Genomic DNA, 72,089 nt, shown 5'->3' with positions numbered 1-72,089 from the left:
GGGTTTAAGACGACAACGACAAAAAGCGAAGCCCAGACTTACTCTAGGACAGTCTGTCCGGGCGGTTCATGGAGGAGGACTCGGCTCAGCGAGGACTGAGGCCGGTTAGAGCAGCACCCCGGTGCCTACGGGTCCCCCCATCCCCATTTTGTCACCACACTCTGTCCAGGACACACCGAGCAACGCCAAACTGTGTCCCCACCCTGTCCCCACCGCCTCGTCCACACGGCAGCTCCCAAGTTTTGTGGCAAACAACCCCCAGATCTCCCCACTCCATCTTCACAGCCACATTTGCTTCCTCGCTTGGGCAGCGACTCACCAGTTCTTAAACAACACACTTCCACGGGGCCGGATCCGCACAGTAAATCCAGCTCAGCTTTCGTTAGACCTTGCTGATGATTCCCAATACGAGCAATATGTGACCTGCTACTTGTTTACCTTTTTCTTAAAAGCAATGGTTGGCGCCACCCCAAACCCCACGTGAGGCACGGATGGGTCCAGCTCCCATTTGGCATCACTAAATGTGTGCAGGACCTTTACACAACCCTTATACAAATGGATGTCGGAGCCCATTTTCTCCACATTTGGGATTATCGGTCCCCCGGTTGTTGGAAGAAGGTGTTTAACACCAGTCGGTGCTGGGGGGATGTCAGGGCTTTGCAGAAATCACCACATGTGCCTCCACACCCACCGCGGCACCACCGGCACATGACAAGGTTCAGGTTTCCTCAGCCCGCGACACTAAAATCAAATAAAAACAGATTATTTTCTCCGTACCGGGTGGCTTTTCGAGACTCGGAGTGTCAAAGGAATTAAGTCATTACGCTGTGGATGCACTTGATGGATTATGAGCTATGAAAGGCCTGGTAGTTACTGACTAACAAGGCCGGGAGGTGGAGAGTGGGGGGGTGGAAAATGTTTCCTCTCGTAAGAAACACGTTTCTAACGAGACAGGTCAAAATATGATGCGGATGATAAATTGCTTAAGTACCAGCTGCCATTACCCCAGCAGTTTTCTGTAAGATTAGATTATCGAAGTATCCTCGGAGCACATTGACCGAACAGTTTCGCTCTGTTATCAGCGCTAATTTGCAGGAGATCTGGGGTTTTTTGTGCTCGCTGCAAACCCCAACAAAGGGGCAGCTGCCAGCAGGTGTATGTTTTGGAGGGGATTGGGTTTATCCGTTTTGGGGTGAGGGGCAGGAAGGCAGAGGAGGGGATTACAATTTTTTTCCCACGTCATAACCCAAATTTCATCATTTCACGCATTGGGGGGGGGGGGGGTGTTGAATTTAAAAAAAAAAAAAAAAAAAAAGGAGAGAGAAAAAAAATTTAAAGTCAAAAATAAAATAATTAAAATAAAAATAAAATTAAAAGTCACATTGGAAAATGGACCAGCCCCCAACAGGCATGCACGTCTCCCTTCATGCAAGCGAGAAGCACAGCCTCCCTCCTCGGGATGCGTACGGGGACATGTGTGGCATACGGGGACATGTGTCACGCAGGGAGCTCAGCGCCGGCCCGGGGCGAGGATGGAGCGAGAACAAAGGGCCACAGAAAACAACCACATCCAAAGGGGGGAACAAAGGGGGGGCAACCCGCTGGTGTCTGCAATGGGGGGACAGGATGGCCGAACAGGCGTCGAGATACACGATAAAATATAAGGAAATATGGAGAAGGAAATAATAAATAAATGTTGGGGCGGGGGGGGGAATTAAATAAAAACTCAGGGTAAAGCGAGGAGGGAGGTGGAAAGGCACGGCCTGGCGGGATGAGGCGTCTCTCCGAGGGATGCTGGGGTAAGGCAGAGACACTTGCTTTTGGTTTTTGTTTTGCAAGCGGCTCCTCTCGGGATTTTAGCGGTGGCCACCGACCTGCTGAATTTCCCTTCCTCTCATCAAAAGGCAAATAACCAACCCTGCACCTCCCCACCTTTCTGCGGAAATGCGATTAAAACAAGATGTTCCCCCCCAACCCAGTCCCGGCCCCTGCTCTGGGGAGCCCTGACTTCTTCCCTCAGATCCTGGTGGCATCCAAGCCAAAAAGGGAAGGTTTTACAAAGCTTTTACAGGACCATTTATTTTGCAGACCTGAGAAAGGAGGCCTGGCACCGGGACGAGTGACTGGTATTGTTATCGCTTCGCAGCAAAAATCACTCTCGCTGACCACAATTTGGTTTCCCACCCCTCCCCGCTTCCAATATTGTCAGCTCCCCCGGTGACTTTTCTCCCAACCCCGCTCTTCGCTCTTTTTGACCAAAAATCGAATTATTCAGAAGACGGTGGGGCCCGGAGGCTTCAAAGCAGGAGAATGTAGTTACAACATTAGCAGCTGGGGTGTTTTTTTGTTTAACAAGCCCTGCCTTGAAGGGGTCTGGCAAAGATATTTATATCGTGCCAGGCGCCGCGGGACCACGGCACCACAACCTCTCGCCGAGCAGATGGTGGGCAGGGCGCTCACATATATATATATATATATATATTTATATACATGTTTAAATACACAGCTAATAAATTAGAGCGACTTTTTTTCCCCCAGGTTCATTTACCTCCTGTTAATTGGGAGTTTAAAAATAAATTACTCCCCCCATCCATCCATCCATCCATCCATCCGGAGGTTGTCCCTCTGGTTTTGGTTATCAGTCCGGTAAGGAATGTGTAATGTTGTAACTGGGATGAAACAAGCAGAGCCTTCATCAGGCACCTATCCTTTTTTTGGGGTTAATAATGAGGGCTTTGGGTTTGTGCGCCTTTCTTTCGGCTATTCTGCGGTAAAGCGGAATCCTGCATCAGCACAAGGGTAATATGGACTGTGCGCCAGGGGAATATGTACACACAGAATAATGCTGGGGGGTAGATATGGGATAGGAATAAAAATAAACAAATAAAAATATGTATAAAAAAGCCCCCATATCTGCACTACGGGAAAAAAATCCACTCAAACCTCACGATGGGGGGAAAGCAAGGAAAAAATCTAAACAGCAGGATACGACAATAAATGGGAAAACAGCAATAGAAAAAGCACACTAGGTTAATATAGGAAAACTAGTTTCTTTATTGAGAGATCGTATATTAGTATTAGTGGAATCGTGTGTAACAATGTCATCATGCACACAATACAAAAAGGCAAGGCCCACCATGCTATGGAAGGGCAACAGAACAAAAGCAGCGTACACTGAGCAGATGTATAGGCTACAGCACATTACATTTCAGCAGGGTATGTCTCTACAGAGAGATTTACATCAGAAACTAGGTAATGTAAAAAAATACAGACCATGCTTTAGTTTTAGTACAAGAAAAAGGTGAAGATACACAACCAAAGGATATTCGATACAGAAAAATTACCCACAAAATAAGAACAGGAAGTAATTTAGCACAGCAGAAAAAAATGTTATCCCTGTTTAATGGAAAAACATTTTGCCAGTCGTCTCTTTTCATAATCGATTTTTTTTTAATTATTATTTTTCGCGGCGGGGGGGGGGGCGGGGAAGGGGTTGTTCGCCACATTGGAGCCACGTTATTGGGACATTATTGGGACGGGACACTTGTGGCTGATAGGGACGGTGGGGCTGGTGGGGCACCCACGATGCCCAATTTGTATTTCTCTTAGAATTAAGGCAAACCGCCACATTTCCCTCTCCCCAATGTTTTTTATATATATATATTTTAGGGGGTTTTCGGCCGCAATTTGGGGGCGTTCGGCCCCTCCCAAAGCCCGCCCCCCCTCTCCACTTCCCACCCAGGAGACCCGACGACCACAGCAAAACGAATCCACTTAACAGGAATTTACAGTGCAATGTACTCAGCTAAACAGGATGAAGGTACAAAAATGGCTGTTATCGTCTACAGCTACGCTGAGATGGCCTGGTGGCTATAGGCTACACGGCGAGACGGGGGTGGGGGAGTGGGGGGGGGGGGAGTTAAATTAAAAAATAAAATAAAATTTAGAAAAAAATAAATTATATATATATATATATATATAAGAAAAGGAAAATGGAGCTACCGAGGGACAGACTGGAGGTGCAGGTGGGAGCTGGGGGGAGGTGGGGAACCCCCACCCCGGGCACTGCTGGGGATGGGGCGGTTTGGGAGGGGGGCGGCTGGCGCCGATGGCATGGGGTGGGCAGCACCCCCATCCTGCCGGGGTCCCGGAGCCCGGGCCGAGCCGGACATACGCGCCCTCCTCGATATACACACAACCCGCCCCTCTCCATCCCGCCCTGCTGCGCGGAGCGGCCCCGGGACGCGAACCCGCGGCCCCGGCGCGGTACCTCTGTTGCGCACGGAGCCGAAGACGGGCAGCACCAGGTAACCGACGTGCACCAGGACCATGCTGCGGCCTTTTGTGGCGCGGCGGAGTCGGCGGCGCGGCCCCGGGCCCGCTCCCGCCGGCCCCTCCGACGCGACGGCGAGTGGCGGCCGCCGCGCTCCGCTCCGCTCCGCCGGCACACAAAGGCGCCCGCCGCCAATGGCAGCGCGCCGGCCGCCGGGAGGACACGCCCCCCCGCCGCTGGCCCCGCCCCGCCGAGGGACTCGCCGACCAATGAGGGGCTAAAAGGGAAAGGCGGGGAGGGGAGGGGGGGGGCGGGGTCTGCCGTCAAGTGTACGCGCGCCGCGCGTGCGTGCGTGTGCACACGCGTGCGCGCGCGCTGCGGCGATGCGGGCGTGCAACCCGGGCGCGCGCCGCTAGGGGGGTGTGGGGCGGGGGGGGGGAGGGTATGTGTGTGTGCACGCGCGGGTGCGCGTCTGCGCGCGGGCACGCGCAGGCCCGCACGTGCACGAGCAGGTGTTCACGTGTGCAGATGTGGGCACGCGCATGTGCACACATGCACACTGCACACGTAGACACAGACACCCGTGCATACAGAACCGTGTGCACACGCATGCACAAGCGGACACGTGCACGCGCACACATGCACTGCATGCATAGATGCACACATAAGCGTATGCGCACACGTGCACAAGCAGATGCATGCGCGTGCACACACAGATGTCCACCTGCATGCAGAGCCATGTGATAACACGTGTGCAGATGTGGACACATGCAGTGCACACACGCACTGCACGCAGAGACACAGACACGCGTAAGTACAGAAGCATGAGCACATGCACAAGCGGGCACATACACAAGCAGACACAGGCACGTAGACACGGGCACATACACACATGCACTGCATGCACAGATGCGCATGTGTGTACGGAAGCATATGCACACACGTGCATGAGCGAACAAATGCATGTGCACAAGTGGACAGATGCACATGTACAAGCAGACGCATGTGCACACATGCACTGCATGTGTAGATGCGCACATATGCATACAGAAGCATATGCACGCACGTGCACAAGCAGACGAATGCACGTGCTCACACAGATGGCTACCTGCATGCAGAGCCATATGCTCACACATGTGCACGTGCGCAGATGTGGACACATGCGTGTGCACACATGCACCGCACACATGCACTGCACGCACAGACACAGACACAGACACCCGTGAGTATGGAAGCATGTGCACACATGCACAAACGCACACATGCACAAGCAGACACATGCACATGAAGAAGCAGACACAGGCGCATAGACACAGGCACATGCACACATGCACTGCATGTGTAGATGCACACTGAATGTCTCGCACACATATTCATACAGATGCATATGCACACACGTGCACAAGCGGACAAATGTGTGTGCACAAGCAGAAACACGCATGTGTATAAGCAGACGCATGTGCACACATGCACTGCATGCGTAGATGCGCACATGTGCATACAGAAGCAGATGCACACACGTGCACAAGCAGACACATGCATGTGCTCACACATATGGCTACCTGCATGCAGAGCCATATGCTCACACATGCTCTGTGAACACATGCACGTACAAGCAGACACAGGCAAGTATGCCCATTAGTGCACACATAGACACAGGCATGCATGTGCATATGGCTGCATGTACAAGCAGACACATGCACACGTGCACTGCACACATATATGCATGCAAATGCATATGCACACACAGGCTAGGGTGCACATACATGGGCACTGGCATATGTGCACATAGGCACAAGCAGACACACACACGTGCACAGGCAAGCACATGCATGTGCACACATGCATGTCACACATAGATGCTTACATGCCTACAGAGATATACAGGCGCTTGTGCACACACATGGGCACTGGCACACACGCACAAACGTGCACACGTGCTCAGGCACACTCATGCACAATCACACACCGTGTACTCTGCAGTCCTGTGCACACGTGCAGCTGCAGGAGCACACGTACATGCACACACATGCATGCAAACGGGCGTGCAACGGCACACATTCACACACACAACGTGGCCACAGCCCTGCTCTCCCCTCCATACATCCCTCTGCACCGCAGCTTGCAATGACACCGTATGGGAAACATACGTCAAGTCGTGCCCAAAGCAGAGGATGGCACTGGCTGCAGGAGGACGAAGGGGCTCGTCCCTGTCCCTGCAGGAGACACAGTGGCCCATTGTGCTGATGCCCCAGTTACTGACAGAACTTGTCCGTTGGGGCATCGCTGACCTAAAATGGCTCCATCTGAGCCCAGGAGGGAGCGTGGAAGCCCCATGGGGCTCAGAGCCGCCCTCCTTGTGAGACAAAGAGCCCTCATGGCTTAAAGCAGAACAATTACCTCCAAAAGTCCCAAACAGAAGGTCATCGTTGTTTATTTAACGAAGTGGGAGAGACCTCATTGTGCGGGAGGGGTTTCTGTTGGGGGTTTCTGTTGGGGCGCAGGGTCCTGGGGAGCATTTTCCCTGCTGCAAACCGAATTTTCGGTGCCCTCTCCACCCTGGCCAGGCTGGGGGTTGTTTTTGCCGTGCTCCCCCCACACTGCTGTCCCACCATGGGGAGCCCCCTTAATCCCCACTTATCTTTATCCGTCTTGTGCATCTGGCAGGTTTAAGTGCTCGGCAGCCTCCTAACGTGTATATGTGATGGATTTGTTCGCGTGGATTATTGCACTGGGTTTAGCGTTGAGTTTATTTTGTGTTGTGGTTTGTGGTGTGTGTGTTTTGTTTTGTTTTGTTTTGTTTTTCCTGATCTGATTTAAAACAGGGTCTGGGCAACGTGGATCTGTTTAACCCTTCCCCTCCCAGCCCCGCAGCCTGAGGGCGGCAGCATGGGAAGGATTAACTTGATCCGCCAGCAGCAGGGACAGCTGCCTGCACATCCTGGCCGCCTTCTTCTCAGCTGTGATGTCCACCCGAAAGGCCTCTTTTGGGTAAGATTTCACACCACACGGAGAAAATCACCGCTTTCCACTCATTTCTACCAGTAGCAAGAAATCATTTCGATAAGCGAAGTGCGATCTGCTTGAGCTCATGGTATTAAACACATCCCACAATGGGACACTTCTTTGAGCCGTGAAAAGGCTGGAAGGTTTAATAGAATCAAAGAATCGTAGAAAGGTTTGGGGTGAAGGGACCTTCCCAGCTCCCCCGGTGCCCCCCCTGCCATGAGCAGGGACATCTTCACCAGCTCAGGTTGCTCAGAGCCCCGTCCAGCCTGGCCTGGGATGTCTCCAGGGACGGTTCAGCCACCACCTCTCTGCCCAACCTGGGACAGGCTCTCACCACCCAATTTCTTCCTCATGTCCAGCCTGAATCTCCCTCCTTTAGTTTAAAACCATCACCCCTTGTCCTATCACAACAGGCCCTGCTCAAAAGTCTGTCCCCATCCTTCTCACAGGCCCCTTTTAAGTCCGGAAAGGTGCAATAAGGTCTCCCTGGAGCTTCTCTTCTCCAGCTGAACACCCCAACTCTCTCAGCCTGTCCCCCAGCAGAGCTGTTCCAGCCTCGGATCATTCCTGTGGCTCCTCTGGCCCCTCTCCAGCAGGTCCATGTGTGTCCTGTGCTGAGCACCCAGAGCTGGACCAGCACTGCAGGGGGTCTCACCAGAGCGGGGCAGAGGGGCAGAGTCACCTCCCTGACCTGCTGCCCACTCTTTTTCTAATAAAAGCCAAACATGATCAACCAAGGAAGGAATTCTACCTTGCCTCCTCTTGCCCATTCCCACCATGATGGCTGCAGGATGGGCCCCCGGCACCCTCCATGATGTCCACAGACCCTGCAAGCACCTCATTGTCCCCTCCATGGTCCCATGAAACCATCGCTGGCCCCGGGCCACGGCTCCGGTTGCCTTTGGCAGCTGTTCCCATGGCCCCCGGCCCCACCACCGCAGTTGTCACGGGCATTTCATGGGGCTGAGCGCTGGCTGCTGCTGTTTTTCATCCGTGCACAATCCCCCTGGGACACCCAATCTGCCAGGGGGGATTTGTGTGTCACACAGATGTCGCAGGCACAGGTTGATGTTAAAATTAGCCCTCAGCTTCCTCCTGCCCACACGGCCGGTGCCTGTTGGTGTGTCTCCAACGCAGCTTTTGGGGTCCCAGCACCCTGCTGTTTGGGGCATCCTCTCACTTTTACCCTAAGCCACCTTTAAAAATTTGAACCATGGAATTCTTCTTCAATGTGATATTTCCATCACATTTTTCTTTCAATGTTTCCAGCCCCATAGGTGCCACAAAGGTACCTATGGAGCAGATGTTTTGGGGATGCACGGTGCTGGGGCTGCCTCACCGCTTGGTCGACTGCTAGGATGACCATGAGCCAGCACTGGGCCCTTGTGGCCAGGAAGGCCAGGGGTACCTGGGGTGGGTTAGAAGGGGGTGGTCAGTAGGTCCGAGAGGTTCTCCTGCCCCTCTGCTCTGCCCTGGGGAGACCACACCTGGAATCTTGTGTCCAGTTGTGGCCCCTCAGTTCCAGCAGGACAGGGAACTGCTGGAGAGAGTCCAGCACAGCCACCAAGATGCTGCAGGGAGTGGAGCATCTCCCGTGTGAGGAAAGGCTGAGGGAGCTGGGGCTCTGGAGCTGGACCAGAGGAGACTGAGGGGGGACTCATTAATGTTTACAGATCTATAAAGGGTGAGTGTCAGGAGGATGGAGCCAGGCTCATCTCGGTGACAACCAATGATAGGACAAGGGGCAATGGGTACAAACTGGAACACAAAAGGTTCCACTTAAATATGAGAAGAAACTTCTTCATGGTGAGGGTGGCAGAGCCTGGCCCAGGCTGCCCAGGGAGGTTGTGGAGTCTCCTTCTGTGCAGACATTCCAACCCGCCTGGACACCTTCCTGTGTAACCTCATCTGGGTGTTCCTGCTCCATGGGGGGATTGCACTGGATGAGCTTTCCAGGGCCCTTCCAACCCCTGACATTCTGTGTGATTCTGTGTCTGTGTATGTGGTCCCACGTGGAAGGTTTCTCCCCTTGGCCAGGCACGCATGGAGGATTTTCAAGAAAAATAAACATGATACAGAGCAGTTGAGAAGTGCTATGGCACATGTGGGCACGTCAGCCACCATCAGCCACCATCATTGGCCATTTCCAGACCTGGCATTCACCATCTACCCACCTCAAAGCCCTCGGTGATTTTGAGGTTTTTTTCACCCTCTCTGCAAAACTGAGCTGGGTGAAATCCTTTGAAAAGTCAGGATGGGATCGGAAGGCTCAACCTTGGTGAGCCAGCATCCTGCAGACTTGGGGTGTTTTTGGCCAGCCTCTGGGACAACAGAAAAGCCCCCATGAAGGACTTTCTCTTGCAGTTTTGAAGGTCAAGGTGGACATCTTGCACCCGCAGCAGAAATTTGGTGGCAGGATGGAGAGCGATGGCATTGATGTCATTAAAAGATCTGATACCTCTCTCCTGGTGGGGATGACACACTTGGATGGCACTGTCTCTTTTCTAGAAGATGGTCTGAGCCTTTGATTGTTTTCTGATTTTCAGCTGCTCTTCGGATGATGATTTCCCTGATGCCAGTGGTGATACAACCATGGCATGGCCATGGCTGGGTCTTTGGTGGTGGGTCTTACAAACCCCATCAAGAGGTACAAGTTTGGGGTTTTGAGCACCTCAAGTCTTAGATAAGGGGAGAGAAAGGGCCCTTTGGGCTTGGGAGACCAGTGCTGAAGATAAAAACCTATGGGGAAACATGAAAGTGGAGAAATTAAAGGCAAAATATCACAAATGAAGAATGCGTGGAGAGAAGGTGAAAAGGGAGGAGAGATGTCAACCCAAACAAAGGTGGGAAAAGAGAAAGTGGGGCACTCCCCGTTCATGAAAGGGCTCTATTTGAGGTTTATTTATGCTGATGTTTCATCTGTGCTTGTTTTGCACCTTTGTTTTCTGCCTTCCTGTAACTTTATCTCTTTTGACTTTTACCCCATTTATTCTTTTTCTGCTCTCCAAAAAGAAAAAAAAGAAAAAGAAGTGAGGTAGAGAAAATCATTGTGCGCTTACTTAAAATTAAAATGAAACATTTTAACATTTAGTGGGGAGAAAATAATATGGGGAGGAGAAAATGTGCGAAAACCTCATATCCAAAGAGCAGCAGTTTGGGAGGTGTGGAAGAAAACTGTACCCCTATTTTGCCAGAGCAGATTTCAGATACATGGCCAGGGATTTTGCCTGGAGGAAAACAGGAGCTGTTTTTTGGGGGGATTTTGGGGAGGCTCACATCTGCTCAGAGGGACCCAGTTCCTCCCCTAGCTCGTTTAAGAGTGATCGCAATTTATTTCAGCAAAGTGGGGCAAGGGGTTGCAATGCCCACATTTACACCTCATCATTTTGCTTGTCCTTTTTCCAACAGGTGGTGAATTTTGCTATATGGGAGCGGGTGATGTTTCTCTGCAGCGAGTTCAGGGTGGGATATTTGGGATGATTAAATTATTCCTTGGAATTGCAATTCTGAGCGCGTACCCTCAGCGCCGACCCTCTGCCTCCCTACGAGAGGGCAGAGATGGGGATTTAAGGTATTTCACATCACCCTGTTTCAAGAAGAATGGCCCCAAATTTATCCCTTTTGCTCCATCCTGGCCATACTTTTGGGGAGCAGGGTTTTTGTTGAGTTTTCCTTGGTGGTCACCAGGTGCTCTCCCTGTCCCAGCATCCCACCAGCTCCCAGGAAAAAACAAAAAGAATCTGTTTTTTGGGTTTTTGGGGGGCTTTTTAATGTTTTTTCACATCCTTCATGGCCTTTTTGCCTGGTTTTGGGGTCACTTTCCCCCGTTTAGGGGGATGCAGCAGAGGGTGCGATGGCATCCCTGAGCCCGTATCCTCCGGCTTTGGTGCCATCTAGTGCCTTCCCATGGGCTGCTCCCAGCCTGGGCTCTCCAAGAAAAAATGTCAGTGGCCAAATTGCATTAAAAATCGTCATTATTACCTCATTTGCAGCTGCCGAGAGCCCTAACCTCCACCTATATGTTGTGTCCCCTCTCCCCCAGCCTTTCCATGGGGTTGGGAACCATGAATTAAGGGGATTCCTCTCTGGGGCATGGGGAAGGGGGGAAAGTGGGTGTAGAGCTAATTTTGAAGTGTTTTTGAGAAGTTTTCTGAGCATTTTAAAAGTTTTGCTATACCCTCGCACAAGCTGGGGGTGCTGGTCCAGGGCAAGACCTCATGTTGGCCATCGAAGGATGAGGGATCTCAGCATCACCCCTGTGAAAACCTGGCTGTTGCACGTGGTGCTGCTGCTTAGTGGGGTATAAAATGATATAATAACACTTTTTTGGCTGGCAGGGAGCTCAGACCCTCCTGGAAAACATGCTCCTTGCCTTGTGCCATGCCCTGGCGGGACTGCTTTAAAAATTACCCTAATTCTTCTTATTATTGAGGAGCTGGAGGAAGGAGAGGTTGTGCAAGGAGCTGGTGGTTCCACAGCTCCAAGCAGGACGGGGGTTTTAATGGCCTGGGGCTGTTTCAGCAGCATCGCAGCCGCAGAATCACAGAACCACAGAAGGGTTTGGGGTGGAAGGGACCTTCCCAGCTCCCCCAGCCCCACCCCTGCCATGAGCAGGGACATCTTCACCAGCTCAGGTTGCTCAGAGCCCCGTCCAGCCTGGCCTGGGATGTCTCCAGGGATGGCTCATCCACCACCTCTCTGCCCAACCTGGGACAGGCTCTCACCACCCTCAGGGACAACAATTTCTTCCTCATGTCCAGCCTGAATCTCCCTCCTTTAGTTTAAAACCATCATCCCTTGTCTTATCGCAACAGACCCTGCTCAAAAGTCTGTCCCCATCTTTCTCACAGGCCCCTTTGAAGTCCAGAAAGGTGCAATAAGGTCTCCCCAGAGCTTCTCTTCTCCAGCTGAACAGCCCAACTCTCTCAGCCTGTCCCCCAGCAGAGCTGTTCCAGCCTCGGATCATTCCTGTGGCTCCTCTGGCCCCTCTCCAGCAGGTCCTTGTGTGTCCTGTGCTGAGCACCCAGAGCTGGACCAGCACTGCAGGGGGGTCTCACCAGAAAAGATCCTCAGACGGTCTCAGGAGGTGTGGAGGATGGTCAGGTGCGCACCAGGGAATCATCCTCCTTTATTCAATGGAGGAGATGAAGTAAACAGCATTTTCAGCTCACCAAGTCTTGTCCGAGACATGTTGTGAGCTGCCTGTTGAAGTTATCCCTCCTTTTATTAGAGTTTAATCACTATGTTTCGTCATCTGCTCTGGGTGTCTTAAACCTCCAACCTGCTCCTCACCTTCCAACCATTGACTTCCAATGGCTTGAATCAGCCCTGGGTTATCACAGAGACCACCTGCACCCCTCTGCCCACCTCTGTGGGGGACAGTGGTCTTCAAACCTAGGGGGAACCCACCCTGACTGATGGAAATAAGATGGGAAAAGTAAAACCCAACTGAATGAAGGGCGATATCAAGGCTGGTTCTCTGTCTCCCTCAGCAGTAGAGGGGCAGCACGCTGGTCCTTTAATCACATCCCAGGCACCCTGTGGCAGGGTCTGATGTGGTGGCGTGGGCTTGGTGGCACAAGAGGCATCCTATTAGGAGTTTGTGGTGCTCGTCATCAATGATACATCTACAACACACCCATGGCAAGCAAGTGCATCAGCACAAGTAAGCGCTCAGTCTTCAATTATTCAAGGCAAGGCATCTGCTTACTCGCTCCAGCCTAAGTAATGATGATCACTTGAGCAGCTTCACACATCCCCTGGAGCCAACAGGCACCAAAAAGTCACAAGACTGTGTGAGGTGTTAAGGGGGGGGTTGAGTGTCTGGTTATTTTGTATGTCCTGGGGTCATCGGAGCAAACCCCTGAGTTCCTGGGGAAGGTTGTACTGGTTGTACTGTATTTTTGCATCTCAAGTCATCATCGCTACAGAAAGTGGCAGAAAGATGCAGTTCACGACTTGATCGTGAACTTGGCATTCTTGCATTATTAAGAGTTTCCATCCACAAACAGCCTGTGCTGATTGCTTCAAAGGGATTGATGGTTTTCTCCACAGCATAGCTCAGGGTGATGATGCTCTGTGCTTCCTCCAGCACCTCACCCACCCCTCACCCCTGAGCCAGGGACGATGATAAGAGACCTTGGCAGTCTGGAGACCAAAACCTTCAAAGAACAGGAGGACACAAGGAAATGGAATGAAGCTGGGTCAGGGGAAGTTCAGATGGGACATTAGGAAAAGGTTCTTTACTGAGAGGATGGTCAATCACTGGAACAGGCTTCCCAGGGAAGTGGTCATGGCACCAAGGCCATCGGAGGACAAGGAGCCTCTGGACAATGCTTTTAGAATCACAGAATAATTTTTGTTGGAAAAGACCCTCAAGATCATGGAGTCCAACCATTAACATCACACTATCACTAAACCATGTCCCTAAGAACCCCATCTACATGTCTTTTAAACCCTCTCAGGGATGGTGACTCCACCACTGCCCTGCGCAGCCTGTTCCAATGCCCGACAGCCCTTTCCAGGAAGAAATTATTCCTCATATCCAATGGCCACAGTGCTGGGACAGAAAGATGTAGCACATCTCATGCCCAGCAGTCTAAAATACTGATCTACCCCAAGGAGACAACTTCATGAATCACAGTGGCAGCAATGGAAGGGAGAGGGTTGTCCCAAGGCAGGAGGCTGGAGTCCTCCATCAGAACAAAAAGATTTCCTGCTCTTCCTCCTGTTGGACAAGCTATTGAGCCAGGAGCTGGAAGAGGAGATGAAAATGGTTCAACTTGCCTCCAGTTGCTGCTGTGATCTTCATGGAGACACTGAGCAGTTCCACGCGTAAGAGGGATCGAAGACTCATAGAATGATTTTGGTTGAAAGAGAGCCTCAAGATCATGGAGTGCAACCATTAACCCAACATTGTCACTAAACCATATCCCTAAACAGGGGTGTCAAACTCATTTTAGTCACATAGTTTAATTTTAGGTAGTCTTGTGAGGAGCAGGGTGTTGGACTTGATGATCCTTATGGATCCCTTCCAACTCGAGATATTCTACGATTCCATGTTTGCTGTGTATATATGTTGCTTCCCCTACACGCTGCTGGCTGCTGGATTTTTTTATTACTTCGGGGAGTTTTCTTAAAAAGAGGTATTTGGAAGGCTGGTTCGGCAGAGCACAGGAGTGGAGACGTTTCTACAGGCTGATGCTCCCACGTCTGATTGCTGACCAGGATTTTGTCCATGTAATCTCTACCCTTTACCTGTCCAGAGCCAAAACCAGTTCTGTGGAGAGCTTTTGCCCTTCCACAGGCCAAGGGTGAGCGCCCATCACTGCCTGTCCAGCCTAATGCTCAGTATGGGACTGGAAATGTGGCACTAACAAGCCAAGAAAAGACCCAGCATGCATAAAGAACCACCAGAAACAAAAATTATTTTATGAAATACACAAACCTGTGTTTTTTCCTTCTTGGGATGCACCTCACAAACAGGTAGGTCCTGTCTCCAATGTTCGCTGAGAAAATCAGAGACTATCCCCACCAGAGATGCATTTACACCCTTACGTTTTGGCCGCATCGCTCCACCGTGCTGGAGATGACGCTTCTGCCCAAGGGCTGGGGATCTCTTATTAATGTTTACAAATATATAAAGGAGGAGTGTCAGGAGGATGGAGCCAGGCTCTTCTCAGTGACAACCAACGGTAGGACAAGGGGCAGTGGGTTCAAACTGGAACACAGGAGGTTCCACTTAAATTTGAGAAGAAACTTCTTCATGGTGAGGGTGGCAGAGCCTGGCCCAGGCTGCCCAGGGGGGTTGTGGAGTCTCCTTCTGTGCAGACATTCCAACCCACCTGGACACCTTCCTGTGTAACCTCATCTGGGTGTTCCTGCTCCATGGGGGGATTGCACTGGGTGAGCTTTCCAGGTCCCTTCCAACCCCTGACATTCTGGGATTCTGTGATCTCCTCCAGAAGCAAGAGGCCAAGCTGGAGCAGTTATGGAGTCACCACCAGCTGATGTCCCGCTCCCATCACTGGCACCCCACGTTGTGAGGATGCTTCCATCATTCCTTGCATCCCTGCAACCTGAGCAAGCACCATCACTCACCTTCAAGAGCCAACCCCAACCGCTCAGAAGAACCATGCTTTGCCCAAATCTATTGTTTAACCCACATCACCACTTTATTTAAGTGCAAATTGTTCGCTCTTGTTGCTCTGAGCAATGCAGGGATGAGGAGGGGGTGTCCTCTTGGGACAGGAGAAGAAGGGAATCCCAACCAAGGAGGTGGTTTCCAGCACATCGCTGCATTGTGGAGAATTTCACCTTGGCTCTTCGTGCAGATGACGGATCCCATTAGAGCTGTGAAACGTTAGCAGACGGGGAGCATTAGTGAGATGTCAGAAAATAGATCCGAGGCGCTCAGCTGGTGACTTGTAAGTGGCAGAGCTCCTGCGAGGGGTGTTTTTATTCGGTGGTTTTGTCACACGCCGTCCAGGGAAAGTGTGAATAAATGCGTCTGAGTGAGAAGTGTAATCATGTGGAAAAGCAAGAAAATTACCCTTTCATGATTGTCTGTCATATCCTGTGCCAGTTAACATGGGCTTTGAGTGAGAACACATAGCACAAGTGACACATTTCCCATTAGGATCTTAAAAGCATCACTCCAGCCCAAACACCTCTGACTTGAAAGCTCCTCTTTGGGTTTAGAGGACCACTGATAAACATCTCCTTCCTATCTACAGCCCCAGAGCGGGGACCCACGCTGCCAAATGGGGCACAGAGGGCTACAGTTGTAACGAGTGGGGAAAAATCAAGAGTATTTTAGGATGCAGATAATTAAGTCTGCTGGCGGTAACATTAGTAAAGATGCAAGGAGGCAATGGAAAGTCACTATTTTTATGAGTGGCTTTGTCAGATAGAGTTGGAAATTTCTACTAGAAAGCGCTGGTCGCAGGGTTGTGTAGCAGAACTGCCAATGCTAGAAGACATGGATGAGGTCGATGAGCTGGAGTGATGGACGTGATGTGACTTTGGAGTTTGGTAACGTCAAGTTTAAGGCAGACACACAACAAGAGAAGCAATGGGGAGGATCTGGGTGTCCGTGTCCCTGCTCATGGCAGGGGTTGGACCGGCTGACCCTTGAAGGTCCCTTTCAACCCAAACCATTCTGTGATCATTTCCAAGGGGCATTTATGAATGAGTAGTTGTAAGGATTCTCAGGAATGCATTTATACTTTTTACAAACTCCCTGGTCCAGCAGCCCAGCGGTGGCTGCAAAGATGCTGAGGGGTCTGGAGCATCTTTCTTATGAGGAGACACTGAGAGAGCTGGGGCAGTTCAGCTGGAGAAGAGAAGCTGAGAGGGGATCTCATCAGTGTTTACAAATATCTCAAGGGTGGGTGTCAAGAGGATGGACCAGACTCCTTTCAGTGGTGCCCAGTAATGGGATGAGAAGCAATGGACACAGGCTGGAGCACAGGAGGTTCCATCTGAATATGAGGAGAAACTTATTTACTTTGAGGTGCCAGAGCCTGGCCCAGGCTGCCCAGAGAGGTTGTGGAGTCTCCTTCTCTGCAGACAAACCCACCTGTGTGATCTGCTCTGGTGACCCTGCTTGAGCAGGTGTCTTGGACTAGATGATCTCCAGAAGTCCAACCCCAACCATTCCGTGATTCTGATTCTTGTCCACATCAACCGTGGCTGGATCTGTACGTTCTGTTAAATGGTGCAGGCCACATGTCCCCTGACCTGACCAGCAACAGGTGGTCATCAGGTTAGACATCAATATATAAACCCGGAGGGGCTGGATCCTCGTCTGATGTTAATTTCAATAAAAGGAGGGCGTTCACCTTTTTTTGCTCCAAAGACCAAAGTTATGGAGCAAAGCTATAGGTTTCTTCTGTCGCAAGTTTGCATTTTGTGCGCATTCTGCTCCTTTCCTTTGCAGGTAGGAGGGAAACTGCATCCCTGTGATGCTCTGGAGAGGAAGACACAGACGACCCTAAAAGGGAGAGGGGAAAACAAGTTGTATTTCAGCGAAAGGAGGTGATGCCCTCAGCAAAGAGCATCATTTACAGATTCTCCAGGGAGCTGGGGGACTAATCCACTTCGTAAAACCCTTCCGGTTCCCATTGTAAGGCAGACAAACTAAACTTTCAGCCACAAATTAACCTGCATTGCAATGAATTCACTGGGGAAAGCAGTAAAAAAAGTATCAAACCAGTTTGGGTAGTTTTTTTGCCAGGTTCTCATGTCGCCCCAGAAGTGACAATTCCCACGGAGCCAAGTGGCTCCTACATGAAAGTGAAGCGTCCTGAGCCACGAGGGGTGCGCTGGGTGCTGCGGGAGACATTCCGAGCTTTCCATCCCGCATATCCCCCAGCCTAAATGCTCCAGGTGCCTCTTGCTGACGGAGAAACAAATATTCAGTATGTACATCAGATGTCCTCGTCCCACATTGTCGCAGGTGAGTGAATTAGGGCCCTGTTTGCCGCAGAGTTTTGTTTAAGTTGCTCAAGCACGACTTAAAGCTCGGTGGCAGGTTCAGTGTTATGTACTGCAGGGAGGAAATAAGCCAAGCCGAATCCTGCTCACCTCCCATCACGTCTGGATCCCAGGATCCCTAAAGTCCACAGAAATAAATCATTTAAAGGAGCAGAACAGCGGGAGGGCTGGCTCGAGCTGGTGCCTGCGCAGGGGTCCCAGCCAAGCACGGAAAATCCTGGGGTTTTGTATTATTTACCCATTTCTCACACCATGATTCAGCCCAATGGCAATATTTGAGTCGGGGGTCTTCTTTCCTTTCATTGGATCTTTTTCACTGATCTCAAACGGGCCTTTGCCTAGTTTAGCTGTAGATATTGTTTACAGTCCTTGCAGGTGTTGTTTGGTCTGAATTAATCCTCTTCTTCTTAGCAAAGCACAGAGCAGGCCCCTTTTTGCTGATGTCCGTAATGTCTTCACATTAGCCCTGAAATCATCATTTTCTCCCCCATCAATTCAGTTTTTCCCAGCAAAGTGCGAACTAGACCTCATCTCGCTGATGTTCAGCGTAGTCTGTAGTTGCTTTTGGTAACTATGAGCAGAACTTTACAGCACACAGCCTACTAAGTATTATAACGTGAAGCAGGGAGTATATTAAAAATCACAGAATCACAGAGTGTCAGGAATTGGAAGGGACTGAAAGCTCATCCAGTGCAATCCCCCCATGGAGCAGGAACACCCAGATGAGGTTACACCGGAAGGTGTCCAGGCGGGTTGGAATGTCTGCACAGAAGGAGACTCCACAACCCCCCTGGGCAGCCTGGGCCAGGCTCTGCCACCCTCACCAGGAACAAGTTTCTTCTCAGATTTAAGTGGAACCTCCTGTGTTCCAGTTTGTACCCATTGCCCCTTGTCCTGTCACTGGTTGTCACCCAGAAGAGCCTGGCTCCATCCTCCTGACACTCACCCTTTATATATCTGTAACCATGAATGAGTCCCCCCTCAGTGTCCTCTTGTCCAGCTCCAGAGCCCCAGCTCCCTCAGCCTTTCCTCACACGGGAGATGCTCCACTCCCTGCAGCATCTTGGTGGCTGCGCTGGACTCTCTCCAGCAGTTCCCTGTCCTGCTGGAACTGAGGGGCCACAACTGGACACAAGATTCCAGGTGTGGTCTCCCCAGGGCAGAGCAGAGGGGCAGGAGAACCTCTCGGACCTACTGACCACCCCCTTCTAACCCACCCCAGGTCCCATTGGCTTCCTGGCCACAAGGGCCCAGTGCTGGCTCATGGTCACCCTGCTGTCCCCAGGACCCCCAGGTCCCTTTCCCCTACGCTGCTCTCTAATAGGTCATTCCCCAACTTATACTGGAACCACTTATACTGGAATCACACAGCCTTATAATCCTAAGTGATTCATTCTATTCAGTGCGCATTTAAGGTGGAACTCGAACTGGGCTCATCCAGTGATGTGTGAGAAGTGAAATAAAAACCATCGCCACACAGCCTATTGATCAGAGAGAGCTCAAAGCGGGCTCACCCAGACCGTCATATTTATAAAATAAAGTGGTTGTCTTGTAGTCAAACTGCACATGGTGGGAAAGGTCTGTACGAGACCCCCTACACCTGATACTTTTTGGTGTTCAGTTGCTGTTCTGCTGCCTTAGAACCACAGAATGTCCTGAGTTGGAAGGACCCACAAGTATCATTGAATCCAACCTGATATTGAAGTGCTGGAGCGGGTCCAGAGAAGAGCAACAAGACTGGGGAAGGGACTTGAACACAAGCCCTTTGGGGAGAGGCTGAGGGAGCTGGGCTTGTTTAGTCTGGAGAAGAGGAGGCTTAGAGCTGAGCTCAGCACTCTCTAGAACTACCTGAAGGGCAGTTCTAGCCAGGTGGGGATTGGTCTCTTCTCCCAGGCAGTCAGCAATAGGACAAGGGGGCATGGGCTTCAACTCTGCCAGGGGAAATTTAGGCTGGATATTAGAAAACAGTTCTGTGCAGAGAGAGTGGTCAGGCATTGGAATGGCTGCCCAGGGAGGTGCTGGACTCACTGGCCCTGGAGGTTTGTAAACTGAGATTGGACACGGCACTTAGTGCCATGATCTAGTCAATGGACTGGAGTTGGACCAAGGGTTGGACTTGATGATCTCTGAGGTCTTTTCCAACCCAGTCGATTCTGTCATTCTCTGCATTTTCCTGCCATTCCCTCGGAACAGAAACACTTGAAGGCTTTTCCAATGGCTCTTGGATTTCCTCTGTGCCTGATGCCAAAAATGCATCTCCTCCTAGTGGTTTCTTTTCCTGAAAGAGTAATCTTCATATGCTGACATGGACCACAGAGATCAACACTGTGGTTTGAAATGGAGGGACAAGTACATGGGTGATTTCTGCACAACATGGGGACATTCATTCTTGGCAACACAAAAGGGAAGGGTTTTTAATCTCGCATTTGATCACAAAGAAATACCTGATCTGCCACAGAAATCCACTTTCAAGATCTTAAATCCTGACCAGTGCTGGACTCTGGCATCTTCACCCAGGACAGCAAATGCGCTGTGCGAGCAGAGGTTTGGATGTGACAGCGTGGTCACCAACATGAGAGTGTTCAAGAGGATGAAAGTTTGTGAAGAACTTTGGATTCTGCATGATAAAATGTGGTGTGATTGTTAGGCATATTATAAGGGATATAACTCCAACTATCAAATACACATTTCTTTAATCATGTGCATGCATGCCCACTTGGCTTCAGTCAACCCACTTTATTCTCTCATAGAGGGGCAGCACGGTTACCTCGTGCCTCTGCGTCATAAATACGTGGCGTATTGTAGGTCAGCAGTAGGGAGTCCAATTGGTTGATAAATTGCTTGGTTTAAGTGTTAAATTAATATTATCTCTATACAATGTTAACATACATGCAAACTTGTTTTAAGCGAATAGCTTCAGTAATATAAAATGTCATTATTGATTGTACTGTTGGGAATTTCTCATGCCAAACAGGGAGTCTTTGCCTAGATGTGTACCAGACAAAACGATCGCAAGTAACAAGCGTGATACCTTCAGAGCCAACAAAATCACAACTGGATGAGGCATTAGATTAAAAATCCTCGTTGTGGTCGATGACCGTCTGAACAAGGTCGCCCACTGATAATACTTTCCACTCCCCTTCGGTCCTGCCAGGACATGATGTACCTTCAGCAGCGACAGGATGATCTATTGTACCTTCATCTTAGAGCAATCTGCAAAACAAAAAGACTAAACATGCTGGTTTTGGCAGAGTGTGCTGGACAGGCTACCCCGTTAGGAATGAGGGAAAATCACTCGTGCACTAATTCTGCGCTTTGCACCACCGCTTTGATCTTTGCGTGCGAGAATCTCAAGGGTGGATGATAAGGTGCCTTCACGACTTTTTCACAGGCCCGTTATCTGAACGCAGAGGTTGTACTTGTGATATATCTGTTTTTCTCCACCACAGCTGCAGTTGCTTGAGCGTATTTACAATTCTCCTCCTTTTTTGCGCTGTTCCCACACATTCCACCCCCTCGCCCAAGAGACGTTTCTGCTGGGCTGGCAAAGCTGGAGACGTTAATTTGGGCTTGCGGGCTGTAGCATAGAGCACTTGACAGAGGCCTACAATAAACACACACAGAACAAAGGAACAAACATATCTGTACAATAATGCTTTAAATCAGGTATCCCACTCATCTTGTCACGGAGTTAAATGAGTTATTCAGCCGGGCATTATCAGCAGATTGTTCCATTTGATGCATTAAGTCCTGAAGATGTTAAATGTCGCGTTCCACGCTGGCTGGTTCATCAGTTATGTTGAAGCAGCACGTGCCTTCAAAATCGAAGCAGCTTTTACAGCCGTGACCAACACAGACCGGAAAGCGGTGGCTTGTGCTTGTTCGGACTGAACTTCAATGCGATGTTGCGTTCTCGACACCAGTAACACTGTCCCGGTGCTGTCTCCTCTGTTTATTGAAGATACCTGAAATGCGACATCTTGAGAATCGGATATAAGCAGAAGATGTAAAATAAGTCTGGGTACAGTGTCTGGAGTTACTAGATGAATTTAATAGTCTGTGGTACTGCTTCACAATCCATTGGTGCGAATAATTCCATTTAGTTAGTCCTGTATCCACAGCAGTGTGTGTATATTGCCACCCCTTAGACCGGCCAGGGGCCGATATAATGGACCTGCTGAGTATTCAAGGCCCACAGACCCTGTTTTATCTTTCCCCATGGGCTACGCAACACCCTTAAATGTAACTCTGTACGAGCAGCACAATGATGTGCACATTTCAGAAGTATATAACAGCAAAGGAGTGATTGTGAGCCATGTCCCAAGCATGTGCAGGGATAAAAGTTCTCCAGCGCCCTAAAAATCCCAAAAAGGCATGTAATTGTTCAACCGCAGTTGGTACAGAAAACTGCCGGACTGTTTGCCATAGCTTACCTGGTTATTTCTCTAATCTGTCCATGTCAAACTATTCCTAAAAACAGTTCAGTAGCACGAGGGCCCTGTGTTTTAGTCAGGTTAAGTTGCCCAGCTTTAGTCCTGTAAGTGCACTTTTAATTTCTTTTTGTGATGCTGCCGTAATCAATAGATCATCAATAGATCGTCCCCGAAACAACACTCGGAAAGCACGTTGCTTTTGCTGCCAGGTGAAGGAAAACGGGTCCTGTACTGAGCACAAACACCCGCACCGAACTCACAGCGCTGCTCTCCCCCATGGGACAGACACGGAATAAAACCCAAGTGTGGCGTCCACCTCCACAACCACCACCCGAACGTGTGTTTTCCAGCTCCACAGAAGCCAAGAACTCGGTGGGGCTGAAAGACCAGCTCGCTGCACCCCCAACATCCATCTCGACATGTAGAACACGCGGGTAAATGGCTCTTCTTGTTCACAACACTGAGAGCCTTTGCACATGATAAAAACATCAGACCTACAGCAAATTCCCCTAAGTGGCTGGAAACCTAATGGATATTATAATTATTTTTATATTGGCTATAAGAAGGCAAGCAGTAGGACCCTCAGTTTAGCACAGTGCAGATGTACTTACCATCCTTCTTTTTATTAGGAACAATTTCTTCCCCAAAGGGCTGTCGGGCATTGGAACAGGCTGTGGTGGAGTCACCATCCCTGCAGGGATTGAAAATACACACAGAGGAGGTTCCCAGGGACATGGGGTAGTGCTGGGCGTGGGTTATGGTTGGACTCCATGATCTTGAGGGTCTTTTCCAACCAAAATGATTCTGTGATTGTGCAGAACGCGATGGGCAGCGGCCGCTCCTCCCCTGCACCCGCATCCCCACCAGCGGCGCAGGGAGGAGCCGCCGTCCTGCCCCGGCCTGCGAGATAAAAGCTTCTGGGTCAGCAAATCACATTTACATCCTGGACATTCTAAATTAAACACGTTACGGCAGGAGCGGTGCTGAAATTGGGCAGTTGTAGCTCATTCCGAGAGCTTAAGGCTTTATTTGGGAGATGTGAGATACAGCAGACTGAATCAAAGTGGAAAAAAACGATCCCGAACAAAGTGATATTGTTTAAATAATACACTCTATTTTATTTTGTCTTAAAATAGTTTAACCTTTATGCTACAGACTTGTTTCAAAAAACAGAAGGTCTCATCTTGCACCAAAAATATATATATTTATATATATATATAACACTCTGTTTTATTATTATTTTTTTCTCCAAAGACCATTAAATACTAGATGGAAAAAAAACGAGAACTAAATAACGAGTGTCGAGAAGAATAGAATTTGTCAACTAAAGTCGCACGTTTTCGACATTTATATTCTAAGCAATGATTTGTCTTCACTACAGAAGATTCCAAGTTCACACTCCAGCAATTCAGGAACTGCTAAACCATGAGGGGCTCGATCCAATGCACACCGTAGCGTTGGCTCCGGTGGGTTCTGCATCAGGCCCCAAGTGCATTGGTTCTTGGCCATACAATGGCTAACGTTTCTCTTTCCTGCTGAGAAGAGCAAAACTGTCCAGGCACCTTTTGCTCTATTTTTAAAAAAAAAAAAAACAACGAAACAAAAATAAAACCAAAAATTTAAAAATACAAAAAGAAATAAGAACGCTTCCTAGCTATCCAGTGATTGCGGTTGTCAGACCACTACCCTTTCGAATTTGTTAAGATAAAATACGTAGTGTTTTAAATAAAAGAAAACCTGGTTCAGACTACAATACATGAATCATTTAAACAAACACAGTGCACAATTGGAGGAAGTTTGGTTAGGACGCAGTCGTTTTCATATATACATGGAAGTCACATCATATACAAACTGAAAAACAAGATAGTTGGTTTGCATTTTTTTTCTCATGGAAGGACTACAAATGGGTCCCTGCAGCTTCTTCTTCAAAACTGTTCTTTAAAATAACAAAAAAAAAAAAAAAAAAGAGACTTTGTGAAACAGGACAACAAAAAGCAGCCACACCAAACCACTGTTCCGAAATTACCTTTGCATCCCGCTGAAACGACGGCTCGAGCTGCGTGGTTTAAACACCAGGAGAAAAGACGGGCAGGCGCTACTGATATAGATGCTATAGGGGCTTTTCCCGGTGCGTGCGCTGCTCCCTCCCTCCCGCCCCCCCCGGAAATAAATCAGTCACTATAAGCACCACGTACACTTTTCTGGCCATGCAATACGCTGATGTTACGTGTTTTAGAAAGCTCGAAATTGGAACGTTAATCCCTTACCTAGTTGTTCCTTGAAGCGCGGTCAGAATCGTTCTGCTCGTTAAAGGAAAAGCTGTCTGTTACTAACTATACCAACGCTGCTGTGCTTTGTTTTTTCAAGTTATGTGACAATATAGGCAATTTTAATTTACTTTTGCCCACAAATAAAATTACTGGAAGCCGAATAAATTTAGAAACCGCTCAACACAGAGAGAAAACAGAATTTCCCATGTCCTGACTACCTCCTGCTCGGCCTTAAATGGGGAAATACTGGCGACAGAGCTGTACAAAATTCCCACTAGAAACGTTTTGAATACAAAGGAATATTTTAATAGCACAATAGACATTTAAAGTGAATACCATCTTGCTAAAGTCTAATCTTTGGTTTTTGCCTTGAGAAAGGCTCAGAATGACAGATGAGGGGCAGGAACTTCCATATACGCTACAGAAACTACGGCTGGCTAAAGCAAGTAGTCCTGCTGGATTTTGGTAAATATTCTGGCTGAAAGTGTTTGCTGGATCATAACCCTAAAAACAATTTGAAAACGAGAATAAGAGACATAATCTAAAGCCGGGAAAACGGTGCAGATCTAGTTTTTTTAAAGAAAAATAAAAATAAAAAAAATATCACAACCCTAGTCCCTGATCCTGCAACATCTTTGAGGACAGTTTTACAGTTTTAAGCACTTGAATGGCCCCGTGAGTTTCAGCGACAGAACATCGCGCATTTGCTGAAGTGCTTTGCCAGACTGGGCTTTGCAAGTTGTTTCGGTTTGTTTTCTTTTTTTTTTGAGATGTTTTTGAGATGTGAATGAAGCAAATAAGCAACAGTAGAGACAACGACTACGAGCAAAATGTTTCGTTTCTCTCCTTCTGCGACTCCAGGCAAGACTTGGATACAGGTAAAAAAGTTCGGCTATACTTAAAAAGGAGAGGGATGCTGGGCCTTTTTATTTTATCTCACTTTCTTGTGCTTTTGCAGTAATCAGCTGCTAGTAAGTCACTACTATGACTATTTTAAACAGTAACAAGCTCTGGGAAATGTTCAGTGAAACACAGTAGTCAAGTAGAGAGAAGACTCAGCACTGAAAAGAGTGTAAACTATAAATTATATGGAAAACAAAAACTTTAATTAAAAGCTGTTCAGTGCATATGTTATGGGCCGTTTGTATTAGACAGTCCCTCCTGCTGGTAACGCAACCAAATCAGCTTGAGCATAAAAACTCTTGGCCCAATTTTCAGAAGTGTTGAATACCCCCAAGTTCCACTGAAATCAGTGAGGACACAGCATTTCTCAAAATCACTGATGCTCACACAGCAAAACACTAACGTCTACTAATAAAAATCAATATGCTGATAAATTAAAAACGTCCTGAAGTTGGAGGTGGGAAAGGGTGGGAGGACATAAGTTTGCACACAGTTGTTTCTTCCGATTGACACACACACAAGTTAGTGACTGCAGTTGTGTTTTAAATTTGGGTTTTAACTCTGGGAGGAATCCTCCTTGGAGAAGGCAAAAACACTTGAAATGATAGTGAAATTATATTACATTCTTACGGAAGTGAAAAGCTTAATGAGTTTGAATTTTGCAACGCCAGGAACCGGGCTTCCAAAGCTGAAGCTTTAACAACGTGTGCCACCAAGGGGGGGAAGGGGTGGGGACAGACAGACAGCGACACCGCGTTACAGTAGATATTTGCGCCTGGTGTCCTCATCCAAAGTGAGGTCTACGACTTCTGGGGGCGAGGACCAGTTCTGCTGGGGGGTCACAGCTGTCCATGGTTGGGTTTGCTGGGCGCTGATGTACTGGGAGCCCGCGCCGTGCTTCCAGGAGGACACGCTCTGGATCACACCGCCCCTGGGATGCACGCACCTGCGGCAACAGAAAACACACAAAGGGATTAAAGCGGCTATTGAATCTGGGCGGTTTGTCACTTTGGCGTCTCGTTAACGTGTCCCTCTCCAAAATGTTCTCGTTTATTTTCCATTTGTAGACTCGGTGACATCTCAAATTCCCAGTAACAAAGCTGAGACTAAACTTAGAAGTTCAGGGTGGTGATGGTGTGGATTAAATTATTTTTAAGAACTGAATTCTGCCAGTGGGTGTAAAATGCATGCGTTTTTATGCACATATCCATATCACAGAATCACAGAATCCCAGAGTGTCAGGGGTTGGAAGGGACCTGGAAAGCTCATCCAGTGCAGTCCCCCCATGGAGCAGGAACACCCAGATGAGGTTACACAGGAAGGTGTCCAGGCGGGTTGGAATGTCTGCACAGAAGGAGACTCCACAACCCCCCTGGGCAGCCTGGGCCAGGCTCTGCCACCCTCACCAGGAACAAGTTTCTTCTCAGATTTAAATGGAACTTCCTGTGTTCCAGTTTGTACCCATTGCCCCTTGTCCTGTCACTGGCTGTCACCCAGAAGAGCCTGGCTCCATCCTCCTGACACTCACCCTTTTTATATCTGTAAACATTAATGAGGTCACCCCTCAGTCTCCTCTTCTCCAGAGCCCCAGCTCCCTCAGCCTTTCCTCACCCGGGAGATGCTCCACTCCCTTCAGCATCTTGGTGGCTGCGCTGGACTCTCTCCAGCAGTTCCCTGTCCTGCTGGAACTGAGGGGCCACAACTGGACACAAGATTCCAGGTGTGGTCTCCCCAGGGCAGAGCAGAGGGGCAGGAGAACCTCTCTGACCTACTGACCACCCCCTTCTAACCCACCCCAGGTACCATTGGCTTCCTGGCCACAAGGGCCCAGTGCTGGCTCATGGTCACCCTGCTGTCCCCAGGACCCCCAGGTCCCTTTCTGCTATTCTGCTCTCTAATAGGTCATTCCCCAACTTATACTGGAACCTGGGGTTGGTCCTGTTCAGATGCAAGCCTCTACACATGTGCATGGATCCCAAGGATACAGAAGAACTCTGCTCACCACTTGCAGTACCATGCATTATTCAGAAGCAGTCTCCTGAGAGCAGTTTTACCCACTGGACTTTTAAAGAGAAAAAAATGAGACAAAGAAAAAAAGCTACCTTTCCACATGAAATGATAGTTTCATTACAAGAATTACAAGAACCATCTTGTAATTACATTATTACAGCCCTTACGCTTGATTTTCCTTTGGTCTTCTTAGCTATAAAAATCACAAACATGCTGGAAAGTGCTCGCTGATAACAGTACAGCCACACTTCAGCAAGACATTTAAGCTTCCAGTGATTATAGTCAACGAGACTAAATCATGTATTTAAAGATAAGCACACAGTCAAGTGCCCTGCTCAAGTGAGGTGCATATCTACTTATTTGCACTGTATTTTTACCTATTATATTCATAACAGGTGTGCGACGATTTACGTACAAGCTAATAATAATTAGGAAAAAAGGAAACAAAATACAAGTCAGACTAATTTTGTTAGAGGATGAAGCAATGACAGGAATTTACTGGAGTCTTTAAGACGGTCACAACCTTTCCACCTGTAAATCTTACACAAGTGTAAGAAAAACTCTATACCCACTGCTCCAGAAGCTGTTTTGCTGTTCGCAGCACTGGTGGTGGCTGAAGCTGCGCACACGTGTAGATGTCTGGCTGCTGGGGTGACCTATTCTTATTTCTTTCATTATGAAGGCATGTGTACCGTACAGGTTTTTTACACTGGTCAAATATCCCTGACATTTACGTTGTATTTGTTTCAAAGTAGCGTAATTTATTTCTCCCCAGAACTACTTTGGTTATGCTCATCTCTCTCGTCTATGGTTAAAGAGTTTCACGAAAGAGAATTAAAAAAAATCTCATTCTCTGAGCTCTACCTTCTCTGAATATAAATGCCTCATTTCCTTCTCAGATACACTGCTTAGTTTTGGATGTGATGTTCAGAATGACTTTTTATTACTACCTCAGTCTTGAAGATACATACTTAAAGTACGCGTCTACAAAGAACTAGAAATAAAAGCCTGGGACTCTAGCAAATGCAGGGCATTTTTTTTTCTTACAGCTTTATTTTCAGATTAAATATTTTTAAGCATAACAAGGAAAGCTCATAGCCAAAGCAAGCCAAATGGTCTCAGGGACTATGGTCCATCGCTCTGATACAGAACAGTCCTCAATGTTTAGGGAAAGCTAATGCTAATTTTCTCCCTGAAGATGACAAAAAGCAAGCTATAAATTATCCCCTAGAAATGATACCTCGCAGAAATAAAAGTGTTTATCCTCGAAGAAGCCACACAAGCAGCCAATAGCAAAACATTCAAACATGAGCTGAGGGAACATGCTTTCCAATCTGTAGCTAAAGGAAGATGCCATGTAAAGTCAACTAAAAGAGGAGGGGAAAAAAAGAGGAAGACTGTTTTATATGCATTCATGATTAAAAAAAATGGACAAAAATTTAAAAAACTGAAAAACGTGACTTGGTGTCCTAAGTAGATGCTAAGTAATATTCCAATGATGAGAAACACCAACTGAATAGCAATCTGGAAAACTACAGATGATGGACAAACTTTGAGGTGCCATCACTCACACCAGCCCAACGAGGGCACGGAATATACAGCACAACAAAAAATAACTGAATCCAAACACCACGCTAACTAAGCATGGAAAAAAACCACTGATCAAACACCTAAACCCTCCCAGAAGCCCATCAATACTTCACAACTGCAAGCCTAGACCTGCAAGAGAAATGAAATTCTCAACAGGATTCGAACAACTGAAATACGTGAATATTTAATGGGGCCAGTGAGAACGAGTCGTGGGGAGGTGGAACGTGGTTACATGAACAAAGGAAAGCACAAAAGCATGCTTTATGTCTCTCTTTGCTGAAATTGTTTGGGTCCATATCTACTAAAACTGATTTTAAACAAGCAACTCTGCATTTACTTAACATTTCCATTCTTGTACACGGTAAATATTATCGAGGCAAGCAGCATGGAAAGCTTTTGAACAGGGGACGCCAAAAAGGAGGGCTGTGTGTGCATAGTGCTAGAAAGGTTTACACAAACTAGTAGAGGAGGGCAAGTCCACGTTGCTTATCATTAGGAAAAAGATCCTCTAAACCCTGTGTCTGCTGGAGAAACAGCCAGGAGAGCGACTTCCCAAGGAATTAGTATCTAAAAGAGTCAGCCATGCAAGGACTTCTGCTATTCTAAAAGCAAAGACTAAATCTCTCTTCCCTCAGCACCTTAAAAATTCATTTTTTCACACGCAACAGCACTGGGTTGTGCCCACACGATCTGCAGTTTCCCTGATGGGAAACTGGGTCCCACGCACCTTCCTTCTTCCTTTCCTCACCAAAAAAAATACCTTAAGCCAATGAAAGATCATGGACTAAAGAGGAAGAGTGGAGAATAACATTTGAAGGACAGAGGGGCAGCTTGAGAGAAACCTCTGGCTTCATTACCCCTGTCTGCTTTGGGGGGTTGAACTCTCTTGTATCTTGAATTAGAACCAAGATCCAAAAGGATCCGGATTTTAATCTAAACAGGCTACCTTATGACAGTAACCATCGAAAAGCTGATGGTATTTTCACAACTACTGATTAATTAAATAATCTGGAAGCTGATTAAATCCTTAATATAAGTGAATATTTTGAAAGGAAACAAGAACCCACATTAACATTTTTGTTAATGTATTTGCATATTCACAAAACATGCCGTTAAAATCTGAACTCCTAACAATGGTTCGTGATGTATATAAATTTGGTATGGCAATATTTGGTATTTTAATACTAAATATGTTTTTCTTGTTAATGTTTGTTACCGAATCACAAGGTGAATCTGAATACAATAGAAGCTGACAGTGTTCTGAAGAAAAACACATTCACACAGCAGAATAGTAAAAACTAGAGCAACATTTGTTATGTTTTGGGCACCAGTTATGGATGGATAACTACAGAAGTGGAAGTCAGCACGTTTTTTTTCTTTATTAATTTTGGCAATAGAGATATTCTGATAAAATGAAAGAACTATTAGGAGCAGAAAAAGCAAGAAAAAGGAATTAATACCTGGCGTGTTCCTGAACTCCAACAATCTCTACTTCACTATCAGAAGAGGCAATATGAATTTCTTCGTTGATCTGGGCATTACCAGAAGAGGTTTTGTCACTTGCGAGGAAGCCTGGATCCAAATGACCTACAGATGGGGAAAAAGCAAATGCAGTCAATGTTTAACAGCTTATACAACTCAGAAATCAGTTGGAAAATGAATCTTCCAAGCTAACAAAAAAAAAAGGCTGAAACACTAAGGGTGTAAAATCTTATTAGATCAACTTATCCAACTTCCAGTTCATCAGCTGATAAAGGATGATCACCGGATTTATTCAAACTCAGCAGCTCTAGCAATGGTGTTATCACACAAATCCTGACTGTTGCATCAAGAACACTTGATGTAATTACACTTCCCAGCTGTTACTCTACAATGCTAAGAGTTAGACTGTGCCTGAACCTCTTTGAAGTAAAGAAACAACCTACTATCAATAAATCGGACTCAATGGCGCTGTGGCACACAAAGCTGGACAGAAACATCACACACACCAAGAAAAATCAAAATGCTTTTTTTAAAAGCACAAAAGCAGGGGGAATGGGTCAATTAAAAAGAAACCAACAAACCCACCAGTTTCTGCTTGTGCTGCTTCACACATCTGCCCTAACAATAATACAAACACTTGAAAAAGATCTGTTTTTCGTAAGTTACATATACAGCAGGGTTGTTTTTCCTTACAGTTCCTCAGTGTTATCCAGTTCACCAGTCTGTCAGGGAACAAGTCCTCTATAAATACCAGTGTGGCAAGATTTGTCTTCTATGCCAAGTACTGCTAAGAACATTCTTCACTGCAATTAGTGAAGCTGTGCTGTGACTTACTAAGTATCACTTGTGTGGAAAACACAAGCCAGCCAAAATTATTTTTTTTTTTGTCTTACAGAAAATAAGTTTTTAAAAAATGAATTAAAAATGAAATTTCAATAAAAAGAAGAAAAAAGAAAAAAGTAAATAAGAAAGGAAAAGGGTAAAAGGGAAAAAGGGGAAAAGGGGAAAAGGGGGGGAAAGAAAGGAAGGGGGAAAGGAAGGGGGAAAGGAAGGGGGAAAGGAAAAGGGAAAGGAAAAGGGAAAGGAAAAGGGAAAGGAAAAGGGAAAGGAAGGGGGAGAGGAAAGGGGAGAGGAAAGGGGAAATGAAAGGGGAAAGGAAGGGGGAGAGGAAAGGGGAGAGGAAAGGGGAAAGGAAAAAAGGAAAAAGAAGGCGGAAACGAAGAAGGGACAAGGAAGAAGGGACAAGGAAGAAGAGAAAAGGAAAATCACTTGTGCCTCTGTTTAATAGAAACCTGGGGGACGCTGGGCAGCCCCGAAGCAGGTGAGATTACCTGTGTCTTGGAAACCACTCACTCAGATTACATGGGTGAATAATCATTTGTCAAGCAGAAATTTGGGATTAGATAAATGTATTATGTATATCTACTTTGACTGGACACCTCTTCAAAGATGACAGGAGGAGGATGCAATAATGCCCCATAGAATTTCAAAGGTGTGTGAATATGCAGAGCTGATTCTAACCCCATGTAGACCGAGAAGACACAGAGAGAAGAAATTAAACCCTAAAAACAGTCCAGGGGAACCCTCTAATGGCTGGTTAAAGCACTTGGAAAAGATGCAAGCAAATAGAGGGGCAGGGACCATCCTGTATGTTCAATTTTTGGAAAGCGAAGACCCTTGGTGCAACATCTGATCAGGGTTAGCGAGGCAGGAAACCCGTGTGCTGCTTCCCAAGGAGGAGCTGCCACCTCACAAGACAACAAAAGGTATTTGCCAGCTGAACTTGAAGCAAATTAACAGCCCGGGTGGAGTTTTCCTAGCATTACAGTTCAGCTGAACACCACTGTTCTGCGCCCTTCACTCAACAAGGTGATGTCTGGCAGGGGGGGAAAAACAGATTAGCTCTTAAATAGCCCCAAAATGATCCCCAGATGTATAACTGAAAGCCCCAAAAGAGCAGTAAATTACCATAGCTTTAAGTTCAGACAACAAAAAGGCAATTAGCAGTAGAGAAACCATGATTAGCGGAGTAAATACTGCAACAGTAGCTGAGTGTAAATCAGGATTATAGCATACAAACAGATTTACAGCCTCTGGCCATACAAATTTAATGCCTAATAACATGCCTACACTGTTAATTTCTTTGCACGTTAGGATGACGCCCAAAGGAGATGTTTTGTTTGCCCTAAAACATCGGGGCTCGCGGAACAGCCCAAAATATTTGCCCACGCACAAAGATGTGATAGTGTGTCCTACTAAGATTTTTCACTTCGATAAAGCTTATGTTGTTATTTTCTCCCACGGGAACACATCATTTGATGCCTGTTCAACCAGATACTGGCTGAAGATTAAACTTGTGAACGCAAGATTTGAAAACTCTGCCTTCCGAACACGCAGCCCTTGGCACGGTAAGAAGAAGCCAGTACTGACGATTGTGCTGTCAGAAGTGCACCGAGGCTGCAGGGCTCTGGGTACGCAGAAGAAGAAGAGATTTCACCCCTTCAGACATCGACGTGGCCGTAGCACCGGGAGCAGATTTGTCTGGACACGTTCCCAAAGGGCCAGGGATGATGGATTTTTTTTGGTTTTCTAGTTTTCTTTTTACCTGGCAACGTCTTCCTTGCAAGTCCCCTTGGATATAGAAAGGAACACGCATTTTCACCTGCGCTACAGCGTTGTACTCGTAAGCGGGATGGGGAAGAAAGCTCGGTAAGAAAAGTTTATTTCCTTACGCTCCTTTGAAGTACCAATCCATTAGTGCTACATAAAGATAATTTCAGCTGTTCCAATAGTTTTAATAAATCATTTAATAAAGGAGTAGGCTTGTTAGGGGTCAAAAAGCTCACTTTCAGTCAGCTGCTATAGTGAAAACAATACCAGTGAGCTTGGAGATAAAAAGGCTGGAAGAACACCCAGCCACAGACCACCGTGAAAATAACGCAACGGAGATTCCCACATTCAAATAATGGACTTGTCCACTACATAATAATGGGACGTCTCTTTCAAAATCAGCCACATAGTTGTATTTATTTAAGCTTCATAGGCGTTGAAAAGCAGCTCAGAGCTACCAGGGCACTTCCAATGCAGGTGCCTTTTGGCAGGTTTGTGGTAGGAAAAGACAGCGTGAAGCAAAAACCTGCTGTGCTCCACTGCAGGCGAGACTCCGTGTCTTACACAGCTGAAAATATTAACGTGTACAATAAAAAAAAGAGTGGAAAGGAAGGCAGTATGTTGGCATACAAGGCCATGGGATGGAGCTGATGTTCCCATCAGCTCTCTGCACCCCGAGCGCTGCAGCATTTGATGCTGTTTAACTCCTTCGTTAGTAATGAAGTTGTAAGGACTCAGAGAAACTGAACAGTTTTTATGAGCTCCATGAACTTCTCTGAATTCTTCCACAGTATTTCTGCTCTTGCTTTCTTGAAGGAAATTTCCGTGCTGCTAAGCCCACTTATCAGCACCTTTTCATCTTTACATGATGCTGGTATGTCGAGTTTTCTAATGTATATTAGAAAAGCAGATGGAGTATGGGAATAATCCATGCTTGTATTTTAAATACATGAAAAGACAAAAGAAAAGAGACCAAGACGACATACACAGACAATTACGATAACTAAAATGAGACTGTGATCAGTTTAGTAGCTGGTGGTCATCATGATCAACTATTCAGTTACAAGCTTAGCCCACTTTCATTAAAATGAATAAAAATTAGAATTAAATTAAAAACAAAGAAATAAAACCGAACAAACACACCCCCACACACACACACATGAGAAAAAACAACACCAAAAAGCCCCATACCAATCCCAGACCTAAGTTCCAAGAAGTAACAAGAAGGAAAAGAAGGAGAAAAAAATAATTAAGAAAATTAGTGTCTAAAGATACACTGCTGAAATCTTTGCCATTTTTTATCAGTTGTATTATGGAATAAATGCCAAGCCTTTTTAAGGAGCACCTATACTGTTTTATTGCACAATCTGCACAAGGAGCTTTTAAAGCTGTATAAATCACTAAAATACTGAAAGCAAGAAAAGGGAGGGACATCGACTGAGATGCTGGAATAAGCATTGGAGAAAAAGGATTTAAACAAACCTGTATCACCACTCAGCTCCTCTAGCAGCCCTCTGGATCTCCAGGCAGATCCCAGGTCTTGTTTTCCTAAAGAATTATTGTGCTCTTGAACTACTGCAGCCGCCAACAGATTGTCCACGTTCACCACCTCTGGGTCGGAATTTGTGTCTGATATATCGTAATGAGCAACAACCGGAGGCCCATCTGCAGAAAGACAGAAAGAGAAAACACGGATTAGAAGTCAGCACACTGTGAAAGACACCTTTAAAAGTATAAATAATCTACGGATTAATGCCATCCTCTACATGAAGCTCTTAAAGAACTATAAATTATATAAATTATTAATCTTCACTTAAGGAACGCAGTCTGAGATTGCAGAGACATTTTAACTTTTGCATACACAAAAACCACAAATGCAAGAAAAACACATTTATCAATGTATCAGTTATTTGTGTACTATCTTCTACATTAACACACAAACACCTCCATATCTGACAACGTTACATTTACAGTCTTAAAAGGATAAAACCTTCAGCTTAAAATAGAAAATAGCAGGTTACAGGACATTAAATTTGGCCAGACAAGATATTTAACTAGAAAATTTTACAAAACTCAAGTGACAGCTCACATCGCTTTAGGGTTGACTGAATAAAACTAACTTTCTGATATAACTGATCCAGTGACAAGAGATTTAACATTAGGCAACTTTCCCTATGTAACATTTACCTGTCAAGGAAAAGGGAATTTCTCCAAATGGCAATGGTTTTTGGTGTTGCTTTTTCAAGATGAAGAATAACAAGAAACAAAACTATAATGTGCAGTAACAAACATGCTCTTAATTAAATATGATTACCATATGCACCTTGGGCACCAAAGTGAAGAGCAAGAGAAACTTGCTTACGTTATTCTGAAATCTATTATTGAAGAATAACAAAAAGCTATTTTTTGGTCTGTTTTGTTAGGAGGCACAGAAAAAAAGTAAAATTCAAGACAAAGATTAATGTGGGAGCAGAGAGAAAGGATAAATGTAGTAATTCTGAAAAGATGCACATTTTTAACTCAAATGTCTCACCGCAGCTACCGCTTATTGACTCAGAGTGGGTGAAAATGGTTGGAATTCCCACTCCCCAAACGGCAGAATCAAAATTTTATTTGGGCCAAGTCTTCATCCATAAAAACAAGGATGAAACAGAAAAACATGAAGCCAAAGCTCAGCGCTTTTGCTACTGCGATTCCTTAATTCCAGAGCAGTTCTGGTGGTTGAGCATCTGCAGGAATTGTTGTTAATGGTATCATGTGTAGACGGTATAATTTGTACGGGATAATATAAAATAATCATAAACTAATATTTTTTTTAGGAAGATAGGACCTCAAGAGGTATAAAGCAACTAAAGAAATCTTTAAAAGTCACCAAGAATTAAATGAAAATACTTCTCAAGAAAGACTGCTTTCTTTCTTTTAGGAGTGTTAAGTGCCTGTTGAAGACAGAAAGAACGCAATGAAATAGAAGTATCAAATTTAGTCTGAAAAGCCATTTCTACTGAGGATTTTAGGGTGATTTTGTTTGGTTTTCCTTTATTTTAATAACTTGGTGCCTGAAACATCATTCTACCCATTGCTGTAAGAAACAGCTATTCTGTGATTAGCAACACACTTCATTAAAAGAGTGACCATATTGCTTATTACTAGAGATCAGTTTTGCAACAAGGTATGAAGAAATTCACAATGTATTTCCAATCAGACCTGCCTCCAAAACAACAGTTTTCATAAAACAACGTTGTATTACAAACTTAAAACAGACTCAACAAAAATAAATGAGTAGTTAAATGCCAACGTATTAAAGACCAAACTGTTCACAACATGAAACGCTGATGATTATGACTGGAAAAGAAGTCCCGATAATTAACTGAAAGGCAATCCTTGTCTTTTTAAAAGGCAATTACAAAATAATGGAATACCAAGTTCACAATTAAGCTGGGTGATGCTCAGTTAATTATTTGCAAAAGCCGATGATTAAATCACATGCAGAAGTTACAGCTGGACTGAATCACGACAGGCATGTTTTCTTTCAGTCTTATCATCAGAGTTCAGCATGAACATATATAATGTGATCTACAAAAATAAACAGTCGAGTGCAGAAGATACGAGGGTCAAGTACAATATTGACTATTTGACCATTTTTTCAATAGGTTATCTAAAATTTCTGGAGCTGTGTACTGTTCCTTCACATCTTTGTTCCTCTCGCTTCTTACTAAAATCTGCAAAAGCAGAAGCGAAATTTGATTTTAGATAAGATGTGTCTACACAAGTAGAATTATATTTGGACAATAGGCACCAATAGTCTCAAGTCAAAATTGTACCACTCCTACATGTATAATCATGCAAAAATGTATAATAAATGTATATACATGCAGAGTGATATTCTCATCACCTACCCATAGAAATAACTTGTGTGAAAGTCTTCATCAGTAGGAAATACAAGCATAAACTTGTTATCTGTAGCTCCACTCTTGTATCTTCCGCACTTCCAAACAGCACACCTTATAACTTAGCTTAAATTTAGTATACATCAAACAGACAAAAATATTTTCAATATAATTTACATACTGTAATTATATTTGTCAGTGTAACAGCCACCAATTTAACAATCTGGGAGAAAAAAACAAGCTGCTTATTTACAAAGCAATCACAGCAGTGATCTGTTTTTGCCTTTCAGGATCAGATTTGGCCCCTGACATCAGGGTTATCCATACCCGTCACCAGTAAATGACCAATGAGGCCCAGGGAATGGCAACAAATCCTAGGATTCCCAATGTGTATAAAAGAAATAAACGCCTTTGTGTGTTTAAAAACAACCAACCAACCCACCAATATATAAGTTGTAGACAACGACACCAAAGTTTCAGTGAAGGCACATTTAAAAAACTCTCTAAGAATCCCCCTTTCTCAAAAGTCCATTTGCTTTTCAGTGCTACAAGGATGGGACAGGAAGGGTTAAATTTGGAAATAAATAATATTTTCCCAGCCAACTACATGAGCATCTGATGACGTGATGCGAAGTGAATGTGCAGTAGCAAGAAATAAGGACAAACTAGCTTTGGCTAAGAAGTAAGAGCAGAACCTCCTTCGGGTTGAAGAGGTAAAAGGATTAACTACAACCACAGCTGTAACTTGTTGTATTTTGTTTGGGATGGAGCCACTCCTCAAAATTACTGACTGTGGCAGGATTTCAACAGATAAACAGACACCAAAACCAACCACACCATGCTACAAATTTAACATAGCACCATTAGGAGGTTCCCTGCTCAGTAAATTTAAACAACTTATTGAAGGAAAAATATCAGATCTTTTGAGAAGCCAAGATGGCTGGAAGACTTAAATTTCCCTGGTGATAAGCTTTAACTCATTTCTAAAACAATAAATGCTTGAAAAGGACATGGCTGAAAGTTAATAAGTACCAGGAGCAAAATACAGCTGTTGACATTTAATGTTAATAGGGGACAGATTGCTTTTTTTGTTTATTTTTTTAAATAATTCAGAGGCAGAGGTCATCACAGGGGCAGCATTTCCAAGTGTCCAATTCTCTCTTAATTTACAGAGCTCATCAAAACTAATTTCGCTAAGGATGACTGAATCAGAAGACACATGCACAAAAATTCAGGTCTACACGTGTCAATTTTTAAGCTTTCAGCACAGAAAATTCAATAATTTCTTATCGGCCAGCCACTCCCATGCCTCTCACGGAGCCACATCTCAACTTTCGGTGGTCTAAATTGTGCTACAAGATCCAAACTCATCCCTTAACCCATTATAATGGCAGCACAAGCAAAAAGAGGGAATCAAACATAACACTTAAGGCGTAAGTTAAAAGCATTTTTCCTGTAAGAAGCACCGTACACTCGCACTGAAACAGCTGTGCATCAATGCGCAGCAGTACTTTAACACAGGAAGCAAAAAATATAATGTATTTAGTCCTGTAAGTCATTATTTGTCATTAGATTTCTTAAATCTAGGCATGTAGACCTAAACTCCCTCCTACTGCAGTCAAAGAACTTCAGGGTCAAGTATTCCCAGCCTAGAAGCTGCAGCTTGGAGCATCATCTCCTCCTCCTTCCCCAGGGAACAGAAGGAGCTGAAACAGCCCCTAAGACAAGGCACCTTTTACATTGCTGAAGTCCAGCAAGACAAATTCCAGCCTTAGGGATGGGACTTTAATTCTGCTGTATTTTCTCTACCCAGGTAGTGGGAAAAGACTAAAATCTCCAGAGGACTACCCTGATTGAATTCCAGAATTAAAAGCCTACTTTTAGTGGTCTGAATCGCCCTCTGGAGTCATCAGTGTCCTTGCAATGAGAAGTGGAGCCTTACGACTCTAAGCTTTAGAACGCACAGAAACAGGTACAATAATAACAATAATAATAATTATAATAATTACAGCACTTTATTCTTCCAAAAAGCTTTCCATTTGTGGACCTCAAAGAGCTCCGAGGTGGTTATTAACCTCCTTTTGCCTGTGGGGGAAACTGAGGCAAGCAGAGATTTGCAGCTTGCTCAAGGCTAACAAGCAGATGAGCTTGGCTTTGCAGAAAACAATGCTCCCCTCAAATTACTGAGCTATTTTTAACTGTTAAACTATTGAAGAGTTTAAAAATAGTGTTTAGGAATGCTTTCGTGAAACGTGCAAAAGGCAACAGGAGACACCCCGAACACAGGCACTGCTTTATCTCGGTCTCAGTGCTCTAAATTAAATGGCATTTATTTTTATATGACAAAAGAGAATACTGAGACATTTAAAAGTAGAAGATCTGAGAACACCCTCATTCACCTCTGGCACTTATATTTAAGAGATAACTCTGTTTACTTCAAGATTTGGCAAAACACAGAGTGAACTTTTTAAGATCAGATGATCACTACAGTGATCAAAATAATCAAGTTTTATGTGCCAAAACTTAGAGGATTCATCTCCAGGGACTTGCCAAAAGTTTTACAGGAGGCACACTGGTCAGTAACTTTGATCTGAACAGAAAGGCTTCACATACAACACTATGGGCTGAAGTGACAGTCTTTTTGCTTTAGATAAACAATACAAACCTGATATTATTTAAAATATGATCTGGTTTCATAAAGTATGTGAAGTTCAAATGGCATAAACTGGCTGAACCCTAAAACAATTCCCAAAGGGGGATGGGTGGCAGGAGATACTTGCTTTTTTATGTTTTTAGCAACATGAAATGCTTCATTACTATTTATATTGATTTATTTATTCCAGGTTACAGTAGTTACATTTCAAAATTTACAGGGTTAGACAAAGAATACATTGTCAATACAATAAAAAAAACAATAGTAGTGTAACAACATTCTCTCTAAAATCATAAAGTGAACAAAAAGTTATGCATGAATCCACCTTCCTCACATTTTCCTTCATTTCACACAGTAAAGCTTTTGTGTTTGTCTTGTTTTTTAATCACAATAATAAAATCAAAATAACATAATCAAATGCTCTCAGACTGGATCATTTTCAATATATCACACAAAAAGAGATCTCAAAAATTCAAGTCTTGCCGATCAACATTCATTCTTTCAGGCTTCTTGATGACTAGATGGAAAATACCTTGGATTTGTTTTACCAAATTAAAGACATAATAAAGTCTTTTTCATTGTGCGTTAGGCAAAGGCACATGGAACGTGGCTGTGGACTGAAGTATCAGGGTGTGGTGTGCACTTCATATCTCATGATAGATTTATTTTCCCTGATACCATCTAATAATTGATCAATTATGGAAGCAGATATATTAGCCAGATGTATCAGCCAGATCTCTCACCCAGTTTTACACGCAAAAGTGCATGAGGAGGGTTTTGGAAGTCATCGCACCCTACTCTGACATAGCTATGACAGTTAAAAAAAATCCCTATGTAAATACAACTTGAATCAGGAAAAGGCGGGCAAATACGCACCCCGTGCCCCCCAGAAAACAATCGCTCCTAAACCAATAACCCCATTTTCCATGTGCCTTCATTTTGTACTGCAAAGCTAATAAAATTTGTGAGAAAAGACCGATTTCTGGCTTCGCGTTTTGCAAGGTACTGCCCATCTCTGTCAACCAGCCTGAACATTTCAGCTCCTACAGCACAAATCACACAGCGCGTCTGTTTTGGTGCTTCCAAATGTAACTGCAGTGGTCACAGTGCAGAGCCTCAATTCACCTGATTTACACACGCTAATCAGGCAAAGATTAAAGTCTCCCGAAGGATTCTCTGACCAAAACCTGCAGAATTGGCTCAATTTTTAATGAAGTTAAATGCTAGCCCCCATTGAAATTAGCAGAAGTTTTCTACTGGTTTTAATGGGGGTAGAATTAAATTTCTTGAAATGTTACTTTTAAATAAAAAAAAGGAGGTTTACAGTATGTGGATACAGGAAAAGACAAAATATATTAACAAGAGAAAACAGTGTTAATAAATACATTTCAGTTTGTAGAATAACTGCCAAATATAATCCCGTTTCATTGAAGTTAAGATTGGTCCTCCAGTCTTAACTCTAGCAGCTCAGATAAAATAACCCAACAATCCTGCAAAAACACTAAAAGACACTGTGAACTTACAAAAATAAAGATTTAAACTTCTGCCTGAATTTCGTCCTAATACTGTTAAAAATAACACTGAAGAGCAGTATGTCTGAAAGGCTTAAGATTATTTTTTCCCCTGTTCAGTAATTTTTTTGCAAAAGAAACACTGAATAAAGTTTCGCTGCCTTTAGTAGAATCTGTTTTATGTTGTGTATTACGTTTTTTTTTTATTCCCAAGCAAAACCTGAAAAATGCAGGTGTCTTGTTAGAAACATGTGAAGCAGAAACCCCAAACCCTCAGATCAAATGATGTGTAAAGGGTGGAATTTACGGGAGTGGAGCATCTCCCGTGTGAGGAAAGGCTGAGGGAGCTGGGGCTCTGGAGCTGGACAAGAGGACACTGAGGGGTGACTCATTAATGCTTACAGATATATAAAGGGTGAGTGTCAGGAGGATGGAGCCAGGCTCTTCCCAGTGACAACCAATGATAGGACAAGGGGCAATGGGTACAAACTGGAACACATGAGGTTCCATTTAAATATGAGAAGAAACTTGTTCCTGGTGAGGGTGGCAGAGCCTGGCCCAGGCTGCCCAGGGGGGTTGTGGAGTCTCCTTCTGTGCAGACATTCCAACCCGCCTGGACACCTTCCTGTGGAACCTCATCTGGGTGTTCCTGCTCCATGGGGGGATTGGGCTGGATGAGCTTTCCAGGTCCCTTCCAACCCCTGACATTCTGGGATTCTGTGAATTTCCTACAGACCTTTCTTACCAAACCCCACTCGAGGGAGGAAAAAGCAGCACAAACGCCTGTGAAAAAAACAGCCTGCAAAAATACACTGTACCCTAAAACTCCTTGGCTTTCAAGGGCTCCTACATAGGGTGCAACTCCTGGAGCAGATATCTTGATTTCTCCATATACTGAATTGTCAGTTTGGTGTTTAAGCCGCATAAAGTCTTATTTATTTAGTATCTGCACAAAAAAATGCTAATAAAGTAGCTGTGTTTCACCTGCTACTAAATCCCGACTCTGCAGTCACATGGGTGTTCAGTTACTCCCATGCAAACAGCTGCCACACTGAAAACATATAATTTGATATTAAAAATGGCAATATAGATACTTACATAGGCCAGCTGGTTTATAACTGGCACTGTCTCCATTGGAATTACACCAGCTGATCTGATGCATTTGCTCTTTCCAAACCATAAGTAAAATCCTTTAAAGAAATGAGAATGTTTCTTTACTCCATTTGAAAGTATAGAACTTAGGGCAATTAAACTCTGAATTATCCTCTGTGATTCTCCATGTCTGTGCAAAACTCCTACTGGTTTCTCCTCTGTTGTTAAATTTGAAATAATTTGTTGAGATGTGAGAATAAACATACATTGAAGATTAACTCTGGGTTGGAAAGCAGAAGAGTTTCCTTCTGACAGTCTTAAAATAGTCTTAAATTAGGGCAGGCTGCTTTAATGAAATACAGAATGGATGAGATTAAAACTTACGTTATAATTTCAGCTGAAGAAATTTTAAATCCCAGAAAGTATCTAGTCAAAGCCCTTTGACGATAAGAGCTTAAAACAGAAATCATTACTAACTTAACTGCAGCTATATAATACAGCAAAAATATTTCCAGGAGGACAAAAAGTAAATCTGAAATTACGCGTTAGGAATCCATTTTCTGAAAGAGATGCCAAAGTCTGCTGCATATGTATTCAAAATACAAACTCATGACTAGTTTTGCGACCTGAAGGTTGGTTTCTTCAGTGCTCTGCATCTTGCAAATTCACAATACAGAGCACTAGGAGAGATGCTCCTGTTTAATTGCACAGCCTGACAAATCCTTCAGCAGGCAGGTTATATATATTACACCCAAAACCAGAAAGTTGGGGTTCCCCTCTCAGCTACTAGAAGGAAAAACGTGGTTTTTCACTCAGAAAACAAGCTATTGGACCCGATATTCAACCATGTAAATCAATGCACACTTTCCATTTCAAAGGAGCTGATTTATGACGGCTGAATATCTGGCTCCAGGTTTGCAGCAAGTTAAAAGAGCGAACACACAAAACAGTATTTACCATTTACGAGACCATTTACAACCATTGGTCTTGCACGGGTGTTCTTAACACTAGGTAGTTTTTGCAGGGAAATTAAGTTGAAATGATATCTAATATGAACTACTCCCTCAGCCTTCTTGGTGCCTTGGAATACTTTCATCCTAGAAAGAGCACAGCTTTAAAGTCTGTATGCTCAACTGCTATAATTCTCTGCTTGTTTTTCCATTCATAACTACTTGAAGTGAAAAAAAACAATGAGCGTCAATGGATAAAAACATGTAAAAGTGTTTAATTTTTGCCCATAGTAACAAAACCCAAACTTTTATCTATTAATACACTGAATTATTTCAGTATTTTTATTTATTTAAATAGATCACCTAGCAGGCTGGCAGAAATCCCTAACGAAGTAATTATCTATTTATGAGATCGATATGTAAAAGTCTGTTTCAGTCTGAGAGATAATTAAGTTCAGCTCATCTCCTTGCACAACTTGTTTTGAAATACCTAATTGCTCCATATACGCTATTTTATTTAAAAAAAAGGTTAAGGCCATGCTTACAGATGTACTGAGTTAAGTGACTCTTACACAACAAAAGAAACCAGTCACTGCAAAAAGCTGCTTCTGCATGCACGGGAAGACTTGTAAAGCTGTCATGCTTTATGTTATGCTGCTCTTATCATTGTCATAAAGGCATATATATATGTATATATCAAATCTATCAACGCCAGAATGATTTGATTTTTTAATATCAGCAAATCTTCCCTGAAGGATCCTAAATTTTAAACAAATGAGGACAAGTTTATTAAATTACAATCCAACATAACTAGTTTCACTTCTACCTACAGTTACGTTAAAAATGCACGCAATTTCAGATGAGGAGGTTTTCTTACAAGTTCATATCAAAAGCTTTGTATCAAAATTATGCATGAAGGTGATCTGTAAAGATTTTATTCCAGTACTTAAAAATTATCTCCTGCATAGTCTTTCAAACAGTGACTGTGAGAGTAACACAGCTCTCTAACCTCATTTTTTAATGAAGGCATCACATATGGTTAAAAAAAAAGTCTGTGCCAAGAATAATGTTAAAACACCAGTGTTAGTATTATACTGAAAACAAAAGGGATTTCTTGAGTTCCTGTTACAGGTTTGATCCAAACCCCACATAAATTGATGGAAAAACTCCCACTGACTTCAGGGAGAAAAAGAAAATCAGATCTATAGAAGATACAGCGGTTACTTCCAACAGGAAGAAAAGTAATTACACTAACATAATTAGGTTTTAAAAGCAAAACAACAGACCGAAAGGAGACATATAGAGTTCTCTTTACTTAAGCTACCTCTATGCAAAGACCTTCAACTTCCATAATGAGAATTTTCATTTAATTTGCTTTAGAAACTTTTAGCAAGTTCCAACTGATGATAAATATATGTTTTTGGTAGCTATGGAGAGTTACTTCATAGGAAGAAAGGCTTTAATGGAGACATGACCAAAAAATCCCTGTCTGTAGTGATAATAATAAGAATTAAATAGAGATTTCTAATATATAGTTAAAATTAATCCTACTTTAAACATCACAGTTTCAAGGCTGCCTATTCAGGCTATCAGTATAAAAAAAATCCACACAATAGCAAGTTATTGTAATATTTAAATGAACCTAAAGTTCTGGCATTCCCCATCACAAGTAAATAATTATTTCAGTGGCATTCAGACGTGGTTCAGAAGAAGCTCTTGCTGTCTGACCCAGACCAGCAGCCCACACCTTCAGACCACCACAGTGTTTACTAATCTGGCTGTCGAGCCTTATTTTAAATTCCTGTGCCAAGGCTCAAACCATCTGCACATGGCTGCTTATCTTAGGACTGACATAACCGTGTTTATTCCAGCATGAAGGATGCAGTTTGGTCGTATATACAGAATAAAGCAGCAGTATTTTCCGTGCATGGGTCATGCAGGCACACGCAGTTGGGTGTGATTCACCTCACCTGACTTTAGCCAAAAATTATCTATTCTAAATTGTTTATGTGGGAGGTTTAGACAATTAATGGAAGAGAAAGACGCTGCCAGGAGGTATCCTCTTGTAGGTTCTTATCTCTTCCCTTTGATTCAGAAGGAGATCCACAGCAAATGACCCCTAAAATTAGAGATGACTTCCACCCAAACTGAACACACACACATATATATATACACACACATGTGTGTATTTGTGCGCACAATATAAGACAGCTGCCTCCATAAATATGCCATGTGCAACACAGCAGTGACAATAATAAAAACTCTGGACAGAAAATTAACTACTAAATGGGAGACAAAAAAAAAAACAACAACCAGTTGCGCACATTTGTTATATATAGCTAAATCTTTAGGGTAAGCTTATTTATTACTTCTGCCTAAAAAGGAAGAAGAATAAAAAATAACGTGTGACATGTTGAAGCTGTAAAACTTTGGAGTAAACAGAGTTAAGGAAATGTTATGAGTCTGTACCTAATCTGCTTCTCTAGGGTGTTTTACATCTTTAAATATAGAACTTACTTCCTAATATAAATGTTTTAACATGCAAAAAGAGCATTTGGATAAATGCTCTGAATGCTCCTATTATAACAAACATAGCTCTACTGATTTTGGGGTATCTAAACAAGGATTCTAAGTTATACTTTTCCAAGGTTGGTGATGAAGGCTCAGTGTGGTTTCCCCTCACACCTTTAAAGGTGTCTGGGTGTGCTGGCACATGCACAGGGGTACAATGTGGGTTTTTTAAAACTATATATATATTCTCTATAAATTAAACAAAAAAACCTAAAATCGATGGTAATAAAGCCCAAAAGAGGAAAAGCAAAACAAGCATACACAAAGAGAAAAGCAAACGTTTGTTTTAGCATAATCCAAAGTAACATCAAGATTGCAAAGATCGAATTTTTTTTGTTTGTTTGTTTGTTTTAAGTTTATGATTGATTCAGATCAGGCTCTGCAATATTCCCGTTCTCTGGAAAGACAGGTGGAAAATTGTTATTGAAAGTCGCTGGAAACTCTAGCGCAGCATCGACATTTTGATATCCCACGTAAGAATTAAACGACTGCTGTGGAAGTACTTGGCTATCAGGCATCTGTATGAAAGCCCCTGACTGCGTGGCAGGGGGGATTCTTTGGCCAACTAGTTGAATTTTAGGTTCCCTGGGCTCCAGTTGTTGCTTGCTTTCTTCGTCCGTGTCAAGACGGGTTAGCTTTTCTATCCACATGCGGAATTTCTCCTCTGTCTGCCTCTGCATCTCGGCAAAGCAGTTCATGGCCTCTTCCAGGACATTGCCTATGCAGTTCCTATCCCACACGGTGCCCCTGTCAAGCAATCCTGGAATTTCCCTGGTCGCTCCTCCAGATCCCCCAGCACGACTGAAGCCAGCTTTAAAGACATTGAGGCCATTTGATAAGACATCGTTAAGTGAGAACATAATATTGTTTATTAAGGCATGTTAACTCAGGAAAACAAACTTTTCTAATTGAGTCCCTTGGGTATGACAATGGGGGAGGGATTAGCAAATATTAACCAACAGTATTGCTGTCCAAAAAAATATAACATTTCACACTCATTAAGATTATAAGAGAAATTTTGGCTTCTTTTTCTAGAATTCTCAGACAATTATGTCACAAAGGTTTGCTGTGTTTTTTTCTTTTAATAAATAAACCAAATTAGTCCAATTGCCTTGCAATTCCTGTTTTGGATTCAACTGAAGGTGTCAAAAACATTATACAAAAACATGTCTAGTTCAAGTTGCAATCCAAAATACTACTGTTTAACTTAGTAATTATGCACATTTTACTTAGATACTTGACCCCTTTTGTAACAGACTGTTAAGTATACACAAAATTGCACACAAGATAACAGAGATAAAGGCTGATATAGTGATTGCAGCACTTAAAGCAGCCAAGCCCAAAGCTTACCGCTCTTGGTCCAATTTTGGAAAACACACTAAACACCAAAGAGAATACACAACACATGCACACAAAGAGATAACGTGAGTGCTGCGCTAACACGTGAGGTGAAAACACCCTCCGGAATGTCTGACGGACACGGATCCATCACAAGGGGAATCCGCACGACATGCAGGAGCGATCAACCTCACACCAACAACAAACGCATTTCTAGCCCCACTTCTAGCCAAGGCAGAAAACAGACAGGGCACAGCTGGGAGGAAATGGTCCTCCTTCTCTCCATCTATCAAAACTGACTGGCTTTGGGATTATCAGGAAAAACTTCAGCAGCAAGAAGCAGCGGCCACCTCATTATCTTTAGATATCAATATGAAAAGGCAGTGTTATTTGTATTTTTAAGTCTAGAGTTCACTCAGGAATCCTCTAGGAAACAATAAAACCCCACGAAACAAGGCCCTGTACCTCTCTGAGTTATAACAAACCACGTGTGCACACCCTCTGAACACACAAACTTTGCCTAAGGTAATTCAAACAAGAGAAGCATCACATTAAACTACACAAAGCAGATACAGAACCTGACAAATTTAATATGTAAACATGAAACTTGTACAAAGTATCCTAAGAATGAGAGAAATCACTGCACAACCTAAGCAAATATTTACTAATAAAAACATAAGGCACTAAATCTTTATAGGGATTCCACTGTGTACATGAAATTACAGTATTACTTAAACAGTACGTTATTTTCAGGAGCTATTTAAATGAGGTATAGCTAAGTCCTTCTGTAACAGCAAAACAAAGCCTAGGATTATTCTTATTTCTGAGCAGCAGCAATGCTACCCACTGGGGCCAAAAACTTGCTATTAAAATCCTATTTTTAAGTACTCTCTCCTGTCTGCTTACCTATCAGACAGGCTGGAAATTCAGTATTCAGATCCTCTGCTCAAAAATGAATTATTTTATAGCAACTGATTTACATCCATACAACTGCATTTTAACTAAAAGTAATGCTATCTTTTTCCTAAAACGTGGTTCCTTTTGTACATTCAAAGTCTTTTTCCTCCCTGAAAAAGACATTCCTTCTCCTCATATAATGTCCAATATGATTATCTTTATTTGTCATTAGTCAGGGATCTTATCCCTAGATCAAGTAACTAAACCTCAGTTCTTCTCATTTCCATGGGCTTACCATCCGACATCTTTTAAATAATGTTGAGTAAGGTTTAATTGCAATTTAAATAAAAACTATTGATGGCAATACGTGAGACATAATCTAACTAGGGTTTTAAAGCTACGAATGAACTAGCATGGTCACAGTTAACAAAACCATTTTGTAAACTGAAGTGAATATATATTGAAATATGTACTACCCTGCAATACTATTTTTAAAAGGCATCATTCATAGTATATCTACAATTTACAGTAGCAGCAAATCGATGGTTCAGATGCTTCCCCTGCAGTTCTTATAACATGGCTTATTCAATCTTTACTGCTGGCCTTAAGTGTTAAAAAAATTAATCGCGTCTAAAAATGCATTTTTATTATACTAAAAAGCTAGCATTTATCTAATTGGTCCTTTTGCTATCTATAAACTTACAGCTCTATAGTTTTTGAAGCGACACCAGATTACAAGAAGAAATTTGCAGTCACAAAAGGGGTCAGAATCCAAGAAGTACATCTTATTTTCCGGATGATACCTCATGCAGAAAAGCATCAAAGAAATTCCCCAATGCTGTCTCTTTAATTTAAGAAGTCTGACAACGTAACAATTTAAGAAGACATGTCACAACTTCATTTTAATCATTATACTATCCAACATTTCCAAATAAGTAAACTACTGAAATTCACTCTTAAATTTCCCCCCACCCTCGTTCTTATACAATTGCGATTCTGAGTTACTTCAACCAAATTCATCCCTTTCAAGATGCTTCATACATGGTCTACGCACAATCTTAGGAGAAAGTAACCTGGCTGGGAGGCCCTCATGCACATTGTTCCCCTCTCTTTGGACTTCTATGTATTAAAAACCCTCTTCTTTTTTTAAATGTGAGCTGCGACACCTCTCTTTCTTTTTATTTTTACATCAATACTGAAACTTTTTAAAATATCTTTTTGAAAGCCTAAAACATGAGTCACTCCTAATTCAATTTAGATTTTTCTGAGTTCTAAAAAGCTCAATGGTGCTAAAATGCTAGTTTTTTTCATATTATATTTGAATTTTTAAAACCCTCTTCCTTCTTCCAAATTTACGCAGAAATAAATACTGATTCCCCAGACTTGCTTTCACGCCAATTTAATTGAGAGTTAATTTGCACAAAGGAAAAGCTTTTCACAGCAGCAGGTCTACCAGAACCTATTTCAGGACTCAAAGATCATGCTCTTATGCTGTGAATATTATCCAGTGTCTGTTCAAGAATGGCAAAACCCTAAATGCCAACAGACAGGCTCAGTCATTAAAGGATAAGAAATTGCTGCCCATCTACCATAATTCAAAAATCACGGCATTCCCTGAATTAAAGAGCCAAGTTGGTGAAAATATTATTGGTAGCATCCATAAAGTTTAGATTGAACCTGTATTTTCAAGTATAAATCAACATCATGTATTCGGAATAACCTACTGTATCGTGCTTAGCTCCTACTGAGCTCACAATATTCATACTGAAGTATTACCAGTAAGATCTCAACTCTTTACTCTTCAGTCCTTGCTGAGAAGAAAAGCAAGAGTTTTAGTTACACAAAGTGAAAAACTGCTTATTTTAAAATGTGGCACTTAACTTTTCAGACCACAGACAAATCAACTGTCTTTTGTAAAACTACGTGTGTCGACATAAGTTGAATACCCAGAGTATGTATAGCCCTTGTATATGAAGGCCACATTAAATTAACTGTAACTAAAAATTTTAGAGCATCTCTGTTGGCAAAGCTCTTTTCCAGACAGCAGCTATCTGAAAATCAGCCACAATAATAAGCTACATTTAGACAGTAACCAACACTACAGCTGAAGTGTTCCAGTACAGTCGGACTGAGGGGAATGCGGTTTACCTGCAAAAGTCTTTTTCATCAATATGCACAGACTTTTTTCAAAAGGAAAAAGTTTTTTCATGCTTATGTCCTTCTGACAGGTGCATTGTAGTTTCTTGACACTCAAGTATCAAGCTAAACCTGAAGTTTTCTCTTCGTTTTTGACTGTGTGCAAAGGACACGCATGGCCTGAAATTCCCAGTAATACTTCTCGATACCCTGTATTGTTTTCAAGCTATGTGTTCATTCCCTAAATTTTGAGGACATTCACAGTGTAATGCTAAGTGCGCTAAAATGGCTTTCCAGTTAAAAAAAAATAAAAATAAAAATATATACATATATATACATATATATATATATATATATAGTTGTACACTTTGCCAGTTCCAAGAAGAGGGATCGCAGATGGCATGTGAACCTTCCGCTGTGATGGAGAGCTGGGAGTCCTGCTCAGACTCAGAGCTCCACTACATCTGTTAAGACCACAACGTTTCAGTAATCCACAAGTAGCACAAGATGCACTTTTGGCCAACCTTGTCCTTATCTCTGTAGAGAATATTTTTCTTTTGCACTTGGAGACTGTTTCCCACAAACCAAAGTCGTTTCTGTTTAAAGGAAAACCGCAACGTGGCAGGTACGCATCGCACCTCGTTCCAAAACTTTTGATGTCTTAAGTGTGATTCAGTGTCAAGCAGATGATACTTGCTACGAAATAAGAATAAAGGGCATTGTTCCCCAGGATGGTTTTTGCACTCCCACATCTTGCTTTGCAGACAAAATCGGGCCTTGGTGTGTTCATCATTAAGTCATCAAGTTGTTCCATATACTACAATGGGACCTTTTCACTAGAAGCATCTCACAGTTAAGGCTGAGCTCAAACACAGAGAGAGCCTAATGACACACAAAAAGTACCCCAGAGTGGTTTTGGGTCTCCGCAATAGAAGCCATAAATCTTGGCAGATCTGAAAACACCATGTGGTGCCTTTCCAGGTCACAAGGTACTTTTACAACTTAAAAAAATAACAGAACCTTGGGGACCTCTTGTGTGTGTGTTTTGAGGTTTTTTTGGAGTGGGGAGGAACCTGTCCCAAAACTCAATGAAATAGTCTTCTTTGACAGGCTTTAAATCAGGCTTCAATTGCCCACCAAAGTGTAAATATAGTAAATAAACAGGCACAAAACTATGAAAGCTAGAAGTCCAACTAACTACTAAATTGGTAAAAATAATTTTAGATCTCTATTAGAAGTTTACTACACAATAATCTTAAAACTATGCCTTTCCCAGACCTTCTAATAAAAAACATTAACTTCCTTTGGGCAACCTGCTTCCTAGCCATACGTGGGAAAAATGCCAGTTCTCATAGTGAAAGAATCATTCACTATAATCAAGTCAGTTAAAACAGTTATTCTGCTGCAAATATTTTAAATAATTAATCTATCAGACATTCATTCAGCAAGTTATGACTAATTATTGCAGTTTTCCTTTAAAAGTTCTGGCCCTATGTAAGCTGATACTTATCTCTAGAAAAAAAAAATCTTTTAGCACAAGAGGAAAAAAGGCATGTAACCCAGTAAAAATTGGCAAGCCAAAAAGTTTATTTTTATGTGATTTTATTTTTGATTGCCATATGATGATGGTTCTATGGTATAATATGCTGCAAGAATAATTCACATAAAACCCTGTCCACGGCACTTTGGCTAGTAAAATAACAAGGACTCAGCAGACAAAAAACTTGAAGAATTAGTCTTTCTTTTCCTAATAAAATAATTAGAGGCCCCTATCATTTACTTCCCCCAATCTTACAATGGATATGTCAGAAAATTTTAAGTGTAGAAATTATAGATCCTATGACACAGGAAAATGGTAACAGCTTTTGCCTAAAATGTTGAAAAATTAAGTGTGAATATAGCTTGGGCACCTGCGTAAACATATTCATAGTTATGTCCTAAAATAGGTGACCAGCTGCAATCTGCATGAACTTACAATAAGGCTAAGTAGGTTTGTCATGCACTGAAACATAGAGCTGCAAGCACAGCGTAAGTGCAATAATAACAGGGCCTTACTGTAACATGGGCAGGAGGGTTGCCAGGTTATTTCTAACACAGCTGCTGAGCTGTGCTCTTAAAATATTAAAGCAAAGCTGGCCACTTATCTTAAGAATGTGTTTATTAGATTATCAACATCTAATGGGATTTGACAGCACTGATAGTTCATAGAGGCTTACAAAGGAAAAGATCTGAAAATTCCAGAACTCAAGGATAGTGCTTCTGCCAATTTACCATTTCTATGCTTTGTCGGTGTGCAAAAGTGCACTGAAACCTCAGAACAGATTTTTAAGATTTGCCCATGTCTTGTTAATACACTGCAGTCTTCAAATTTACACAGAGCTGCAGTTCTCCTGGTTTTTCTCAAGTGTCACTCATCTAATTTAGCATGACAGCTGAGAAACGATGTCAGATGTGTTACAGTTCAGTTTAAAAAACATCCTCTACCTGGTATCTCTGCAGTGATTGTCTTGCTGCTCCCTGAAATCTCTTCATCATCATCTGATGAACTCGTGCTCGAGTCACACGTCAGGTCACTATCACTGGTACTGCTGTCCTGCAGCAGGTTGTATTTCTTGCGAGCAGCTGCCTCCCGTTTCTGTCTTAAGAGCCGGATTCTTTCTTTGTGTTTTTGGCTTCGGTGACCTTTTACCTTGGTAACTCGGCCATTCTGCTTATCAATAGACTGTCGGTTTTTCTTTGCAGCCATTGTTGAAGTTTCGCTTTCGGACCTGGATCGTCTGGATTTCCTCCCCACCACAGCCCCAGACACCACAGAAGGGTCACCTTCTACAGCAGCTTCAGCTTGACAGGGCTCATTCTCTTCTGTGGAAGACAACGTGTCTGAGTCAGCCAAATGCCCGCTGGAAGAAGGGGAAAGCATGCAATGATTAGAAGAGTCACTCTCGTAAACTCGACCACCCGTTGGCTTATCGCTCTCTGTAGACGCCAGCTGAGACTCCGAGGAATCTCGCCTCAGTTCCATCAGTAAGCAAGGCATGGAGGAGAGGACCACAGAGTCCGCTGCGGCGGCCACACTGTCCTTCTGGGTTTGTGTCTCCAGTTCTATTGGCCCATCTTCATCAGGAGCCACCTCTTGCTTTTCAGAAGTCTTTGGAGGAACTTCTGAATCAACAAGTTCTTCTGTTTTTCCCACTGCCTCCATCTTCATTTCAGAACACCAAGATCCTCCTGGTCTCAAAGCATGGAGCACGTGGTCTGGAAGATGGGGTGAACTAGACACAGACTTCAGCAATGCAGCAGCCTGCACAAGAACAGAACAGTAAGAATCATTTACCCAAATAACTAAGTCCTGTTCTTCACAGTATTACCTTGATGATTTAAATTACAGACAGCATGGTTCAGTATCATATTCACAGAATCACTGAATCATTTTGGTTGGAAAAGACCTTTAAGATTATTGAGTCCAACCATTAACCTCCATGTCCCTAAGAACCTCATCTCTGTGGCTTTCAGACACCTCCAGCCTTTTCTTCATTTACTTTTTCCTGTTACACCACACTATTCTTCCTTTCACGTACCCAAGAAAGATGGTACAGGAATCACAACAAACATGGTTTGCCTCACTATAATAATCAAAACAGATCAGAAAATAATAAAAATATTTCTAAACTCTTAATTTATAAAATGTAAATCAATGTATTGTAAGCAACATATGCTAAACTTTTTCACCTAGAACTTTAAACATATTTTAATGGAGAATTTTGCCCTTATGAACAATGCCAGCCAGCAAATTCCCAGAGTCGGTAGTCATCTACCTGGACACACCAGAATATAGTTCTGTTTCCATATCTACGAGAAATCTACTCTCAGCTGAACAGGACCTCAACTTCATAAAATTACCATGTTTTTATGGTAATTTGCAAACTTACAGTACCAACACGACACAGGAGAAATCCAGTCGCTTTGTGCAGAAATCTGAAAAAACAGGCTGCTGAACATCACAGAGTAAACACCTTCCTTTTGCAGTGGAATTGCTGCCAGCAAACCTCTCATACCAAAGACGTATTTAGAAGAAATGCCACAAATCACTATGAAATGGTCAAGGACACGGGTTTACGACATCTACAGGCAATGCCTTTAGAAGCATTAGCTGTGTTTAAGGCAGATTTGTTCCCAGTAACTGCTGCAAGCAACGAACAGTAACCACCCACACCAATATCCTAAATTTCACTTCAAGTTATAATTTAATAAGTTGCATCACTTCAGTGCAAATGCAAAGCCCAAGCTATTTATCTGATTGATAACTTGCATGTTATCAACCCAAAAGTACCAGAAGCACTTTCAGGGAAATTTTATCTATATTCATTATTCACACCCTGCCTTCCAGTTAAATTTTCACTTTGAATTCAAAAGAAAGACGTTTTAATTATAACATTTGCTTACAGATAAATGGTATGAAGTAAATAATTTCTGGGTTTAAAAGTATAATAAACAACAAATTTATGGCAGCCCCACAAAAAAGTGTAGACAAGAAAAAGTAGCGTTAAAACTTAACCTACTGTTTTTTGAAAACACATTTCTGCAAATGAGGACAATTAGTACTTGAGCAACCTGAGAAAGCATGAGTGGTTCAGAGAGATTTTTCTGTACCCTGACAATCCTCCTTCAGTTTCCTGATCCATCCCAAGCTGCCTGTAATTGCACATATGTAATTGCACGTAATTGTACGCTGCTTCCCTGACTCCATCTGCAGCACAGGATTAGGCTGCCTTCCTCCTAAAAGGTGCTGTGAAAAGCTCAGTGTTGTCCTATCTGCCCTAAAACACTTTAAAACTTCATTTTTAAAGAATATTAAAATAGACTTCAGGCTTCCTTCAGGCTAGTGAATTAAATGCTGAGTAGCGCAAGGGGATTACGAAAATATTTACAGAAGAGAAACCCTAGTTAATAAGAGAAAGCTTAGTTAATATCAGATAATACAAGAAAGATGGAGATGACCACTCTAGGTCTGCCAAATAAGTGAAAGAAAAACAAACACCCTCCCCAAAACAAACAAACAAACAAAACTCCACAAATAAAACAGTAAACCGCATATTTACTTGAAAAAAAGCAGAATACATGTTGTAAAATACGGGAACATATAAAGAAAAATATTTTCCAGTACTTGCACTGAGTAATACTCCCTTGAAAGTAACTTAGAAGAATTTTTGGAGATGGTAATTTAATGTAGGCAATAAATATAATGTAAGAATATATTTATTTCCAAGGCCACAGCATGGCATCAACAAACCCAAATGACGAATACACATGTTCTGAAACATAAACACATCCCAATATTGTAATAAGATCAATATTTCTACATATTTCATCTGCAAAACTACATTATCAAATAGTTCTCTCATACAAGCAAGTAAAACACAGATTTGACTATTAAATGACTGATACATGGTGGGATATGTATTGTACCAGCTAGTGCAACTCCCAGCTTTGCTCTGGCCATGCACTTTGAAAAATACCTTTTCTAAGAGTTTTGAAATGTACATGTAAGGAAAAATGTGGTTGCTCAAACACCTACAAGAAGAATGTTAGCCTGACCAAAATAAATGTATTTAATGACTAATTCTAATAACTGCAGAACAGCTTCTGTACTATTCATCCTTTTAGCCTGGGGAGCACAAAGAACAGAGCTTGACACAAAGCTAAAGGGCAGACAAAGAGAACTAGAGACTTGTTCACAAATGTCCTACTTGGGAACACTACCCACCTCTCAGCTCCCAAAGGGACTATAACAACACCTGTACTCGCCTTTCCATCTCTCTGCCCTGTCAGCCAAAAATAATTATGTTGCATCTACACAGTACCACCTCACTAACAGTCTATTCTACAGCTTATGAACATTTTTTTATTATTCAACAGGATCTTACTTTAACTACTCAAACCAAGCCAGTCTGATCCCTCGCACAGCAACCAGTGAATTATATTTTCAGTGATGAAGCAGCATAGGGACTGATAACTTCAGCAAAATGTATCTGGTCCACACCGATGTGTGTTTCTGTGTGTACAGACACTTGCTCTGATGAGGTTTGTACCCTTCAGGTCCTCTGAACTTGCTATTTACAAAGTCAACAATTGTAGTATTAGTATGCATATAAAAGAGAATTTGATATTTATCTCAGTCTGTTGTGACTCCAACAGACTTTGCTGCAGGGAAGAATACAGACAGTTCTTGCAAAGCCTTTTCTCAAAGAAAGAAAAAACGTACTGTTTCACTTCTACTTGAGAAATTAATAAATCAGAGAGAGGAAGATGACACTGAACAACTCCCACTCCCTTCTTGCCACTCACTTTATAACTGTACTAGAAAAAGTAATCTCAAGGTGATGCTACAGGAAGACCAGTTTCTTACTTAAATGAGAAAAACATAGCACTGAAAAATAAGCAGTGATGCTTACAGATACAGATGGATACTTAATTAGACATTGCTCGGAAATGTCATTCTCCTTTTTCTGATGCAGAGATACTGCAGTGATGATTTTAAAAGACAATTCTGTAAAAACTTCTGTGCTGGATTTTTGCAACAGAAATAATTTTTTTTTTCCCAACCACAAACGCAAAACATCAGTGTGTAGAAGCCATCAAATATTTAAATGTATCTGGGAAATATTTTCAATTTGTGAATTCATCTGTAAAGGCACCTAATTTGTACACTACGAAAACTGCACTGTAATTAAGAAATCCAGAAGGATTTTGAAGGTCAGATTAGCAGAGACAGCCCAGCCAGCCTAACAGCTCACTGCCATTAACTGGGATGGTTTTACCCCCTACTCTTTTACCACTCACTCATGACTGAGCAGTCATATTCCTTCCTTTCTACCAGAACTGGCCCATCCTTTCCTGGGTACATTCACTTCACTAAGCCAGCAGAAAACAAAACTAGAGAATAAGTGAAATTTTCTGCCAGACTTGGTGGGAATATGAGGGAAGGGAGGGCAAGTAACAAACCATCCCTTTAGGAAAAAACAAACGTGATTAAAAACTACCTGCTGCTCTGTCTCATCGCCAAACTGAGGGTACTGAATGTTTCTTTCACATCGCTGTTTGCTTCGAGAAGAGATTTTTGAAGATAAAACATTATTAAAAGCAAAAAATTAAATTCAAATACAGGTCTCAGTAGCTTCCTAAAGAACAACTATAATGGAATATATGCTATTAAGTAATACATACTACTGCACAAAGAGTTATACTGAAGATGGCACGCATGCCCTTTATCAATCAATAACTGGCCATGCATACATCCTTCATAATATTTTTGTTCGTTGTGCTCTCAGTAAAAGTTCTTCTTTATAATTGTATATCCTGCAATGTCAGAAGGAAATGAGTTTCGCCCAAACAAAAGATAAGGCCTGAAATACTTTAATAAACACCATGACACCCTAACATTAATTGTACATTGTCATTTTAGGTCTTATTGAATTGATTAATGATAAAGAATGCCTAGCTTATATGAAGCAAACCAGCTCATTTTCTCAGCAGCTGCGGTTATAACGGATTCTTACTTCAGAAGTACTAAGTTTTTCATGGAAGCCTGCTGTTAAAAGTCACTTCAGTTTATTACTTACACATTTCCTCTTACTCACAAGTCCAACAGACCACTTCTTTTCATTTAAACTAGTATAAGAAGGTGATATGGGAAAACAAAACAATCTAGCAGAACATTATCTTTTAATGGCATTTTTGCACTGAAAGAAAACAGCTTGAACAATACCTCCTCGCACCACTACCCATTCATTCCCAAGCTGTAATTTAAAAAATGAGAAACAGTACCTCCATTTTTGCAGAAAATAACATCAAGTACTTCCTTTAAGCTCTTTTTTTTTTTTTTTTTTACAGGAACAAATAGTTTAATTGCACTGCTGCACAGGATTTACTTGTTCATAAAACACAGTTAACCACAGAGATCCTTACAGAGCATGTACTACCTTATAGCCCCAGCGTCACGGAAGTCAGTATTTTCATCTATATCTGAATATGGTTTTGTATTTACACAGAAATGAACAATATAGTGGCTCACACTAACAAACAATTATTTCCATCAACAGTGGATTACATTATCTCACATTTACAAGTGAGGAAGCATAGATGGAAAAAATCAGAGATGTGAGGTAATGACAAATGTATACAACTGAAGTTACTGAAATCATGAAAACCAGCTTTTTTAAAAAATGTAAACACTCAGGCAAAGACCAGCTATGTCCTCTTGTGACAGAGACACATAACTCTGAAGATGTGAACTGCTAATGACTCTGGCCACTTCTGAAGCTTCACCAAAAACCTCTGTAGGTGGATCTGCATGTTGGTCACGCTTTTTTTTTTCTTCTCAAATCACCTATCTTTCCGTCATAAGCCAACATGCTTAATTCAACAAACTCACCAGTTACATTCCAGTACAAGCAACGCAGATATGCCCAATGACAAAATGTCTATGTAACTAAAAACTAATCAATCCGAATAATGAGAATGTTATCAGCAAAAACTAATCTGCATCCAGACAAACACAGAAGTACCAAGGCCTTCTGCACTTCACAACTGCTGTCCTTCGGACTTGTTTATCTCCTCCCCAAGATACCACACATTCTTTTATTGTTTTCTTTTAAGTGTCACACATACCCATGCACTTAAAACAACAGAAGTGTGACCAGCACTCGATTTAACTCAAGACAGTTGACTCAGCTCTGTGTGGATGTGTGTGCACGATGCTCCAGAGCAGATTTTTCATAACACTAAGCCACCCCCACATGGATACTGTGTAATTTATATAGTGTTCCTTTGAAAACGTTGCCCTAAAGCTGACGCACCGGCATATAATTCTACCTAAAGGCGCATTTCTGGGAGTGGAGCTGGCTCTTTATCAGATGATTCACAAATCAGGCCTGGTAGCAATTCTGAAGAACAGAAACCTGGTAAGAGAATCACAGTGCCAAACAAAAGAAGAAAACATTAAACTGTGTTTCAACTGGTTTTGCATAAACAAACGAAGGTTAAAAATAGGCTGCTCCTACTGAGAGCTCAACAGGCTGCATATACAAATTATCTAAGGCCACATAAAAATTACAACTGTATGTGTTAAAAGGTCTGCACAGCATCCTTTGCAACCTTGAAAAGCAACATTTTTCATTATTAATAAGAAGCAAGACTTACATTTCAATACAGGTTTTTACATTGTAATGCTTAACGCATATTCTGCCTCTTTCAAATGAAAGATAACTACCAGCTATGGGTTAGTTCACAAGCCTGCGCACAGGCTTCCAGAAACATCCACCAGCTGCACTGGAATCCCACAAAAACAAAACCCAAACAAAAACAACATGGTCCTTGGAAAAATAAATTCATTATCATACAGATAAAGGCACACAAGGTTGGCTGCACTTACCCTTCCAAAATCTCATTTGTTTCTCATAGTGAAACCATTTTTCTCAAGTGCGCAGTCATTTAAAGTCTACAATGCTCTCTACTCTAAAAATTAGAGGGGACATATTTTTATTACTACCTGTTTGTAAAATTTTACACCACTCACTTTTAGATTTTTCATTATTTTTTCAACAAAACTAGTGGCAGAAATCAATGCCAGGAAGCAATGCCATGCTTAATTTCTTTTTTCTCTCGGCCATAGATTGGCTTGCAGAAGATCACCCTACTACACACCTACTGAGGATAGTCATGTGGATGTCCTATCTTTTCCTGAGTTTAACAAATTTTCCCACTTTACCTATCCATTGCTGTTACTCAAAAGGAAACGCATTGTGTGCTTCTTCCGCTGGTTCATGCCATTTTACACAAACAGACTTCTCAAGAAATCAAGAATCGTAGAATCATAGAATGGGTCCCTTTCAAAACAGGACATGATTCTATGAAATGCTGGTCTATTGTTCTACCATGTTCAATAAAGCAATGCTCACAGAAAAGCCGCATTTTAAATTGCAAATAACAGTAGCAAATCAATCCTAATCTTCAGAGCACTGATTTTCTTTCTACTAAGAACAGTTACCTGAAATACCCTAAACGTAATCACACATTGCGTTACCTGCTAGTAGCTCCAATTGGCAAAACAGGACAACTGCAATTAAGTTGGAAGTCATAAAGTCATCTCAGTACTACAGTATTAATTTGGGAAGGGTTTGAGCCTGTCCCCTGCAAAAATCAAAGCCAGTCCATCATGGAGAGGCACAAAATGACCTTGCTATGGCTATTATTTGGAAATGCGGAAGCAGCAGTGAGTGCTGCGGGACACCAGCAGCCCTTGAAGTCCATCCTGCAGTCCACCACCACTGTAAAGAGGTAGAACTTTGCTACCCGCTGGGCCAGCTAGCACCCATCAAGTAAGTTATTTTGTAATTCAGTCTCCCAGAGGAAAGCTGTGTACCTCATCACCGGGCTGAATGGGACCAGGGTCAGGGTCCAGAGCCAGGTGAGCATCTTACACAACAGGCCTGGAGCTAGGGAGAGCATTGGATGGTTCACCCGATCTTGCAAAAACACCACTCCAAAATTGCACAAGCCTTGACATCAGGAGGGGAGATACTCTCAGCAGATAAGAGAGATGTTTTGTCAAGTTCTGTGTAACATTCCTTTCCAGTAACAGCACTGCCTACCCAAACCATGCTACAATCTCCCCATCTCTTTCAGCTATCCAAGACCTCAAATCTCTCCGCTCCAAGCGGTATGGATTTATGACAGCCACTTAAAGATGAGTTGAGAGATATTAAGTGACTCTACAGTTTCTAAGTATTTAATGATCAGAACTTTTTACGCATCTTTGCCATAGGAAATAAACAAAACAGACCCGCAGATATTTTAAAGCTTCAAATACTCAAATTCCACACCAGTGCTGTGTGTTTGCTTTAAGTCAGTATCTCCCTGGCATAGGGCAGGAACATACGTATTTTATGGTCTGGCCAACTGATGAAGAGAGAGGAGGTGACATGCTCAAATTCTACAGAAAGGCTGGAAAGTAGCTGTAAGCCAAAAAAACCCTGATCTCAATTCATTTCCTCATCCACGAGCCACTAATATTATTCATTTACTTCTTTAATTATTAAGCTAGTGGTATAAAATCTAATTATTGGAACAAAGTTGCAGTAGATAGATTACTGAAAAATAAATCGTATCAACTCACTAAAGGCAAAGTCACATTGCATTCAAATTATGAAAATGTTAGTAACCATAAGATACCAACCACTTTCAGGCTGTTCTTGATGCAGAACCCTTGATCAATTTTTGACCAGCAACAAGAGCTGCCAATTGATTTCAGCTAACAATCGATACCGCAGTCTTTACACGTCCAAAGTGCTCCTGACGAAGGAAGCACTCGTGATGTTGGTCTGTCCTGACCTAATTAGGACTCCGTAAGTAACAGGTTCACTGGACACAACCTTCTCACCAAGAACACTCACCCACACCCCTGAACCGCACTTAAGAGTGCGGCTAACTCAAGATTGCTAACTTTTGAGCACGTAACCTTACAAAACCTAACACTCTGCTCCCTAGTTTACATTTCCTGAGAAACTGATGCAACAAAATGTTAAAGTCTCACAGGATGGCAAAGTCATAGACAAACATCTATAGACACAGGCAAGAAGTAGAGGGACGGCGGCACAGCCTGTAAATGGACGGAGAACGAAGCCTGGTAAAGAAAAAGGACAGCACAGGACGGGGTTAATTTAGAATAAGCTTTTGACAAACAACAAATGAAAAACAGTAGGAAGTAAACACAGGCTGGGTCTACAAATGAACACAAGCTACCTTGAGTATTTCAAAATACAGAACTGACTGGGTCAAAAGCCCGTTACACGTGTGTTGTGAATAATGCCTCTAACACAGGTTTTACTATGAGACACTTCCTATAATACTTACTCCCGGTTAGCAGAGGTGAAGAAATTTGACCTCTACATCAAGAGGGTAACAGACCAAGCAGGAAACAGACATATCTTTCCCACAACATACAGAAGACTTTGCATGTATTTGACTACAGAAATTAAATAACAGCATCTAAGGGGATACCAAGTTACCAGCTATAAAAAGCGCACAAGAAAATTAAAGGGTAGTTTTCATCAGTAGGATGCAAGTACTGCCAGGGGAAAAAAAAAATTAAAAAAAAGAGAAAACACAACACAAAAAACCTTACTTACCCTAAAATGAAAGCACCATTTACCCCAAAGAGATCTGTTGTGTTATTGCTCTTGGTTTAGGAAAAAGACGTTCAGCTAGCAGAGCCTTCTTTAGAGTTAAACTTATGGTTAGCAACAGCAGACATAAACAATATAAACTATTTCCCTAGCAAAAGGGTAGATAGAATTAAAAAAAAAAAAAAAAGCATCAAGTCTGGAGTATTAGTTCAATCTCATTCTGTTCATCCAACAGAGTTATTATTGCTGTAGCTTGACGAGTTCCATACAGATAAACACTGAAATCCACTACAGGTGTTAGTAAGTAGAAAAAACATTTTGATCTTGTAAAACAAAGCAGGGAAATCAAGTGTCTGTAATCAAATACACTTCAAATAAACTTCTGTAACTCCAGAAGCCCTCAGTAATTAGCTAACTGTGGTAAGATATTCACTAAATGTCCCCAGCTTAGTTTTATGGTATTCAACACTTTCTGGATTTTCTTTATGGCAGTGAGCCCATGAACTGCCTTTGAGATGACTTACTAGTATCAGTAGCTGTAACCATGGAAAACATAACTTCACTTTAAAGGCTTTTTAAAAACAAAACTTAAAATGTTTGGTTGGGAGTTTTGTTGTTGTTGTTTTTTAAACTCCTCACAGGTTCTGCATAGTGCTGATCAAAAGGTATTACCAGTTCTGGAGGAACCATAGTTATTGTCAACTCAAACTGTATTTGTCAGAATCGGCTCATGGGCTCTGCTACCCACAAGCCCATTCCTTCCCCCATGATAATTTCCAAACCATGATGAGGCCTCAGGCTAGCAGTGTTACATCCAACTTCATTAAGAGACAACCTTGAAAACCCCCTTATCTTGCACTGTATTTCCAACCACAAGTACAAGGAATCAGCAGACAGCCTCCTGACCTACTTTTTATCATTCTTTTCTCCTTCCATAAAATTCTGCTTTTGTCAGGTTACTTGGAGCTCTCTCTCTTTAGCAAGAATTGGAATTCCCAGAGAGCAAGAACTCGGAGAGTAAGCTGAGGAGTCGGGACATCACCAGCTGCTGCAAAAGCCACCGTACCACAGAACAGCACTGTTATAACCTCACATGGATATCAAGTTGGTTCTTTTTACTTCAGAAAGTTCGACGATGCTATTGGAACACAGAGTGCCAACTTCAAACTGGAACCATGGAAATGTGATATTCCCAATGAGAAACAAATTACTGAAATGGTAGCAACTGCATCATAGCACAGACAACTGGTATTTTAAAGCCTAGCTCTCAGTTATTCCTGGCTCTGCTGCTGTGAGTCACTTGGTCTTTACACGTTTTGGATGAATGGAAGCGAAACCTGAGTTCTCTAAAATAAGTCTTGAAACACTAATGACAAAGCACTCAGGAACAAGACACTACAGCAGAAACATAGCAAGGACAACACCTATCCAATCATGGTTGGGCTCTGCCTGCTTATTTCCAGGAAACTCTGAAGCATCAAAGCAGAAGAGCATTGTGCAGGACACTGCAGGATTCTCACTAAAAAGTCAAAGTCATGATCCAAGCATATTGACCCAAAAATGCTAGCTTGGAAGAGCCTTAAATACTTGTATTTAATTAAAAAGTGACCACCTGTTCTGCTTATGATTAAGCTGTCAGACTGAGTCCTAACAGCTTTTACGCTGTCTTCTTGGAGATCAAATATCACAAGGTCTGCTATGGCTGAAGCCTGTACACTATTCTGCTACTTGAATCAATTTCTGAGCATTTGAGAGACAGGCTACATGGTCAAATTGATACAAAACCCTAAATACCTTATAAAATAAAAAGGGACATTGGGTTGGATCATTCCGAATCCAAAGCTGACTCACCACATGACCACAGGCATGTTACTTGACCTCCCTGTATGTTCAGTAATGCATCTGCAACAGTGAAACGGCAACACCTCAGCGACTGAGCAGCATCTCATTTTCAGTCCTGAATGAGTAATCCATGTGTGCCAGAATGGCAGAAAGTCAGAAATATCTGTGGAGAAATTGCTACATTGTACAGGCTCTGTTCATGCTGATCAGACATGTGAAAAGCGAACACTAATCAGTGGGAAAGGGCAAACACAAATTTAAATTCCAACCCCTAGCAGTAACACTGAATAAGTGACACGGTATCAGTCACTCCAATCCAGCTCAGAGACATACTCTGTTATGATAAGGCAACTGCAGAAGCTAATACTTAACTACATGCACATTTTCATTTACAGTCTCTTTGATCCAGTTTTTTTTTTGCTCAGAACTGCACATTTGTAGATGTTACAGTCCAGACCTCAAGTCGCAGACCCAGAACTGTGCTATGCATCAAAAACGTGGAACAGAGATGTGACAGAAAGACAAAACAAATAACCACAAAAATCATACTAAGTTCCCTGGGGTAACATTTGCTGCCACAGATTCCACAGATTCAGCTGCCCCCAAGTTACAGTGCTAAAGGTCAGTTCTCTGCTGAATTATGATTCTCCTACTGGAAAACTGAGACAAAAGTGGTTTCCTTGCCATGTAAACCTCAGGTTACCTCAGAGGTGTAACTGCACAGTGACACGCACTGTATCACGCAACTTTATCCCAAAGCTCTTTCCCAGCACTACCATGTCCCCCTCTTCTACTGCTGCTTCATTTTTTGTTCCCCATTGCAACTAATAATGCTCAAGAGAGCAAAGATTTTTCAAGTTTTGGTACTTCTTTTCCAGAGTGCAAGTTATATGCTTGCAACTATGCTAATTAAATCCTTCACTGTGATCTAGTAAATGTGTTATTAAATCTGCTGCTCAGTTTCTGTCAATGTTCACAGTTTCATAAGTAATTAATCAACTGCAGATAAAAACACAAAAGCTGAGACTGACCATAGACTAAATTCTGTCAAGAAGTACCACCAACACACTAACTTGGAAATGTTATAGAAAATCAAATATAGGTTTACTGATTTGCAGAGTTTCCAAAGCTTTAATGTATCTAGTGGTGACCTTTCGGTCAGAGGGTAACCAGACAGTTGCGAACGCTCAGTCTGCAGCCGCTTTCACAGCGTGGTACATGGGAACTCCCACCTCCTTAACAGATGTTTATAAGTGAGACATTGATATACAGGTGTGGGTCACAGATGGCACACACATCCTTGGTGGAGCAGGCAGTTCATCTGATAATATACAAGAGACAGTGAAGAAAGTGAACAAAATCAAAGTAAGGCAAAGAAGCCTGCATTTTAAAAGTAAATACTCAGCAAGGAGAAGTGGGATTAGGATAACCAAGGTAATTATTTCTCACTGCTCCGATCAAGTTACACCAACTTATCTACCTAATGCTTAGTGTTCAAAGCCCCTCATTATTCTCTATACTTACTTCTTGCTCATCCAATCTTATCTTACCTCATTAATCCCCACCTCCTTCACACCTCGAGCTGCCACTGTGATCTGCCCATTTGTCAAGCGCACACAAACATCCTTCCTACCTCTCTCTTATCAGCTGGAGCACTGCTTGGTTTGTGAGCGTATCAACCACTCTCAACTGCCTTGTGGTTGCCTTCAGGTTCCTTCCCTTTTCTTCTCCCTTCGCAGTACCTCGTTTAATGTATCCACTCATTTCCCAACTTGTTTGTGCACTTTAATTTCTATGGAGCAGGCAGCCTTTGCATGCTTACAGAGCACAAGCAGAGATGGCCAGGCTGACCTGCAATACACATCGTATGCTTGAACGTGTAAGACCACAGTCTTTTCCTCTTCCTGATTTCTCAGGAATTTCTCATCGCAACTCTTCACGATGCCAACTAGCAATTAGGCTGAAGAGCAAACAGAAATAGTTGACATGTTATAATTAAAAATTCAAGTGTTTCAAAATGAGTCAGAACTGTTATCCTCATACTTGAGCACAAATACCAGCTGTCCAAACTCACGTACTACCTTCCATCACCGTCACTGTCCCTCCTCCTAATCCCTTAGACAAAACACCTGTGTTACTGGTATACCAGAAATACAGAAAGCAGTATTATTAGCTTTTAGTAGCCACACAACCACCCCATTTGGAGCGTCTTTTGCCAGGACGAGACTCATCTAGACCACTAGATGTGAAAAATACTCGGTAAGTGATGCTTAAAAATTATTGCTGTTGGACAGCTGAGTTCTCTGGACATTATCTCACTGTTTTTCTACTGTACATGTATATAGGGGAGATGTTTGTGTTTAGCAAACACATAACAAGCAACTTACTGTTCTCCTCAGAGCTTGTTACAAACCTGTTCTCAAAGTCAATGGGGAAGCTGCACTGGTGTGACTGCCTGCCTGCCAGCTCTCCTATCACAGAAACAGCAATCACAGGTGGTAACTAGGGCAGGAGAACCACACGATGAGACCTCAATAGAGCACCGTGCCCAGTTTGCACCTCAAGGTCAAACATTACGTTTTTTTAATAGACTTAAGCAATGTAGGATACTTTAAGAGAAACGATTTACATTTAACATGTTTGCTGTTCTAAGGGGAAAGCTATTACTGTTAGCACTTAACATTCTGGCTTCAAAACTGGAAAAAGGCTCGTATTTGCCTGTAAGTTAAACTTTTATTTGGTCTTGCGCATGACAATTACCAGAGAAGTCGTAAACAGAACCTATTTGGAGGGTGGGCAGGGGAATTAACATAAATTTTACATTTTTAAAGAGATGCTGAAGGGTTCAAAGATTAGCTTCTCATTCATTTTTAAAAGCTAAAATTCCCATTTAAAAAAAAAAAACACTCACCCCCAAATAAAAAGGATTTACACTTTTGTCATAGCATCTCTACACACAGCCTTTGAAATGCTGATAGGTACTTTGTGCTAGTATAAAGTATGTAACTAGTTACAGCCAAGACCTTGTTTAACTAAGTTGTTGCAGTTAAGGACTTATAAAGGTACCTACAAACTTTAACAGAAGTAGCCTAGTTCCACTATTAATAAACTACGACATAAATGTAATTCGACAGTACTAAAAGGTGGAAGCTCTCCCGACCAACTACACAATGATAACCTCAAAACAAAGCACCAAGTCTTTCAAAAAGCGGCCTTTTTAAGCAGTTGTTTGACAACCTCAATGAAAAGAAAGTTACAATACCAGAATGGGGGGAAACAGTTAAAATATTACAAGTCTGCTCAGCCTGCTTTTCCCCTTTTAAAGAAGAACAAGCAGCGCAGTTAAATGTTATATTTTCCTCGGACGCCGGTGCCACTCAAAGCCACATCTGCAACACATTAGATGTCAGAGCTCAAGGGGAACTCAGGCCAGATAAGCATCGAACAACTTGAACTCGTAAAGAACGTTTAACGAAGAACTGTTGTCTTCACATAACTGAGGACCTGTCGCCTGACCCCAGAGACATCGGACTATGAATCATTAATGTGAAAAACAGTCTCTTCCCGGAATATATACTGATACCTGTATGCATACTGATACCTGTATTTACAAGCTAATTTGGGGAGAAGGGTAGCCAAAGAACCAGGAATCCATATTTTTAATAGATTGATAAGGGGAAGGGTATTGTATATGAACTGAGGCAGGGTCGGGTGGTCTGTAAACCCTGCAGTACCCAACCAATGTGGAACTGGGGAGGGAGACTGCAGCCAGGATTTTGGGGGGATATAAGCAGGGGCTTTTTGCCCTATTACATGTGCCCACCTCCAGGTAGAACACCCAGAGTTGCAATATCGTTATTAAAAAAACTGCTTTGCTGAGAGGTCCTGCCTGAGCCTATTGTATTTGTAAAGTAATTGTTTCCTACAGGACTATGAATCCTTAATGTAAAACACAGTCTGTTCCCAGAATATGTACTGATACCTGTATGCATACTGATACCTGTACTTACAAGTTAATTTAGGGGGGGAAAGGTAGCCAAAGTACCAGGAATCTATATCTGAAATAGATTGATAAGGAAATAATTGTTTCCTACAAACTTTTTTCCCCACATAAAATACATACCCCCACATCGCCCAAGGTGAAGAATTAAGAAGGAAAAAGAAAACGCTGAAGCAGCATAAAACGAGCGTTGCATGCCTTGTTTTTTGAGGGTTTTTCTCTAGGGCGGCCCCACGGTATATTACAGAAGAACAGAAGGTGCTGTGGCAAAGCTCTGACCCGCCGAGTTGGGACAAACCCCCCCGGGCCCCGCGTTCCCCTCAGTCCCGCCCGCCCCCGGCGGGTAACGGCCACGGGCTGAGGCCCGGCCCTGCGGAGCCCTCACCTGAGCGACGCTGGGCCCCTCCTGGCCTCCCCCGCGGGGAGCAGCAGCTGGGGCATGGGCAGCCGGGAGGAGCCGGGTGTCCGCCGCTACGCTGCCCCGTCCCCGCCGCTCCGGACCCCGACGCCAGAGAAAATGTCACCGGAGGCCGCGGGGCTCCGCTGCTGCGCCGTCACTTCCGCCCCTCCGGAGCAGACGAGCGGCCGCGCAGAGCGGCAGCGCTCACCCACTCGCCAGCGCCACCCTGAGGGGGCGGTGCGGCAGTGGGGGGAGTCTCGCTCTGAATGGAAACACCTCAAGTTACAAAACAATAACTTAACCCAGTTTGTGCCGCTTCTGTGTGATTACAAGTGGTTCAGAACAAGGAACCTGGAAGAGTCACTATGTTGACGTCATTAATGATTATCAATATGGAAAGGGTGAGTGGCAGGAGGATGGAGCCAGGCTCTTCTTGGTGACAACCAATGACAGGACAAGGGGCAATGGGTACAAACTGGAAAACAAAAGGTTCCACTTAAATTTGAGAAGAAACTTCTTCCCGGTGAGGGTGGCAGAGCCTGGCCCAGGCTGCCCAGGGGGGTTGTGGAGTCTCCTTCTCTGCAGACATTCCAACCCGCCTGGACACCTTCCTGTGGAACCTCATCTGGGTGTTCCTGCTCCATGGGGGGATTGCACTGGATGAGCTTTCCAGGGCCCTTCAACCCCTGACATTCTGTGATTCTGTGGAAATATAACTATTGCTAGCAATAGATTTCATTTTCTATGATTATTACTAATTTAACTGTACGATGTGCAGTTTAGATGAAGAATAACGCAAGCAAAGTGGCAAAAGTTCCCAGTGTGGCAGCTTTAAAATGAAAATGCTCAGAGGCTAGAATGTGCTCATGACCAAGGTATGGCTGACCTCTCCTATGAATCAATACAACAAAGAACAGAGAAAAAGATTCTCCTAATAAAAATAAGAATACAAATTCTGGCAGTGAAACGAGGAAATTCACAATATTAAGCGGGGTTCAATTCCCTGACATTTGAACCAACCAAGTGAGGACACTTCCTTTGAGTTTAAGTATATCCCAAAAATTTAAGAGGAGACCTGAGAGCTATAGAATCTGCTTTGCATCCTTGCATCTTCCACCAGTTCCTGACATTCTTGAGAACATCCCTTTGCTTCTCTTTGACTCATTTTGCAGCAGGCTGGGGTATATAATGTGTGTTTGTATCCCATGGAGTCTGGAAGAGAAATATGAATATTAAAGAAACACTCTGAGACCCCGAAGTACCAGGAAATACAATATACAGCATATTTTATGACCTCCCAGACTGGTTATTCTTTGCTATAAGCAACTAGAGTAAAAATTGTGCTTTGAAATGTCTGGGGCTGCCCCAGAACATGTTTGGGGAGTTCAGTAACCCATCTAATTGGTGGGACACATCCATAGCATTCGTGTTTTGGAGTTCCAAAGTGAGGGTTCACTTTGCAGCTCTTGAATTGGGTGGTAAAACCTGTGCAGATGTCAAGAGGCTCTGAAATCCATTCTGTGAAATTATTTCAAGCTCTGAATATATATGAAGTTAATAACTTGGCTCTTCCCATTTCCCTTTTTAGCTTTTACTCTGTATCGGTGGCCTGATTTTCCAGATGAGGCTCCTGGGTTAGTGGCAGAGTTGTGTTAACACTTGGGCTCAATGGCGTCTCCTCTGCACGTTGATCAGAGACCTGCGGGCTGGGTGCGGGAGGCCTGATGAGCAATTAGGGTGACGTTATAATGCATACGTTAAACGCTCTTTCAGTGTTTCTTAATCAGAGCGTTTAGCTTTGCAGCCCCGGGGTGTGTGTGCTGCACAAGAAATCGTAGGTGGTGCTCTGCAATTTTAATACATGCAGCTGTGCATTCGAATACACGTTTCAGCGCAGTCCCTAAATCCTGATCAGGGCCTACAAATGCCTGGGAAATATAAGTGTTAAACACTCGTCATACAGCAGAGGCACCCTTGGATGGTCTTGCTCCTCCACTGCCACTGCTCGTGGCGCAGAATCAGTTATAGGCTTGATAGGACAGAAACGTGTGTAGGCATCTAACCACCCCCCCCAAAATCACATGTGTGGACTTGGGAAACAAAGACAGACATCACATCAAGTGTAGAGTCTTGCATCTGGGTAGGAACAACCCCAGTTTCCAGTATAAGTTGGGGAACGATCTGTTACAGACCAGCCCTGTTCCTCTTCATTTATTGCACCAGGTACAAACACACAAGAAGTCCTCACTTCTGCTCCCTGCATTTTTACTCGAATTCTCTGCATGCTCTCATGCTGGATTCGAACCACTTTCTGAATATCTCTGCCCTGCTTTTATTCCTTTTTGAGCTTCTTAATAACTGTTTGTGGCTTCTGCAAGAAGGCTGTGCTGCCATCCAGAGACCTGGACAGGCTGGAGAGTTGGGCGGGGAAAAATTTAATGAAATATAACAAGGGCAAGTCTAGAGTCTTGAATCTGGGCAGAAACAACCCCAGGTTCCAGTATCAGTTGGGGAATGACATGTTGGAGAGCAGCATAGGGGAAAGGGACCTGGGGGTCCTGGGGACAGCAGGATGACCATGAGCCAGCACTGGGCCCTTGTGGCCAGGAAGGCCAATGGTACCTGGGGTGGGTTAGAAGGGGGTGGTCAGTAGGTCCGAGAGGTTCTCCTGCCCCTCTGCTCTGCCCTGGGGAGACCACACCTGGAATATTGTGTCCAGTTGTGGCCCCTCAGTTCCAGCAGGACAGGGAACTGCTGGAGAGAGTCCAGCGCAGCCACCAAGATGCTGAAGGGAGTGGAGCATCTCCCGTGTGAGGAAAGGCTGAGGGAGCTGGGGCTCTGGAGAAGAGGAGACTGAGGGGGGACTCATTCATGTTTACAGATATATAAAGGGTGAGTGTCAGGAGGATGGAGTCAGGCTCTTCTGGGTGACAACCAATGACATTATATTTAAATGGAACCTCCTATGTTCCAGTTTGCACTCATAACCCCTTGTCCAATCACTGGTTGTCAGAAAGAGCCTGGCTTCATCCTCATGACACACACTTTTATATATTTGGAGAAGAGGAGACTGAGGGGTGACCATATTCATAGTTATCAATATGTAAAGTGTGAGTGTCAGGAGGATGGAGCCAGGCTCTTCTGGGTGACAACAATGATAGGACAAGGGGTAATGGGTTCAAACTGGAACACAGGAGCTTCCACTTAAATTTGAGAAGAAACTTCTTCTCAGTGAGGGGTGGCAGAGCCTGGCCCAGGCTGCCCAGGGGGGTTGTGGAGTCTCCTTCTGTGCAGACATTCCAACCCGCCTGGACACCTTCCTGTGTAACCTCATCTGGGTGTTCCTGCTCCATGGGGGGATTGCACTGGATGAGCTTTCCAGGTCCCTTCCAATCCCTGACACTCTGTGATTCTGCAATTCTCAGGAGAACTTATCATATTGAGGAGAAGTAAGAGAGAGATTCGGGTATGTGTAGAGATATATATTCAAGAATTCACGATTCTCTTTTAAAACCAAGATACTTGTCACCAAACATTTAAAACCACTTCCTTT

The 72,089-nt window shown here is 43.2% G+C and overlaps 2 protein-coding genes and 1 long non-coding RNA gene across 4 annotated transcripts in view; all 3 read right to left on the bottom strand.

The window, feature by feature from the left end:
* ARK2C (arkadia (RNF111) C-terminal like ring finger ubiquitin ligase 2C) overlaps nucleotides 1-4,413 on the bottom strand; it is a 47,464-nt gene extending 43,051 nt beyond the window's left edge. The window contains exon 1 of the mRNA XM_082074852.1: nucleotides 4,271-4,413. Coding sequence (XP_081930978.1) covers nucleotides 4,271-4,331 — 61 coding nt within the window. The 5' untranslated portion in view covers nucleotides 4,332-4,413. The remainder of the gene's footprint in view (nucleotides 1-4,270) is intronic.
* An 11,099-nt stretch (nucleotides 4,414-15,512) lies between these two features.
* On the bottom strand, nucleotides 15,513-20,377 carry LOC309451419. Its single transcript, XR_014186250.1, has 3 exons — nucleotides 20,224-20,377; nucleotides 16,863-17,276; nucleotides 15,513-15,634 (listed from the first exon to the last, which is right to left on the bottom strand). It is a non-coding gene; the product is annotated as an uncharacterized lncRNA (long non-coding RNA).
* A 2,929-nt stretch (nucleotides 20,378-23,306) lies between these two features.
* On the bottom strand, nucleotides 23,307-68,688 carry ARK2N (arkadia (RNF111) N-terminal like PKA signaling regulator 2N). 2 transcript variants are annotated; one of them, XM_082075063.1, is made up of 5 exons: nucleotides 68,522-68,688; nucleotides 52,597-53,413; nucleotides 34,560-34,742; nucleotides 30,446-30,572; nucleotides 23,307-26,331 (listed from the first exon to the last, which is right to left on the bottom strand). In XM_082075063.1, exons 2-5 carry the CDS (start codon nucleotides 53,318-53,320, stop codon nucleotides 26,142-26,144), a joined length of 1,224 nt encoding a protein of 407 aa, XP_081931189.1. In that variant the 5' UTR covers nucleotides 53,321-53,413; nucleotides 68,522-68,688; the 3' UTR covers nucleotides 23,307-26,141. The 2 variants fall into 2 exon arrangements, with proteins under 2 accessions (XP_081931189.1, XP_081931190.1); XM_082075064.1 differs by lacking the exons at nucleotides 23,307-26,331; nucleotides 30,446-30,572; nucleotides 34,560-34,742 and adding an exon at nucleotides 43,426-46,552.
* Nucleotides 68,689-72,089: the final 3,401 nt, after the last annotated feature.

This window comes from Streptopelia decaocto, assembly GCF_964273445.1.
Source record: "Streptopelia decaocto genome assembly, chromosome: Z".
NCBI lineage: Eukaryota > Metazoa > Chordata > Aves > Columbiformes > Columbidae > Streptopelia > Streptopelia decaocto.
The sequence above is the reverse complement of the archived record's forward strand: the minus strand, read 5'-3'. Positions and strand labels throughout refer to the sequence as shown.

Excerpts from the sequence above, each read along its gene's own strand:
- ARK2N (XM_082075063.1), bottom strand. The coding sequence starts at position 53,320 with ATGAAGATGGAGGCAGTGGGAAAAACAGAAGAACTTGTTGATTCAGAA. Across the intron at positions 34,743-52,596 it reads AATCACTGCAGAGATACCAG|ATGGGCCTCCGGTTGTTGCT; the intron begins GTAGAGGATGTT and ends GTCTTTCTGCAG. Across the intron at positions 30,573-34,559 it reads GGAGCTGAGTGGTGATACAG|GTCATTTGGATCCAGGCTTC; the intron begins GTTTGTTTAAAT and ends CCCCATCTGTAG.